The sequence below is a fragment of the Hemitrygon akajei genome, chromosome 2 (genome assembly GCF_048418815.1).
Source record: "Hemitrygon akajei chromosome 2, sHemAka1.3, whole genome shotgun sequence".
Lineage (NCBI taxonomy): Eukaryota > Metazoa > Chordata > Chondrichthyes > Myliobatiformes > Dasyatidae > Hemitrygon > Hemitrygon akajei.
In genome coordinates, this window is record NC_133125.1 from 33,437,321 (window position 1) to 33,509,409 (window position 72,089).

The 72,089-nt window shown below is 39.2% G+C and overlaps 1 protein-coding gene across 1 annotated transcript; it reads right to left on the bottom strand.

The window, feature by feature from the left end:
• Positions 1-11,327: 11,327 nt before the first annotated feature.
• On the bottom strand, positions 11,328-52,263 carry LOC140740583 (uncharacterized). Its single transcript, XM_073069873.1, has 16 exons — positions 52,205-52,263; positions 48,460-48,530; positions 47,207-47,290; positions 44,428-44,625; positions 42,689-42,799; positions 36,527-36,648; positions 36,139-36,231; positions 35,760-35,882; positions 33,295-33,375; positions 32,416-32,476; positions 31,077-31,276; positions 29,487-29,600; positions 26,926-27,201; positions 22,032-22,198; positions 15,985-16,121; positions 11,328-11,477 (listed from the first exon to the last, which is right to left on the bottom strand). Coding segments are annotated over exons 1-16 (1,863 nt in total). The 5' UTR covers positions 52,207-52,263; the 3' UTR covers positions 11,328-11,454.
• Between the last annotated feature and the right edge of the window lie 19,826 nt (positions 52,264-72,089).

Consider the following 72,089-nt stretch of genomic DNA (forward strand, 5'->3'; position numbering starts at 1 on the left):
ATCTTGGGATTACAGTCACAAGGAAGTTTAAAGATCTTTCTCGTGAAAATTTTGCCAATCTTTTATATACTACAAAACAGAGTCTGTTACAATGGTCACCTCTATCTATGTCTATCTATGTCTTTGGTAGGTCGTATTAATGTTGTTAAAATGTATGTTCTCCCTAAATTTTTATATTTATTTCAATCAATCCCAATTTTTATTCCTAAATCTTTTTTTGATTCCTTAGACTCTATTATTTTGTCATATCTGTGGAAGAATAAGCGTTCTAGAATTAATAAAGTTTATCTCCAAAAATCTAAAAAAGAGGGTGGCATGGCTTTACCTAACTTTTGTTTATATTGTTGGGCAGCCAATATACGTTGTGCTACCTTTTAGTCTTTTTTCCATGGCCAACCCGAGTGCCCTAATTGGGTGGCAATGGAGTTGAGTTCCACTAAAGATTTATCTATTTCTGCACTTCTTGGCTCTGTACTCCCTAGTAGTTTGTCCAGATTAATTGTTAATCCTCTTGTTAGACACGCTTTGCGTATATGGACTCAGTTTAGGAAATTTTATGGTTTCTATGGTTTTTCCTTTTCTAGCCCTATCTTACATAATCACCTTTTTTTTACCTACTATGTATGATTCAACATTCCATGATTGGTATAGGAAGGGCATTAGACATTTTGAAGATCTTTTTATTGATAATCGCTTCGCATCTTTTCAACAGCTCTCTGCTAAGTTCAATCTGCCTAATGCTCATTTTTTTAGATATCTCCAAATTAGACACTTTATTAATCCTTTAATTCCTAACTTCCCTGAAATGCCTGAGAAAAATGTTATGGATTTATTTCTTTCTATTAATCCACTGGGTAAAGGTTTATTATCATTTATTCATGATAAATTAGCATTCTTACGGCGTGCCCCTGCGGATAAAATTAGAATGGCTTGGGAGCATGATTTAAATATCTCCTTATCTGATGAGACTTGGGACTCGATTCTCAAATCGGTTAATTCAACCTCTCTTTGTGCTCGCCATTGCCTTTTACAGTTTAAGATTGTTCATAGAGCCCATATGTCTAAATCTAAACTATCTCGATTTTACCTTAATATTAGTCCTCTTTGTGATAAATGCAAAAGGGACGAGGCCTCTCTTATTCATATGTACTGGTTCTGTCCTAGCTTGGAGAAATTTTGGAAAGATGTCTTCATAACTTTATCTTATATTCTGAATCACCACCTAGAACCTAACCCTTTAATTGCTCTGTTTGGTTTTTTGGGTGAGACAGATTTATGTTTGAGTTCGACTAAGTGTCGAATATTATCTTTTGCTTCTCTCCTGGCTAGACGTTTAATCCTCCTTAGATGGAGAGATGTTGCCCCGCCCACACATGCTCAATGGCTTAACGATATTATGGCCTGCTTAGACCTTGAAAAAATTCATTATTCAGTTCTTAATTCGGATATAAAGTTCCATAAGGTCTGGGGACCTTTTATTGAGTACTTTCATAACCTTCCTCTTAACTAAGGTTTTTTTTTCAGTCCCTTGCTTTCAGCTCCTTTTTTTTGGTAGTAGGCATTAATATCTTCTGTTGCTAAGTGTATTTACAGTTTTGGGGGTTTGATTGTCCTGATTTATATTCTCTATACTGTGTTGTGGTTGGTCTGGAGTTTTTTTTGTTGCGGGGCTTGGGGAGGATACTAATTTTACATGTCTTCAATTTGGGTGCTTTCTCAATTATCTTTCTTTGTATCATATTATTATTGTATGTTTATTTTTGCACTGTATTAATGTTCTTCATTTTGATTTGGGTTTTTTTTTTCTATCTGTAGCGATGTAGAAAATGCATAAAAAAACTAATTAAAAAAATAAATTCTCCAGCCCTGCAAACATCCTTGTTAATATTTCATCAAGTATAGAGTCACAGAGTTATACAACACCACAGCACTGGGCCCTCATAATTTTGTATACCTCTATCAAATTGCCCCTCATTCTCCTGTGCTTTCGGAAATAAAGTTCCAACTTTTTCAACCTTTCTGAATCACGCATGTCCTCAAGTCCTTGTAAGTTTTCTCTGCACTCTTTCAATCTTATTAATATCTTTCCTGTAGCAAGGTGATCAGAACACAATACTCCAAATTAGGGCTCAGCAATGTCTTATATAACTTCAAAATAATGTCACAATTCCTGTAGTAAATACATTAATTTATGAAGGCTAATATACCAAAGCTTTTCTTATGACCCTATCTAACCGTGACACAATTTTCAAGGAGTTAATGAATCTGTATTCCCAGATCCATTTTTGCTACCGTGCTCCTCAGTGCCCTGCTGCTGTCCATGTAAGATCTACCATGGTTTGTCCTCCCAAATTATAACATTTGTTTACATGAAATTTCATCTGCCACTTTTCAGCCCATTTTTTCCAGCTGGCCCAGATCCTGTTGCAAGCTTTGATAGTGCTTTTCGGTGTCCACTACACCCCAATATTGGTGTCATCCACAAATTTGCTGATCCGGTTTATTACATTATCATTCAGATCGTTGATATAGATGACAAACAACAGTGGACTCAGCACTGATCCCTGTGGCACACTACTAGTCACATGCCTCCATCTACTATCACTGTCTGTCTTCTCCCACAAAGTTGATGTCTAATCCAATTTATTAGCTCATCCTGAATGCCAAGTGACTGAACATTCTTGACCAACCTCCCGTGTGGGTCCTTGACAAAGGCATTTCTAAAGTCCAGGTATGCAACATCCACTGCCTTGATTTCATCAACTTTCTTGGTAACTTCCATGAAAAACTCTATAAGATTGGTCAGACTCAACCTCCCATGCACAAAGCCACGTTGACTATCCCTAATCAGTCCCTGTCTATCCAAATGCTTACACATTCTGTCCCTTAGAATATCTTCCAGTAACTTACTCACTACTGACCTGTGTTGGGTTGTCATTGAATGTGGCCGAAGGCTGCAAGCAACAGTGTTTTGTTGCTCTTTCCTCCAGTTCATGTCCCAGGTAATTCCTTCTGTTCTTTCCAGTTAAGACTGGTGCAGACCACTCTAACCAGGTTAGTTGAACACTGGGCTCAGAAGAAGATCCCAGGCTGTTCCATCTACAAGCCTGCCATTTTATGTAATAAACAGCTTCTTGTTTGAGAATGGTCTCAGGTTTAGCAGATTATCCGTAGAAACTCCTTGTTTCCATATTCAATCGTTCTGATTATGTTATCCCAGAGCAAGAAACAATCACCAAACAGTTCACAAAATGCTGGCTACAAGAACAAAATGGCAGTCTCTATTCCTGTGACTACTTTGCAGGAACATAGACTTTTGCTTTGTCAATTTCCACCACTGTTGCTTCATTCCTGGTTATCATTTGTAGAGTTTGGTTCCTTCTGGCCAACAATGTAGTTCCCCTTAACCTCACCAGTTTTATATTCTATGCTGTAGTTTGTAAAGAGAAATACCTCGTGTGTCATTTATCCACTTGATTTGCCTGGCCAACCATTTTCCTTAATCTCTAAGATACTCTTTATCGACGCCAAAAACCTGTAGTATTTCCCTTTGTCGGGGTTTACAATAAAAATGTTTAACTGGACTTGTTAAAATGTGAATTTGAACGTTCAACCATAATCTCAACAATTCGGCTTTAGAAATACTTTTTCAGGAGATTATCTGTTGTTTCTTAAAGTATGAAAGCATCCAATGTTGTGGCTTTGGACTTCTGAGGAATTTATTAGAAAACATCGTTTAGCAATGCAAGTCTAATGCACTGTAACCACATTTGAAGATTATAAGCATTCTGTCCTACAACCATTGACTGAAATCAATTAAGAAGTTAGCATTTGATTACAAACTCCAGATTAAATAAGGCTCCAAATTATATCAAGCAGTTTGTGATGTTTGCTTCAGTGTTATCAATGGGTCTTACTTGGATCACAGCTCAATCTGCACAACATTCACCTGAGGATTCCCCCTGGTATTTGTCCCTAAAATTTCCCTTTTCCCTCACATTGAATAATTGAGACCCAGACCTGCTGCTTCTTTTGTGCCCTCTACAGTGATAAAGACCACAAAGCAAATGCCATTTCTAATATAAGGCCCATATTGTAGAAGCAGGATGCCTTATTTGTCAGTTTAAGTTCTCTTTATGCCAACATTTTTTCATGCCTAAGAGATATCCTTTAATTTCCAAACAAACTTCTCACTGGAAATCACTTCCCTTGGTATTTAATTAGGAAATTAATCATCCCAATCAAAACTTCTTAACACCATCTCCTGATTAAAAAAAAAGACTTCCTGCCATCTATAAGGCACAGGAAGTTAGTTTGATAGAGCAAGAGCAGACTTCTTGGGATCTTGGGCAAAAGGTGGAAGAGGTTTTGTGGCTTTGTGAGGTCACAAGCAATACTGTTTCATTCCATACTCTGGACCTTTCCTTTAGAATTCCCAATCCACCAGCGGTCCTCTTTTTGGCCTTGTAACATGTCTACAACTATTCCTCACTCACTTCTAAGCAACAGTGAATGCCTCTTATTTTTCCATTCTAACATTTCCCATTCTGAATTTGCATCAGTCTGTTCACTAATAACAAATCCTGATTGTGAATTCTAAATTGATGCTGTTGAAGGTTGCTTGGCCCATCTTGTCAAGAACCACAAGTAAGATGGTTAGGCAAGACTTTTGTTTTAACCTGCACTTACCTCACCATCCTTTTTAACAATGTTGAGTCCATCCTTTCTTCTTTGGTCTAGTCCCTTCCCACTTGGCTCCCTAACACCTCTGAAGCCTTTTACCACTTCAGTTTCCAATATTCCTTCCCAAGTGTCCATCAGGATCTCAGCTTGAAACATCAACTGTTAATTCCCCTCCATAGATGCTGTCTGATGTTTTAGGTTTCTCCAGCATTTTGAGAATAAAGCCAGTTTCATTGTTCTTATATATTGCCCATTATAGAACTGACGGGCACAATAATCTCCTTCTGTAACACAAAAAAATCTGCAGATGCCGGAAATCCAGAGCAACACACACAAAACTCGAGAGGAACACAGCAGGTCAGGTGCATCAATGGAGAAGAGTAAACAGTCAACATTCGGATGGCCCAGTTAGCAGCAGAAACAGGCCACAGTGATGAGGTTTCTTGCAGGGTTAGTGACACTTGTATTAAAGTACAGAAGGGACAAGCGAGGTGGCCAATATAGGGGCGGTCATTGTTGGGGGTAGACCAGCGATGAGAGTAGGAGTGTCAGGCTTTGGCTCAAAGGAGGCTTTGGCTTGAAAGAAGCATTGGTGCTGGGTGAGTTTCTGTTAAGGTTTCCTTTTTTTCTCTCACTGCACCTAGTGTAGTGAATGGCCGTTGTGTGTTCAGGAAGACCCAGAGTCTCGCAAAGAACTACATCTGCATGAAGTGCATCCAGATGCAGCTCCTTGGAGACTGTGTTAGGGATATGGAGCAGTAGCTGGGTGACCTTCAGCTTGCAAGGAAGAGTGAGGAGATCATCAATCAGAGTTACAGGGAAGTAAACATCCCTAAATTGCAGGAGGTGAGTATCTGAGTGAAAGTCAGGAAAAATGGGAATGTGAATAGGCAGTTAGCGCAGAGTACCCCTTGGCCATTCCTCTCAATAATAAGTTTACCATTTTGGATGGGGAATGCCACGGAAACTGGGTTACTGGCGCAGAACATAGGTCCATGGTGCAGAAGGGAAAGAGGGAGAAGAAGGAAATGGTAGTGATAGGGGACTCAATAGTCAGGGAAACAGGGAGGAGATTTTGTGGACATGAATGGGACACGCGAATGGTTTGTTGCCTCCCTGGTGCTAGGGTCAGGGATGTCTTTGATCATGTCCACAGCATTTTGGAGGGAGAGGGAGAGCAGCCAGATGTCTTGGTACATATTGTTACCAAGGGCATACGAAGAAAAAAACAAAGAGATCCTGAAAAGAAAATTTAGAGAGCTAGGTAGAAAGCTGAGAAGCAGGACCTCCAGAGTAGTGATTTCTGGATTGTTGCCTGTAATTGGTGCCAGTGAGGGTAGAAATAGGATTATTTGGCAGGTAAATGCATGGCTGAGAAGCTGGTGCAGAGGGCAGGACTTCAGGTTCTTGGATGATTGGGATCTCTTCTGGGGGAGGTATGACCTGTACAAAAGTGATGGGTTGCACCTGAACCTGAGAGGTTCCAATATTCTCGTGGGCAAGTTTGTTAGGGCTGTTGGGGATGGTTTAAACTAATTTGGCAGGGGTGGGAAAAGGAGTGAAAGAACTCAGGAGAGGACAGATGGTAAAAAAGCAAAGATAGCATGCAGTCAGACTGTCAGGAAGGGCTGGCAGATGATAGGACAAAATTGCTGTCAGTAGGGTGAGTTATGGAGTATTAGGGATGCAGTGTCAAAAAGTGTAGCAAATACGGTACTCTAAGTGTTATATTGCAGTGCACGGAGTATAAGAAATAAGGTGGATGATCTTGTTGCTCTATTACAAATTGTCAGGTATGATGATGTGGCCCTCACTGAATCGTGACTGAAGGATGGTTGTAGTTGGGAGCTGAATGTCCAAGATTACACATTATATCAGAGGGATAGGAAGGTAGACAGAGGGGATGTCATGCCCGTTTGTAAAGAATGGCATCAAATCAGGAAAAAGATGTGACACAGGATCGGAAGATGTTGAATCCTTGTGGGTTGAGTTAAGAAACTGCAAGTATAAAAAGACCCTGATGGCAGTTACATACAGGCCTCCCAACAGTAGCTGGGATGTGGGCCACCGATTACAATGGGAAATAGAAAAGGTGTGTGAAAAGGTTAATGTTATGATAGTCATGGGAGATTTTAACATGTAGGTAGACTAGGAAAATCAGGTTGGTACTGGATCTCGAGAGAGGGAATTTGTTGAATACCTATGAAATGGCTTTTTAGAGCAGTTTGTTGTTAAGCATTCTATGGGATCAGCTGGATTGAGTGTTATATAATGAACCGGAGGTGATTAGGGAGCTTGACAAAGGAACCATTAGGAGCCAGTCATCACCATTTGATTGAGTTCAACTTGAAATTTGATAGGGAGGAAGTAAAGTCTGATATAGCAGTACTTCAGTGGAGTAAAGGAAATTATAATGGCATGAGAGAGAAGTTGGCCAGAGTTAATTGGAAAGAAATGCTGGCAGGGATGACAGCAGAGCAGCAATGGTGTGAGTTTCTGGGAAAAATGAGGAAGGTGCAGGATAGATGTGTTCCAAAAAAAAAAGAAATACTCAAATGGCAAAATAGTACAAATGTGGTTGACAAGGTAAGTCAAAGCTAATGTAAAAGAGAGGGCATACAACAAAGCAAAAATTAGAAGGAAGACAGAAGATTGGGAAGCTTTTAAAAACCTGCAGAGAGCAACTATAAGAATTATTAGAAGAGAAAAAATGATATGTGAAAGCAAGCTAGCAAACAGTATCAAAGTGAATAGTAAAAGCTTTTTCAAGTATGTAAAAAATAAAAGAGAGACGAGAGAGGATGTAGGACCAGAGAAATAATAATGGGGATCAAGGAGATGACAAATGAACTAAAGGAGCATTTTGCATTAGTCTTCACTGTGGAAAACACCAGCAGTGTGCCAGATTTTGATGGGTATGAGGGAAGAGAAGTGAATGCAGTTACTATTACAAGGGAGAAGGAGCTCAAAAAGTTGAAAAACCTAAGGGTACATAAGTCACCCAGACCAGAGGAACTACACCCTAGGGTTCTGAAAGAAGTAACAGTAGAAATTGTGGCAGCATTAGCAATGATCTTTGAAAAATAATTGGACTCTAGAATGGTGCCAGAGGACTGGAAAATTGCAAATATCACTCCACTCTTTAAGAAAGGAGGAAGGAAGCAGAAAGTAAATTATAGACCAGTTAGCCTGAGCTCAGTGCTTAGGAAGATGTTACAGACAATTATTAAGTGTGAGGTTACGGAGTACTTGGTGACACAGGGCAAGATAGGACAAAGTCATCATGGTTTCCTTCAGGGAAAATCTTGCCTGATGAACCTACTAGAATTCTTTGAGGAGATAACAAGTAGGATATATAAAGGGTGTTGTGTTTTTGGACTTTCAGAAAGCCCTTGACAAGGTGCCACACATGAGGCTGCTTACCAAGTTAAGAGCCATGGTATCACAGGAAAGTTACTGGAATGGTTAGAGCAATGGCTGATTGGTAGGAGACAGTGAGTGGGACTAAAAGGGTCCTTTTCTGTTTGGCTACCGGTGACTAGTGGTGTTCTGTAGGGAGGGTTTGGTGTTGGGACCACTTCTTTTTATGCTGTATATCAATGACTTAGATGATAGACTAGATGGCTTTGTTACCAAGTTTGTAGATGATACAAAGATTGGTGGAGAAGCAGGTAGTATTGAGGAAACAGGTAGGCTACCGAAGGACTTATATTAGGATAATGGGCAAAGAAGTGGCAAATGAAATATAATGTTGGAAAATGCATCTCCGTGCCCTTTGGTTGGAGAAATAAATGTACAGACTATTTTTTAAATGAGGAGAATATGTTATGGAGAGGTTATGGGGAGAAGACTGGAGAGTGGGGAAAAAAAAAGATGAGCCATCTTTGAATGGTGAAGCAGATTCAATAGGCTAAATGACCTAATTCTACTCCTATGTCATGGTCTATGGTTTTGGGCTGAGACCCTTTTTAGGACTTCTGTTCTGTGATTCTTTGCACTCTGTGGCACTGGATATTGTTGCCTATTTACCTGCCATAATAACATGCCAGTGTAAAATAAATATATTTTTCACCTGACCAAAATTTATGTTGTCATCATTGGCATGTTTATGCATCATTTCCTTCTGTTCCAGTTTAAGTCACAGTTCTGCCTCACATGGTCTCTTACAACCTTCCAGAAAATGAAAAATTCTTTCCATTATCATGATGAGATTTTATGATTGCCAGTTAATTAGTACAATTAATACAGCTGAACAACTTCGACTGAGCAAAATCAAAAATACTGGACTTAAGTTTTCAATATTAGCTGGGTGCAGAAAGCATCGTTTTTTATTGAATGAGATGGTATGAAAATGCTTTGGCTTTGTACTGACAGCTTGCTTAAAAGTTCAACGTAATAGCGATCTTAGGTAAAAAACAAAAGAGAAGCAGCTGAATGCTTTATTTTACATTAAATTCAGGTTCATACATATCACTCCAAAGATCTTATGTTTCATTTTCAGAATTTTCAATCTGTTATCTCCAGAAGCTATATAAAACAATGTTTGCATTAAATTAGGAAGAATGAATGCACATTTAAAAAAAAACATGAACAGAAATTAGGCAATTTCCTCTGGTCTTCTGACCTTATATTGATAAATAGTGAATGAGAGTTCTATGTACAATGAAGTTGTGGACTAAAGTAGATAATTTACAGATAATGTTATTCTGCTCTTATCAATAATATTAAAGGTAGCTATTTACAACAGGTGTGCTAATGAGAATGAGATTCACTAATGTAATGTCTCTTGTCAGTTCTTTTTTTTGTAATTTATTTTTTATTGAAGTTCATCATCAAACAAACATTTCCATAAGATGTATTTCAGACACTGCACATATATATCATATATTCGTATTTGTCACGAATCTCCACATAATATTTATCTGAGGTATACACTTACAGAAAAGAGAGGAAAGAAAGAACAAGCAAAAGGAGAAAACTATGTACAAGTAGGGAGTGATCTTTTATTTTTACAATATATTCACTGATTTGTGAGAATAAAGTCAGGCCTATGAGGTGATATGTAGTTAAACCATTTTTCCCAGTATGAATCAAATTGTTCCAACTTATGATTAACAGATGCTGTTATCTTCTCCATTTTGTAAATGTCCATTGTAATTTCCATCCATGCATTTAAAGTTGGGCTCTCCTGTAATACCCATTTCCTGGTAAGAGTCTTTTTACCAACGACCAGCAGTATCTTCATTAAATATTTATCTTTTTTCAATCATTCTTAAGGTATATACCCAAAATATAGGGTCTTATTTTCCAAGGGTATTTCGCATTTAAAAATGTCTTGTAGGGCATTGTGTATCACACTCCAATAGTCTTTGATAAACGGGGCAATCCCAGAAAATATGATAATGGTTTGTATTTTGATTTCCACAATTTCTCCAGCAAACAGGGAGGTTACTATCATAATGGGATTTTGGAGAGGGTGTAATAAAATATCTTATCAAGTTTTTCCATCCAAACTCCCTTCATTTCTGTGAACTGGTACACTTCCATTGATACCTCCATATTATTGTCCATTATTCCTCAGATATAATTATCCCTCCTTCCTTCTCCTATTTTCTTTGAATGTATAAAATCGAATGTGTTTTAAGATTTAACAAACCCTTATACACGCTTGAAATAATCTACCATTATCTGAATTATATACTTTTCTAAATAGTTCTATCAAACACGTACTTGCCTTGGTTACATTTTTAACCCTCCCATGAACATACTGTCGCATATTCAAATACCGATATAAGTCTTGTTTTTCTAATAGGTGTTTCTCTTTAAGTATTTCAAAACTGAACAGTGTTCCCTCTTTCATTATATTGTAAATAACTGTTATTCCTTTAGCTGTCCAGTACTTAAATCTAGCATCCAGCTTATTCGGCGTAAAATCCGAGTCATATTCACACCATTTAAGAATCGCAGTATCTCCCTCTAGTTTATATTCTTTTATGATACTTTCCATATTTTAAGAGTCCATTTCACTCATGGGTTATCAATAGTATTTATGTAACTTTGTATGTTGTTATCAGCCAAAATTGCCTGTATGGGGATGGAAAGTATCCTCTCCTCAATGTTTGTCTCTGGTTAGTTCTATCAACTCCATTGTTTCAATCTATATTTCTCAGGAATGAAAAACAATATAACATTACCATGCTATTCTTGATGGTAAACATTAACTTCAAAGTTTAACATTAAAAATATTATTATCAAAGTTCCTATGTGTCACCAAATGTGACCATGATTCATTTTCTTGCAGGCATTCACAGTAGAACAAAAATATACAATGGAATCCATGTAAAATGACAAACTGTGCAAATACAAAAGGAAACAAGTAATAACAGTAATAAAAAAAATTAATTAATTAATTAATTAATACTGAGAACATGAATTATAGAGTCCTTGAAAGAGAGTCTATAGGTTGTGTTCAGTGGTCTTTGTGTGGTGAGTGAAGATGTCCATGCTGGTTCAGGAAGCTGATGGTTGAAGGGTAATGACTGTTTCTGAACCTGGTGGTGAGGCTAAGGCTTCTCTACCTCCTTCCTGATAGTAGCAGTGAGAAGAGAGCATGGCCTGGATGGTGGAGGTCCTTGATGTTGGATGCGACTTTCTTGTGGCAAAGCTCTTTATAGATGTACTCAAATGTGTGGAAGACTTTTCTTGTGATGGACTGGGCTGTATCCATTACTTTTTGTAGCCTTTTCCATTGCTGGGCACTAATGCAACCAGTCAGGATACTCTCCATTGTGCACCTACAGAATGTAAAACATAGAACATTACAGCACGGGGACAGCACCTACAGTCCATAATATTGTGTTGAACCAAATAAATTAGTAATCAAATGGCCATCTAATCTAAACCCCTCTGCCTGCAAAATGTCCATATCCTTTCATTTTTCTCACATTCATGTGCCTATCTAAGCATCTTAAAAGTCTCGATTAATGTATCTGCCTCTGCCTCCACCCAAGGGAATGTATTCCAGGCACTCATCACTCTCTGTGTAAAAACACTTGGTCCTCATACCTCCTTAGAAATTACTCCCTCCCACTTTAAATGCATAGCCTCTTGTTTTGGACATTTTTATCCTGGGAAAATCATACTGTCTGTTTACTTCATCTATGCCTCTCATAATCTCATAAACCTCTATCAGATCTCTTCTCAGTCTCCTTTGCTCCACAGAAAACAACCCAAGTTTGTCCAACCTCTCATTATAGCACATTTCCTCTAATCTAGGTAGCATCCTGGTAAACCTCTTCTGCACCTTCTCCAGAGCCTTGGCATCCTTCCTGTAATAGGGTGACCAGAACTGTATGCAATGCTCTATGTGTGACCTAACTAGAGTTTTTATAAAGCTGCAACTTAACTTCCTGACTTTTGAACTCACTGCCTCAACTAATAAAGGCAAACATGCCATATACCTTCTTAACCACCCTATCAAACTGTGTGATCATTTTAAGACAACTATGATCTTGGTCCCCAAGATCCCTCTGCTCCTCAATAGGATCTTGCCCTTAACAGTGTTCTGTCTCTTTACGTTTGACCTACCAAAGTGTAACACCTCACATTTAGCTAGGAATAACTTTGGCCATTTCTCTGTCCTTATCTGCAACTGATCTATTTCCTGCTGTGTTCTTTGCCAGTCTTCTACATTATCTACAGCACCATGAATCTTCACATCATCTGCAAACATACTAGCATACTCATCTACATGTCCAGATCATTTAAATACATCATAAACAGCAGAGGTCCAGTAGAGATCCCTGTGGAAACACCACTATTCACAGACCTCCAGCTAGAATAAGTCCATTCAAACACTACCTTCTGTCTTCTATAGGAAAGCCAGTTCCGAATCTAAATGGCCGATTCACGATTCATCCCATGTAGCTTATCTTCTGGATGAGCCTCCCATGACTTACTAAGTTTTATGTCGACAACATCCATAACTCTACTTTCATCAGTCACCTTCGTCACTTTGTCAAAAAGCTTAGTCAAGTTAGTAAGAGATGTCTTAATGTACACAAAGCCATTCTGGCTCTTCCTAATTAGGCCATGGTTTTCCAAATGCTCATAAGTCCTGAGGGTGGCGGGGTTAAGATACGGCCTTACCAAAAGAGGCTCAAAGCACACCTTCCCACCTCTAGCCTGCTTGTCACCCTTGGACATAGTGTAGCACCTGCTTAGCATTTCCACTCCCCCCCTATCAGGGTCATGTGAAGCCATGGAGCAGGTGGTAGATGGTTGTATGATATATCACAAATCCTGGTTATGCAACCAGGAAGACAATCTCTAAGGAGTATTGATAATGGCTGTGGAAAACTGTCTTGTAAAGACACCACCCGGAAGGAAGCAATGGCAAACCACTTCTGCAGAAAAATTTGCCAAGAACAACCATGATTGCCCATGTCATATGATAACAGCATATAACAAATGAACATAAAACTTATTCCTCTCTATTTTTTATAAAACACCACAATCCTGGGTAACTGAGCACCTACTCCTTTCCCTCTCCCAACCAAGTCTCTGTAATGCCACAACATCATAGTTTCATAATCTGATCCATACTCTAAGTTTATCATCTTTACCCATTATACTCTTAGTATGAATATACACACTTAATCTATCCACACCATTGTATCTATAACTTTGCTCTTGCCTGTATTTACTGGATCCGACATCTACCTTCCTCTCCATACCTCCACATTCTGACCTGTTGCTATGGTTTCCATTCCTCTGCAAAATTAATTTAAACCCTCCCGAGTAGCACCGGCAAACCTCTCGGCCAGGGTATTGGTTTCCCTTCAGTTTAGGAGCAACCTGTCCCTCTTGTACAGGTCACCTGTGCCCTAGAATTTGTTCCAATGATTCAAGAACCTGAAACGCTGCCACCTGCAGCAGTTCCTCAGCTACTCACTCATCTGTACTATCATGCCATTCCTGCCCTGACTAACCTGTGGCACCGAGGTAATCCAGAGATGACTACCTTGGAGGTCCTGCTCTTCAGCCTCTATCCTAGATCCCACTACTCTCTGTATAAGACCTCTTTCCCCTTTCTACCTATGTACAGCTGCTCACCCTCTCTCTTGAGAATCCTCTGCAGTGCCCTGAGACATCCTGGATCCTAGCACCTGGGAGGCAACACACCACCTTTGCTTCTCTGTTGTGGCCACAGAATCTCTCGTCTATCCCCTTAACTGTCATTATTGCTCTGAGTAACTTTACCTTTCCTTGTCGAGGCTCAGAGCTGACCACAGTGCCACTGGCCTGGCTGCTGCCACTGTGCCCTGATAGTCATCCCTCCCAGCAGTATCCAAAGGGATATACTTGTTGCTGAGGGGAATGGTGACGGGTAAATTCTGCACTGACTGCTTACTTCCATTACTTCTCCTGCTTGTCACTCATCTACTGTTTGAGGCCTACACTCTGGGAGTAACCACTCCAGTCAAAGTTTCATCCATGAGATTTTCAGCTTGCCAGGTAATCCAGAGTACATCCAGCTCCAGCTCCAGTTCCTTGTCAGTCAGCAGCTGAAGATGGGTGCACTTCCTACAGATGCAGTCTTTAGGGAGACTGTCAGGTACCCTGAAATCCAACATCTCACAGAAGGAGCCTCCAGGGCCTCAACCATCCTGCCTATGCTGAATTAAGGACTAACAACTTACAGCCAAAAAAATCTTACCTGTTTTTTACTGTGCCTTCTCTCTGAAATCTTTGAGTACCACCCTCACCTAGATCACTTACTCAGCCTCTTCCTGCCAACCTCATTATACATTTGGCTCCAACTTCTCAAGCCCATATTGCACAATAAAAAAAAATGATAACAATGACTCAGTACACTTAGCCTCCGCCTGTTATCACCAAAGCTTGGCCATACTAACAGTGGCCCACTCCCACAAAGGTCACTCTGCTTAAACTTTGCTTCTTTTTCTTAGCTCAAATACAACTCACTCAAAAATGGCTTCCACCCTGTAATGTTGTTGCTCTCTCACTTCCTACTTCAAAGAATGATTCATTCCCGATGAGACTTGCTGTTTCCAAATCACCCCCACCCTGCAACACTGTCATTCTCTCATTTGCTACTTCAAAGAAGTTTGTCAAAGTTTTAGACGACATACATGCTAGATCTGTGCAAACTTCTAAGAAAGAGGCCAAGCTTTTTTGAAATGGTGGTTATATTACCCAAAATTTAAAGTTACTGACTGTTTCTATATCTGTTCCCCTAATGAGCACTGATTCATGGACACCCAATTTCTTCCTCCTGTAGTAAACAAATCAAGTCCTTGGTTTTGCTGATATTGAGTGATAGGTTGTCGTTGTGACATCACTCAGCCAGATTTTCAGTCTCCCTCCTATATGTTGATTCATCACCACCTTTGACTCGGCCAACAACAGTGGTGTCACCAGCAAATTTTAGTATGGGATTGGAGCTGTACTTAGCCTTACAGTCATAAGTGTAAAGATGATCTAGAGATTTCAATACTCACCACATCGGTAAAGAACAGCAATAACAAAGAATCAGTGGGTTAGAAATTGGAATTATTCTAAGCAACAGATATACAGTGTTTTCTTCAAAACAACCATAAATACTGTACACAGTTTTGGCTATTGAGAGTCAAAGGAGAGAATGAAGTTCTCCCAATGCTAAACCAGACATAGATGTACCTCACTAACAGTATCATGCCAGATAATCCAACTGATTACACAGAGCCCCTTGGGAATAATAGTGAATAGTTAGATATGAATAATATCAAAATCAGATCTGGGAATTGACTCCTTACCCTATGATGTTAGTCAGAAAGAGGAAGTTCACCAAAAGAAGGTATATTCTTTGGGAATTCCACAGATGATAATCTAATGGAAGGAAGAAATCTATTGCTGCAGATGTACTAGTTGTGTATGTATAGGTAGAAACAGGAACAAAATAAACCTTCATCATTAGGAAAAGATCAGAAATACAGCACACAAGCTGTTGTTAGCTAATTTAATGGTTTCATGAGTGAACTATTTAAGTCAAAAACACTGTCATTATTGATGAAGAGTTGGGCCCTGTGATACAGGAGAACAAATGAATCTTCCTAGAAAGTTAAGGTAAGAAGATATTCCCCATTTTTATCTGTGTTATGATATTAGAAGAATAGTGGACCAGAGAAAATGTCGAAGAAATGATAAATGACATAAGAAATTCACGATTGACCATTTAAAATTAAAGCTGAGTGAGGGAAGCTATTAAGGAAATTTATTAGTAGAAGTTTTGAGTCTCACCTGTCACAATAGAGTACAGTTGTTCATTAATACATCCAGACCTAATGCTACCTAGTGCCCCCACTGCCATCTCTGCCTCCCAGAGTTCAGCTTGTACATCTTCCAGATTTCTGTAAGGATCCTTTGGAAACCGAACCCTGAAAAAATAGGTCTAAATGTATTCTAAATGAAAAACAAACACACAGAATAATTCGATAAAACATTGGGCAATTGTGTTCTAGGAAGAAAAAGAAATTGGACAAACCCCCAATGATGCTACTCGTCTAGTATTTTGTATCGACTGTAACTTTTGCAGTCTTTGAAGAAAATCTCTATGTCCCTGATTCCTAAGCACTTACTTTCCTCATAGTCTATTCAATGACAATAATGCACAGGATGGACTAAAATCTGAAGTTTCTATCTCGCACTCTAAACTGTAACTGTAACCATCTAGGTATTTGCTCCTTTAACACAATCATCATGGTTGACGTGGTTGTCATGGCCTGACACACCATTGGTGGAAGACAGCTTTAAATCTGAACATGTGACTGTTGCAGGGTGGCAACTCCTTCACCCAGTGCTGCTTTCTGTATTCCTCACTGTACCAGACTTTTTTTCCATGGCCTGATACTAATGAGAGAGTGAGAGACATGTCAGTCCATAAGATTACAGATAGTCAAATGTGCTTCATGGATGACCAATTTTATTCTGAGTCTATTCCACTTGTGTTGCTGCAAAACTAGAGGGTGTTTGCCACATGAAGAGGGGATTTTGTTTCCATGAGGACAATGCAGTTGTCAATTTTACCACCGTTACCCTATAGAGATGCATCTGCCACAGTATTATTTTAAGCATTGAAATTTCACTGCTGGGTCCGGAATGTAAGAGGAACGCATGCTACAGCATTCACAGTGGAGCTACATGCTACAGTGGAGATTGATTTTTCAGTGTAACTTTTAATCAGATTGTCTCAAGAAATAGATTTTCAGATTCAAAATCATCAATTTGGATCTAATTGGAGATTTAAGCCCTTCCGATTCAGACAAAGTGGGTAAGTAAAATAAAATCCAGGAATGGCTTATCTTAACAGCAAGACCTCATTGCTATGCTTTTTAAAAACTTATTATCAAAGTAGGAACTGTTTAGCAGAAATGGCAGAGAGTTTGTACATAGCGCTTGGAGGCAATGGCTGGGGATTTTTGGGGACCTCAGGTCACGATGAAGAGACTGGTTCAACAATAGTCTTTGTAAAATATTAACAATCAAGGATAAGGATTGGAGATGGTTTGGTGACCAGGGCTTGAGAGTCTCTTGGCTTTCCTGAGGGGTATGTGGAGACAAGGTGAGTCATACTCCTTCTGCTCCATAAGAAGGCCAAGTGCTGAGAGAGCCACTTATCTTGTGCACGTGAAATCTTCTGCTTCCCTTCTACACTGGCAATTTCATGTCACAACAGTATCCCATAGATTGGATCTTTAGAAACTCTGGGAGGAGGATTTAAATATGTTAATGAGCAGTAATGAGTTTCCTAAGCCATAGATTCAGGCACCTTTATATCCATTATTGTTTTAATTAAACCCAAAAATATAATGTTAGAGATTAATTAGAAAGATATAATGGGATGAAAATGAGGTATACCAAATTTTAAAAAAGTGACTTGTAAAAAAGGTACGTGAGAATGAGGCACGGACAAGCGACAGAAATGCAGCAAACTATAGAAACTACCTAAAGATGAGAAGGTGGAATTAGTAGTTAGTATCTGTATCCAATTTACTGGAAATCCTCAGGGTGAAACCCCTGGAAGAAGGTGATATCGATTAAAAATTTATTGAAGCTACGGCTATAACAAGCATCAGCTATAGCGAGATATCAGCAGAGAGTACTGTCCGAGATTTCTACCAGGAATTAGTTCTGTTAAATCATACCAAGGGATCTGGTGAGTTAAAACACTTTTACTGTCCCGAGTGTATAATTTGTGTGTGAAATATGTTCAGTAGTACTGTAACTGAGAGATGTTTGGAAATAACAATGTGATATTGAATTATTTTGAATTAGAAAATAGAATGCATATAATAACTCATGGACTGCAATCCTGTCATATACAGGTCAGGTTTTCTTTTGTATAAGTTTTGTGAATCACTTTCCATGGGTGAGCCACCATTTCATCCAATGAACCAACAAACAAGATGGCGAGACACCTAAGGTAAAGAACCAGCGCGGGAACTAAATGTTTAATGATGTAGAGGATTTAATACGGTTGGATGTATAAGTTTAATTTTCATTCGAAGGATCTGAATTTGATCTTCTGGAAGAACTGATTATTTTTGCAAAGATAAGTGACTGAATGAGATATACTTTGTTTAGAAGTTATGGTGTTGGAGAATTTGTCATGAGAAGAGTTTGTGTGTGTATATGTGTATATATATATATATATAGATGTTGAATTTGAATTTCTAGACATGCTGACCTAAACAGAAACTGAAGTTAACCATAATGATTAAGAATAGGAATTTCAATGATCTTCCTAGCTAACTAGAGATAAATTAAAAAGGAAAGGTTAGTCTGTTAACCTTTAAATAGGGAATACACCAGATCTAATTAGTTGGAGAAATTGGAGTAATAATGGTTATTCTAATGAAACTCATTGATCCTAACTAAAAAGAAACTAGGTTTTCTTTGATATCTAGAATTTGGAACCTAAAACAGAATGTTGGAATTTTGATTTGTTCTTACTTATGTAAATATTTTGTATATATTGCTATTTTTTTAATAAATAAAACTTTCTTCCAGGAGTGTGTGCTTTCTATTCACTGTCTCCTTTCGCTACTTGTTACAAAAAACTTGGTGAGACAGCCAGGAGGCAGTTTACTAGATAAATGTTAAAACACTGATACAAAGCACTAGAAGAATCTTACTGTTCAGTTAAAACCTACAGTGAAAGAAAATGGAAGTCATAGAGGAAAAATCATGTTGGCACTGACTGTACAGCGAGGTGGAGTTGCCAAAACTGAAGTTAACAATCATTTTTTAAAGTAGTTTTATAGGGGATGTTGGGACTGCTCCCCGATCTTAGAGCTGCAGCTGAAACAGGAAAACCAAAACCCGCCGTTGTTTACTGAGCTACCGGCTTCCCCCGCTATCCGAAGGTCGAGCGTTCCTATGAAACCATTTGTAAGCCGAAATGCTGTAAAGCGAAGAAGCAATTACCATCAATTTATATGGGAAAAATCTTTGAGCGTTCCCAGACCCAAGAAATAACCGACTAAATCATACCAAATAACACATAAAACCTAAAATAACACAAACATATAGTAAAAGCAGGAATGATATGATAAATATAAAGAAGAATAAAGTAGAAGTATTGTATGTATTAAGTGTAGTTTCACTTATCAAAATCAGGAAGACAGCGAACTGGAATCGATTTGGAGAAAAAAAATCAGCACATACACGCATACGCACACAACTGCCCGCACAAGGCTTCACGGTCGTGGTAGTCTTTCTCGGGGTAAATACATGTATAAAATGGGCAACTTTTTTTCACAAAAGCGAAAATCCTCTTTGGTTAGGGAAATCAGGTACTAATGTAGGTCTTTTGTAACAGCGAGCTGTCGTAAAGCGAACGTTTGAAAAACGGAGGCCACCTGTATTGCCATTTCCATGCACTGAGGAAGATAAGCATGCTTCCAGAACTGCACACATGAAACAGCAATTAGAAACAGCCAAAGAGTCACAGACCGCAGATACCTGTAAATATGATGTAGCACAGCTAACTTCAGTTACTTCTCAACTAACTAAGCAAAATGCTGAACTTCAAAGTCAAGGTCAAGAGAAGACAGCTTAAAAAGAGATGGAGTGAGTGGGAGTCACGTTATGGTACACCCGAGCCTCATTTAAACTAGAAGCGGCTCCTGTTGCAGAACAAACGGGGGCTGATGTTCCCGAAAGCTCCAGGATTTTTCTCGGTGAAACAAAGTCCCGAAAATAGACTGTTCACCGGCCTAAGGGATTAGTCAGCACAACGTGCACTGCACAAATAAACCTTGCCAGTAGAAAATGCAATTGTTTATTAGATATAGGATCACAGGTCACTACCATCTCTAAACCTGATCACAACTTGTCAGACCTATCAGTTTATTCTCACACCAACTTGTTGGAAGTTGAGGTTGCAAATGGACAAGCTGTCCCATACCTGGGATATGTAGAAGTCAATGTTACATTCCCAAAGGACTTTATAGGAGTGGATGTAGAAGTGCCCATCCTAGCATTGATTGTTCTGGATGTTGATGCACCATCAATAACTCACGCTGAGACGTAGGAAGCGAGATATCGGCTTTTATTGACTGGAAGAATAAACAACACTACATCCTGGGGAATGAGGAAGAGCATCAGCCCACAGTCGCCTTTATACAGGGGTCTGTGGGAGGAGCCACAGGAGCAGTCCAGACAGGTATATCTAGTTCACCACAGATGTCTCTTTATGTTTACAGCCTGTGGTTTTAGTTGGTATGAATACCCTTGATGAGCTGTATCAAGACTTCCCCAAACTGCAAAGTAGCCAGAAATTCTCTTCTACATGCAAGTCCTGGAAGTTTTACAAATGCGACAAAGACAGACTACAGAGGGAAATGCTGGGCAGCAGATGAGAGTACACAGCAAACACCCTAGAAAAATTCCAGCCGGCAGTCTCTAGTCTTGTGTGGATCAGTCACAGTCAGAACGCCACATCCTGACAAATGGGCTAAAATGGAGCATCTATTTTCTTCTCCCTTATCTGGAGGACTTTTAGTAAAGACTTGCCCAGTTACTTCGGAAAATAAGCCACATTGTCACTTATCTGTGGTGATCTCCAGTATAACAGCACATGATGTCACAATTCCTCTCAAGCGAGTTAAAGCTGAACTAAATTCAGTACAAACTATACTTCCAACAGAGCACCAGTTAAAACTTCTAATGAGTCAGAATTCACTCAAGCATCAAGCCGAGAGTTTAACTATGATGATTCTCCTATCCCCACTGAGTTGAAGGCAAGACTTAACCAGAAACTACAAAGCATTCCGAATGTGTTCTCCCGTCATCAGTTAGATTTTGGATGTATCGAGAAAGTGAAACATTGAATCAACCTTATTGATGCAACACCGTTCAAACACTGACCTCGACCTTTACACCAGGAAGCTAGAAACCCTGGCTGGACTGTTAAACACGGGAGTGATCAGAGAGCCTGAATCTCCTTTTTCTTCTCCAATTGTTGTGGTGAGAAAAAAGAATGGGGATGTCCATTTGTGTATGGATTATCGGAAGTTAGATCAACAGACAATTAAAGATGCCTATGCACTCCTGGAGCCTGAAGACACTTTCATGGATTTACCAGTTCCAAATACTTTTCAGGCTTGCCCTAAAATCTGGATAGTACCAGATAGAAGTTGAATAAGCCAACCTGCTTAAAACTGCTTAGTGTGTACTCTTGGATTCTATGGATGCCACAGGTGCATTACAAATGCACCAATCACATTGGTGGAGAAGCATGGCTGATAGGAACCTGAGGGAAGTCTCAATAAAAGGAAGTATAACATTAATCATAGGTGTCTAATGTAACCACAGATGCCTAAAAATTTATCAACTGTCTCTATAATTCCATACTTCAATGGGATGAATTTTGAAGGCTGAGTACAATGGACTAAAATTTCTATATAATATATTTAATGTTATATGTAATCTGGAAAGAAATTTCAGGGGTAAGTAGTTTATAATAATCTTTCCTGAAACAAAATAATATGGATGAAACTACAAAAAAAGGTGCTTAAACCACTTTTCAAGTTATGGAAAAATAATTAGCATTTCAGGTCAATGACCTTTTATTACAACTGGGAAAATCTATCCTCTATTAATTGATTTGCTTCACTATGTTTGGTTCATTCTGTCACTATATTATAGAGCCAGCAGAGGTCGCATTATCACTACATCATTTCAAGTATTTGACTTCTACAGCCTGATGAACATGAAGAAAATTGACAGTGTTCATGGGGAATATGTTAGATAGAATGAAGGAACCATCTATTTATTCTGTGTACCTGTTAAAATCTGTAGGATTTCCCCCCATGACTTGTTTGGAGTCAATCACGTTTTGTTGTAGTCTTTTCAAAGTTTCCTTGGCTGTTATTACCTTCCCATTATTCTCATTTAAGAGGCAGTCAATAAATTGCCGTGCTTCAGGAACTTCACTATAAACAGAATGAAACTGGCAGGGTATAGAAAGTAACCACAGGTTATATAAAGAATGCAATGTTGGATATAAAAAAATAATAAAATCAACATTTGTTTTAGTAATAAATGCATGATGCAGATGTCATTTCTGTATTTCGTTATTCCAAAACCTTCAATGGGCAAACTGGATTTTGACTAAGCTACCTATCCCAAATTCAGTTAAACATAATACTTTCTGCAATGTTTTAGTATTTTTCTCAAAGATAAATCAGCTCATTGGAACTGGTCTCAATTTTGACTGCTAATAAGAGAAGCATTAAGCATATTCAAACATGTAAATTAGGAGCAGCAGGATACTCGACCTGCTATTCCTGTTCTGCTATTGAAAGACCATGGCTGATCTGATGTAACCTCAGCTCTCTCTATATTCCCACCTAGCTATAATTTTTCACACCCAGGCAAGGCTGATAAGGGGCAAATAAAATATAAGAGGTCCAGATACCATGTCTGGGAAGACATCTCACATGGGAAGTGGTAATTCCGAACCAAACATGAATCACTAAAGGATGGTCAGCAGCTGTGGCAGAGGATGAATGATATCATCTCCTGCAAAGTGAACCAACAAAGCTTGGTTCTCAGATGAGGTCAATGCCTTTAATGTTTGCTTTGATCGTCAAGCCATTTGCAAGTTTCCACAGTTCTGGTGACCTGCTGAGTTCAGTCTCCGAGGCTGACGCGAGAACATCCTTCAGGAGGTTGAACCCATGGAAAGTATCCAGCACAGATGGGTACCGGGTCCAGTATTGTTCTGTGGCGATCAACTGGCTGGAGTGTTCACCAATATCTTTAACATCTCACTTCAGCAATCTGACGTACACACCTGTTTCAAGCAGGCTTCAATTATACCAGTGCTTAAGAAGAATGGTGCCTCAGTGACTATGGTCCAGAAGCACTTACATCTAATGTGGCAATTTGCTTTGAGAGGCTGGTGATGAAACTTGTCAACTGGTGTCTGAGAATCCATTCCAACTTGCCTACTGTCACAATGGGTCAACAGCAAATGCCATTCTCATTGGTTCTTCACTCAACCCTGGAATATTTGGACAGTGGAGATGCACACATCAGGATGCTGTTCTTTGACTGCAGCTTGGCATCAATACTGTCATCCCCTAGGAACTAATCAATAAGCTTCAAGACCTTGGCATCAATGCCTCCTTGTACAATTAGATTCTGGATTTCCTCACTTGAAGACCCCAGTCAGTTTGGACTGGCAACAACATCTCCTCCATGAACTCCATCAGCACAGGTGCACTGCAAGGCTTTGTGCTTAACTCCCCTGCTCTACTCACTTTATACTTAAGACTGTGAGGTTAAGCACAGCTCCAATGCCATAGTTAAGTTTGCTGACGACACTGCTGTCATTGTCCCGAATCAAAGGTGCTGAAGAATAAGCATAAAGGACGGAGACTAAAAATCTGGCAGTGGTGCAACAACAACAACCTCTCAGCTCAATGTCATCAAGTCCCAGTCTGTCATGGGTAAAGCCCTTTATGCCACTGAGCACAACTACAAGGAGCACTGTCGCAGTAAATCAGTATCCATCATCAGAGAACACACCACCATCCCGGCTATACTCTCTTCCCGCTGCTGCCGTCAGGAAGAAGGTATAGGAGCCTCAGGACTCACCATCATGTTCAGGAACAGTTATTACCCCTCAAACAGCAGATGGGGTAACTTCACTCATCTTCACCTGCCCCATCAGTGAACTGTTCCCACAACCTATGAACTCTCTTTCAAGGACTTTTCATCGCATGTTCTTGGTATTTATTAATTATTACTTCTCCTTTTATTTGTACTGTGTGTTGTCTTTTGCACATTGGTTGTTTGTCCATCCTATTGGGTGTGGTCTTTGTTTCTACGTGTTTCTTGTATTTATTGTGAATGCTTGATAATAAATTTATTTTGAACTTTGACCAACACCTCTACCAACTAACCCACTTCTCCACATCCCAAACTATCACAATTTTATCATTTCCTGTCAGTCATCTTATGTAGAGACACTTCTGTGTCTAGCATCACTTTATGGATATATGATCAATCTATGAATATAAGTTATCTTATGTGTTTATATTTATTGTGTTTTTCACCTTATGTTTTTTTTTTGTGCTGCATCATATCCAGAGTAACAATTATTTTGTTCTCCTTTACACTTGCATACAGGAAATGACATTAAACAATCTGGAATCTGTTGTTGCATTTATTATTTCCATGTATGCTGTTAACTCTGCAAATGTCATGAAGATGAGGAATTGTATTGTACACTGGTGAATATAACATTAAACCAATCTAACCCGTTCTTGCAATTGTGCTTTGCCTCTCATATTGCCTTCTTTTTCCCAAAACTAGCGGGACCGTCCTGAATCTTTAAAGGGGCTGTGTCAGCCATCCATATTCTGGAGAGTTGCAGTGTCTAATCCCTGGAAGCTGGCACGGTTGGGTGTGTGTCAGAACACACTGAACCCATGAACACTACCTCACTACTTTTATTATTTCCTTTCTTTTGCACTACTTATTTGATTAATATCTATACTCTTACTGTAGTTCATAGTTTTCTTTTTTCTCTCTATTACCATAGCTTGCATTGTACTGCTGCCACAAAGTTCACAATGTTCACAACTTATGCCAATGATATTAAACCTGATTCTGCTTCTGAGAATCTAGGGTCTGTACCAACACTTACAGAACAGGAATTTTATGATGATGTATAATGATAAGGCAGATATCACTGCTTTCACCAGGTGAGATTCTGAAGCCAGGTTTTAATCCACTAAAGGCAGAGGTGCCAGAGTGAGTTAAGATGCTTGTTAGGTTTGTTGCTGTTGAAACCAATTTGAGCAGACATTTATCACTGCTGATTTCATCCTTCCCTCATCACTTTGTCCCGAATTGCATCTAAAGTCTTGAGATTCATTTATCATGATATGGGATTCCACAAAAAAGGAGAGGACATTGACAAAGAGAAGAATTGTAGCTACTGAATTTTTATTCTGTGCTGCATACATGGGAAAATCTGAACTTACTTGCAGTTGTCTGACATATCATACAATAGAGTTCATGTAAGACTCTATGAAAGGGTGATTTCCTGTTGTAAATTATGACCTACCACAGAACTCCCAGCAGGCATTGCACTGATAGCTGACAAGGACTTCGTAGTGTCAAGGTTTGATTTTGAATAGAGGACAAATATGATGTCAATAATCTGTGAAAATACATTAAATGGGTAACTGTTTTGACCCTCCTTCCATGGCCGTCTATCCTCTCCTATCAGATTCCCCCTTCTCCAACCCTTTACCCCTTTCACCAGTCGACTTCTCAGCTCTTTACTTCACTCCTCCCCCCTCCCGGTTTCACCTGTCACCTACTACCTTGTATTTCTTCCTTTCATCCCCCACAGCTTCTAATTCAGACTTCCATTCTCTTTTTTCCAGTCCTGATGAAGGGTGTTGGCCAAAAAAGTTGACTCTTTACTCTCTCCCACAGATGCTGCCTGGCCTGCTGTTTCTTCAGCATTTTCTGTGTATTGCTTTGATTTCCGGTATCTGCAGATTTTCTCTTGACTGCTCTGATGCTTCCCAGTTCCTGCAAATTAATTTTCATATGGGATATTCAGCATCGACAGGGCAGGGACCACAGGTGTTGAGGCCATGATCCTAAAAGCACAGCTTCGGTGGACAAGACATGTCATATGCATGAAGGATTCCTGAATCTCCAAGCAGCTACAACACGGCGAGCTTTTGTTGGGCAAGAGGAAAGGAGGAATTGACCCCTCATAAGAGGTTCAAAGACTGCATGAAAACTAACATTGCACAAGCTGGGCTTGGACCAAATTGGCTGGAACACAGAGTGCACAAGACAGGAGTGGCTGACAAGCCTTGGTTAGAACCACTCCCAAAACCCTGGAGGAGCTACGCTGATCAGTACTAATCACTGCCCGACAAAGAAGAAAAGCAATAGCAGCGGCTCCACTTCCGGTTCCAGCACAGTTTTCATGATCTTATTGTGGACATATTTATTGCTCACATCTTGGACTCAGCAACCACCTACGCACATACAACAGAAATGCACAAATCTGTCATTGTCAGATATGACAGACAACCAATCAGTCAGAAAGGCATCTGGATACTTTCAAACAGAAGGATTTACTGCCATTGATTTTACCCAACTAATTTAGCAACATCTTTTAGCAAAGGAAATCTTATTTCAGTAGTCAGCTTGCCCTATATCCACCGAGGCTGAATTTCAAATGTTTGCTCAGTTCAGGGGAATTAAGAATCAGCAAAAAAATATCATATTGCAAGCCTACATCCTGTGAACAAATGAAAAGCACAACCACAGACACAACTATGGAAACAAGATTGCAAGTGTGATCACTTTATTGTTGTACAGCTTGCCCATCACCACCTGATTTGGAACTTGATTGCCCATTCTTCAAACAAGGACAACTTCAAAACACAATTTTTTTTTTTAGCATTCTGCAAAAAAACCTTAGACATTAAAATATTTGCTCATTAATTCCACTAAATAGCTATTGTCTACAATTGAGTTCAACTTCCTGATTCAAAAATTAGTATGGAAATTAACAAATATCTGTCGGACTAAAACTAGTTTTAAGAATTGCTAAAAAAACTGAATTTGCGATGTATTATATTCACCTCCATAAGATTAATAAAGCAAAATGCAATAGTTTTAAAAAATTCTCACCTTTTCTAAAATTTTCTTCAATAGAAATATGTTTGATGGGTCACTGTGGACAAGCTGGTTTTTAGTCCATGTTGTAAAATGATTATCTGGCTGACCTTCATCTTGAAGAAGCTCAGCAATTTCTTCTTCCTTTTTACTTAGAGTCTGCTTCAGCTTCTCCAGAATCATTTGAGCTTCTGCAATTTTAGTCTGATCAGTACCTGATGAGTTATCCTCTCTCTTGCTCGAACTAGGGAGTATCATGCAAGCCTTTTCCTGAAAATATTCCTTAGAAGCCTGTAACACATTATCACATAAACGGTCATCATTTCTATAGCAATAAGATAACAATAAGAATGCACTAAGTGCTCGTAAATGGAATGTACTAAACTAATTCCAATTAAGGGGTGGAATTATTGATGGGAAAGATGATAAGGGGAGGTATTGTAAGTTAATGCCCTAACGAATGTGTGGTAAATGTCAATATTGTCACTGAGTATTCACATCATAGCACACATACATTAGCTGCTGTCAGCTCTAAAGCCCTATGCAAGAGTTTGCCATTGATTCTCAGGGAAAGTTGCTTCTAGTCATTAACAGATTCACTGTTATGTAATGAAACATGTATACCTTATTCCAATTATTGGTTCACATTTATCTTTAAAGGGTTTGAATCATAGAGGTTTGCAGATCGAATGCATGGAATCAGGCTGATTATATTACATTACTTTTTCTAAAGCATGTTAGTTTGATACAGAGCAAATGCTTCTACTGGCGGCCCTGAAACTGGCCTTGACATGGGACTGTCTTCTGGAAGAGAGGATCGAGTCCCAAGTGTAAAATATACGTTCTATGGTGCGGGGCTCCCTCAAGCATTTGTTCTAAATAAAGAATGTTTATTCAGAGCACTGCTTGGGCATTTCAGCTTCAAACTGAGAAAATCCCACAACTCTAGTTGGTGCTTTCCCAAACATATTCATAGGAAATATCTGGTTGATGCCAATAGAGCAGCGAGCTGGTTTTTACATTAACGACCCAAATTTCAGGCAGTCGTGACTTAATGAAAAAAAAACTATGCAGGCATTAAGAATCATTTATTGACCTTAGTGGTTTTAATTGATTTTTCTATGTCTGCCGTTTCCACTGAGGCACTAACTTGTTTATTTCGGATGAGCCATTGGAGCAAATGTTTCTTCCTAATTCTGTCCAGAATTGAATGAGATTATAATGGAAGATATCAGAAACCCCGGGTTATTTTGCTACAATTGCTTGATCCAGTTACTCAAATTATCTTCCCCACAGCTCAGCCAACAGCAGTTCCCCAGTAGAGATACAAGATTATTCAATGGAGTTGCAGACCTAAAGCTGGGAAGTGGGATTAATTTGAAATAATTTAGCCTAATTGGATACATCAGGCTGTATTAGACCATAGGAACAGAATTAGGCCATTCAGCCCATCATGTCTGCTACATAGCTGATTTATTATCCCTCTCAACTCCATTCTCCTGCCTTCTCCCTGTAACCTTTGACACTCTGACTAATCAAGAACCTATCAACCTCTGCTTTAAATATTCCCAAATGTCTCCATAGCTATCTGTAATAATGAATTCCACTGATTCGCCACCCTCTGGCAAATGAAATTCCTCCTCATCTCTGTTCTAAAAGGACATCCTTCTATTTTGAGGCTGCACCCTCTGGTACTAAACTCTCCCACTAAAGGAAACATGAGATTCCCCACTCATACTTCTGAATTCCAATGAGTACAAGCCCAAAGCCATCAAACGCTCCTCATAGGTTAATCCTTTAATTCCTGGGATCATTCTTGTGAAAGTTCTCTGTCTCCAATGACTTCACATCCTTTCATAGACAGGTGCTCAAAACTGCTCATGATACACCAAGTGTGGTCTGACCAACACCTTTTAAAATCCTATTCACAATGGTCATTTCCATCCTGTGAAATTCTATCACTCTATAATTGATGGGATCAATGGGATCTGCATTCTGAAAAGGGAGCATAGGGAAAGTGACCAAGATAGGGGATTATTAGCACACTGGAAATCCTGAGTAATACACACAAAATGCTTAAAGAACTCAGACCAGGCAGCCTCTTAGGGAAAGGAATCAGTTGATGTTTCGGGCCAAGATCATTCATTAGGACTAAGCTTCAAAGAGGACTAGCCACAATTTTATTGACTGGCAGAACAAGTGCCAAATGTATTGGTAAATATATTTTATCTCCATATTCAGAAAGTCTTGTGACTAAATATCCCCTAGACAGTGTTGGACCTCTCCATAACTTTTAATCTGTAGGTCATAAAGGAAGATAACATTCACTGATGAGACATGAAGTATGCACGAGAGCTCAACTTTCATTTATTCATTTATTTTTTACAGAAAAAAATTACTTATCTTTGCAAAATTTAACAATGGTCTCAAATGTACAGGGTAGAAATCAATATTAGTGTTTAAATTGTCAAAGATTTATTATCAGTTATATTTTATTCCTACACAGTTTCAGGTCAATGCAAAGTAACGGTTAGTCCAGCACTGGCTCCCTATCTCATTCTGCATTACTACCCTACCTCTGCTGCACTGGAGTGCACTTCCTTCTCTTGTGTTTCTTCTGGTAGTCCTATGACAGTAGCCCATTTTTCATTTCCAGTGTGTTCTGTTTCTCCCAGTGTATTTACACAATTCTACAGAGGAAAGCAAGTTTAGACGTCGTGGAAGAATAGAGTGTAAAGTTGTTCTTGAATTTGATAGTGAGATTCTCTCATCAGATTATCATTTATTTGCAATTGAACTCATTACCAGAAAAAATCTATTTGATTTTAACAGTTCTCCATTGGGTTTGTTGAAGCAAGACAAACTTGATAACATTAATCAATGAGACATAAAGCATGCAAGTGAGTTTAAATTTTATTTCTTTATTGAGATTCTGTGTACAATAGGTCCTTCTGGCCCTTCAAGCTGCACTGCCCAGTAACCCCCAACTTAACCCCAGCCTAATCATGGGACAATTTTCAAAGATGAATTAACCTACTAATCAGTACATCTTTGGACTGTGGGTGGAAACCCAAGCAACCACAGGGAGAACATACAGACATCTTACAGATAGCAGCAGGTTCAACAGCATGCAGGAAAAGGGAGTAGCATCTTGTTTAAAATTTCTGTATCCATTCAGCTTTACCTTTTCATCAGGCATGTAAAGCCTGTAAGCTGAATAGAAGCCAACCAGTGTGCTGGCTTGGATTGCTGTTTAGACTTGCAATTGTTAATCAGCAAACGTTAATGAATTCCAATTACTAACCAGTTCCCCTGCCCTGGCAGGAAGCAGAATCGTAAAGAAATTTTTTTCTGCTCCGTTTAAAAAGCAAATCAAATTACTGCTTCCCTCTGTGCAATGAGTCTTAAAGGACATTTGTACAAATGCTATGCCATAGTTATTCCTTTGTCATCCACACAACCAATTTGTAGTGAAAATTAGATAAACTGGTCTGCAGATCCTGCCTGGTTGGCCTTTGTGTCTGGTATGCTGTTTAATATTGAAGTCGTAAAGCATATTATCATGCAAAAACTTATCAGTACCAGGGATATTCCTCAGGGTAAAAAAGTAAAAGAGTTAAATGGAGGGATGTGCTAGATAGGTACTGCATATTTGCATGAAATAAAGTGGACTTGTTGGAGATAAGAAATTAAACAAAAAAGCTGAAATACATGGCAAACAATGAAGCACTCATGAGAATGAAATAGTCAATAGTTCAGATCCATATTTCTCTTTTGCTAAGATATCAGATCAATCACCTTCTGATGAAAGTTTATCATCTTTAAACATTGACTCTTTTTTCTCTTTACAGATGCTGATTGACCTGTTGAACATTTCCAAGACAGTATGATTTTATTGTGCATCTATAGTTTCCATTGTAGTTTTCACGTTGTGATGATGACCTGTTTCTTAATTAGAGCTTATTATTAATGTATCATATTTTAAACAAGCTAAAATTACCTCTGATAAGGTCTTAGACTCTAAAATTTCATGTGTATTGCAGTTTTATGAATACAAAAGCACTGAAATTCCACTCAAAAACCCATAAAATTTCAGGGTTCAGATAAATAACTGAAGTGAAAGGGATGATGTGTGTAGTAAGGAAGAAAATATCAGTCACATTTACCTTTAGGTTTTGCCTCTGTTCATGAACCTCCTGGGAACAGTTCTCCTGTACCTCAAAATCTGGATCATCAGATATTTTGATTTCTGAGGTTGCTTGCAGACAATTTTTTTCTTGTTTCTCAGTGACAATTTCTTCTTGTAGTTTTAGCATTTCTTGTACTCTTTCCAACTCTAATCTAGTTATATGAAGTTCTTTCAGAGCTAGAATACAATTTTGTAAATGAAAGCCAGGTATCATTTATTCAAAAGGAAGAGTAACATAACTACTCATGAATCCATATTCTAAGTCCCTGAGGATATAGTGTGTATTTCCATGAAGAGCACCAGATTGCTGTCAGCTCATTTCAAAACATATGTAGAACACAGTACAAAGTAAGGCAAGAGAGTTTGCATGCTGAATATTTTAAAATGTTCACTCCAGACCTAGCCATTTTAAGAGAGTATCGGAAATGCAGGGGAATAGTAATATAATTACTGTAATGAAATATAGAAGAAAGCAAATCCTGCCACAAATTTCTTATTGGTCTGTTAATATCCTCAACCTGATGAAATTCAGAGTATTAAACCTATGACTTCCAACATTTCCCATTTATTTATTGTCAGTATTCCTGTGACATTTGTCATATTCGATTTTGAGCTAATGAGTACACTTATTTGAAAAGGTTATTTGAGGTTATTTAGGGTAGTTGTAGTGACAGTTTTGCATAATACTTTCTGAGGTCTTTGTGGCAAGAGAGGTAGTTGTATGGAGAGGTAGTCAAAGGCGTGGGTAACACAGGCTACCAAGTACAGAACTGAAGATAGAAGATGAAAATCTCAATTTAGATTCTGAGATCACTGCTGTCCTCAAAACCATTACGTTTAGTGATGGATTAAGCAACAATTAAAAAGGAATTGTTTGCCAATTTTCAATCTTAACTAGATGTAGACTAAAAAAGAATAAAGGACACTGATAGCCAGATAGCCATGGCCATTCATGCATTTCAACTAACATAATTAAGGACTGAATAATGCAACTAGTTTGCCAAACAAAAATTACATTTGTTAATTATTATAAACCAGGAGTGAGTGCATGCTGGATATGATTAATCACAAAGAATTTTTGTAAAGATTTTTCTTCCTGTCAAAATATAATAACAACAGTAATTAAGTCTATATATAATCATAATTTTTCATTTTAAATATTTAAATCTATTTTGAAAATACACATACATATCTTTGGAATATGTTGTGGGATTTATCCTTTTGACACAGATGTATATCATCCATTTGAGAATGGGGTTGTTCATTATATTAAAAAAATCATTTTGCTTTGTTTTCTAATGCTAATTGATACTTACTTGAAATCTGATGAGTGTATAACAGATCAATCTTCTGGGAAAATCCTTCTATAATTTTAGTCTGTAGAAGCAAAAAGTTTTTCCTAATACTTCAATTTAAGATGGAATTGAAATAATTATTTTGCTTATGAGTACCGGTACTTCATTATGCAATTTGAATCATACACAATTAAAGTATAAAACAGGTAATAATTTTAATTCATTGTTATGATTGTGATACCGTATGCAAAAAGTTCCAAAACTATCTGATTGTTTCTTAAAGTGATTTCAATAATAAGCAGAAGAGTATTTCACATCAAGAAAGATTAACAATGCATATATACAGTAATGTAAAACAGAATTTAAGAGATGTGATTTTTTTTCTTGCTCCACAAAAATATTCTAGCATGTTCTCTAGCCTTTTGAATGTAATAGAGATAACATCTTCCACAAATTTCCCAACTTTCAGGCTCAGTAATTTCTTCATTAAATCTAAGCCAGGTTAACCTGGTGCATGCAGAGAACTCGCTTGAGATTAATGGGACAAGTCAGGTGTTGGAATATAAGTAAGTAGAGCTTTCTATTTAATTCAGTCAATATATTTCTTTCAGATTTTATTCAGCCATCCTTATTCATTCATCTATCCATCAAGAATGGTAGATTTAACATGTTTTATTATCCCTGATGTCAACAATATCATTGAATTCCCCAGTTCCTTTGTCCCTCAATTGGTCAACAAGTCATATAAGTAAGAACAGGAATGAGAAAATTGGAAAATGATTTTTATTGGATTTTGATTTTGTGGTTAAGTTCTGTGTGTGGTCAGGAGCTTGATAAAAGGTAAATAGTAAACTGTAATTCTCTGCTGACATTTTGCAATAGCTTTCAAGCACATTTTACCTTTTGATATTCCCATTTTTCAAGTTCTTGCTTAGCTTGGATCTGTTCTTGGATGAGTTGATTATTTTCATTCTTTAAATGCTAGAATTATTCAATAAAACAACAGATTAATAAATATATTTTAGTATAATGATCAAAGTCAGCTTTGCAGCAGAAAAACTTCAAAGCTGTGTCCTGACTAAATGTGCCCTGAATGTACAGCTGGAATAAACAGGGTGACTGGGAAGTCATCAGTTTGCTTATTACCAGGATAAGTGTTATCATACAATTGGCGAAACACCGAAGGATCCTACTTTTCCAGAACCTGATGAATGCAGTGCCAGTAGAAATACCAGAAAGGTGTCAACCATTCCCATCTTTTGTAAGGACCATTGATCGGTTTGCTGCAAGAAGTTCAAAGTAACTTTCATTTTAAAAGATGTATAGCAATTTGTGCAAAATATTACTACTAAACTGGTGAATCTGTGGGATTTGTTGCCACAGGTGACTGGGGAAGCCGAGCCATTCAGTATATTTAAGACAGAAGTTGATACAGTAGATTCTTGATTAGGTCAGGGCAAGAAGGGATATAGGGAGAAGGCAGAAGATTAGAGCTGAGGGGGAAAATGGATCAGCCATAATAAAATGGCAGAGCAGATGCAATAGGCCCAATGGCCTAATTCTGCTCCTATATCTTATGGTCTTATGATCTAAACTTTCTACCCCTTGACTCATAAAAGATTTATTGTTAGGTGATGGCAAAAATGCTATTAAAAGAGGGAAAATTTGTAAAAAGACTATCAATTTGTAGTTAACTGTTTTGCATAGCTATACATTTTCAAAATGATTTCGGCAGAGATTTAAACCAATGATATCATGTGAAACATTTTATTGAAAATTGAAGATTATGAAGTGATAGATTTTGTAAAGCATACTTCCCTTAAAGTTATAACAAAGAACCACAATTCTATATATGCTAAGTGATCTAGTGCTGGAAATAGTAAGATGCACACAAAAACATTTGAATGCAGTCCAGGACAAGTGCCATGACAGAGGCAGTAATGGGGTTGGTCAAGGCAGAACAGTGGCAGTGAAAGTGAGGCCAGGTCTGGGATAAAACATCAGGACCAGAATAGTTAGGAAAGTGGATTGGGTCAAGAATGGCAGCAATAAATACCGTGCCAAAGTCATGGGATTAACTTGACAGGGATCATGGTTTAGATCTGGAGTTTACTTAAAACGTAGTGCAGCACAGTGTGGACAATTCACCAGATAAATTGCACCAACTTATATAAACATACTCAATGATCACTTTAACACTTTTCTCCTAAACTAGAATCTAACCCTAACCCTCCATTTTTCTTACATCTACAGTATATCCCTATCTCTTAAAGGTCCCTAGTACCTCTACCAGCACTTCTGACAGTGTGTTCCAAGCACATATCAATCTCTGTGTAAAAAAGAAAACTACTTTTAATGTTTCCCCTAAACCTTTTTCCTCACACTTTAAGCAGGTGTCCTCTGGTATTGACCACTGTCACCCTGGGAAAAAGTTATTGGTTGTCCACTTCATCTATGCTTGTCATAATTTTATACATCTCAGTGAAGTTGACTCTCATCCTAAGAAAATGAATGTATGACAAAAGCAGGAAATTGCAGCTGAAATTACACTTTCACGAACAAGAACCAGAGACTGTTCTTTCCACACATTAACTTCACAGCCAACATCACCCACCCAAGAAGCAACAGAAATAATCTTATACATCTCAGAAAGTCGACTCTCACCCTCCTTCACTCCAAAGAGAAAAGCCCTTGCTCGTTCAACTTTTCCTCATAAATCAGGTTAAGTTAATGAGATGAGGTGGACGAGTGCATGTAGGTCAGAAGGACAGATACAGAATGTAGGCAAATAGGTAACACAAAGTACACTGCAGATGCTGTGGTCAAATCAACATGTACAAACAAGCTGCCTGACCTGCCAATTTCATCCAGCTTGTTTGTACGTGTAGGCAGATAGGTGATTGTTAGGACAGTAGGTGTGAGGCTTGGGGACATAAGCAACAAAGTCATGATGAGATCAAATGCTTCGAAAACCAGTTAAGAAGGACTTCCTTGGTCCTTGGTATTCTAACAGCAGACAAAGATCAGACCACCTACACCTAGCACTGAATTGTAGGCCTCAATGCTGCATTAATGTGCAAGATATATGCTAGAGTTTTATCTGGGCATAATTTTGAGCCTGACTTCAAACTATCCATTACATGCTAAATGTTATCACCTGACATTGCTAGAGGTCTCTTCCATCCATATGAAAGACCTGCACCAAATTCCCTTAAATGCATTTTCTGTGTGCAGAATACTCAGTTGCATTTTACAAGAGATTTTTAAATTAAAAATTTGCTTGCACTATGAATAAATCATTGGGCAAGATCGTTGTTTTTTTGGGACCTTACTTTACAGATCCATATATTTTTCTAATACTTTACCTGTACCAGATCTTCCCAATATTTGTTATTCTTTTTTATGTGCTCTTGATATGCTTTCAGAACTTCTTTAAAAATGGTCATCTTATCTCCGTGTTGCTTTTGAAGTTTCAGGATGCTCTGTTCCTGCGAGTCAGGTAAAACAAATTATTCAATGAGCCCAAAATTAAATTCTAAACTCTAAACTCTCAGCAATTTGTAAAAAAAACAGAATACTAAATATTTCTTTGCAGCAATGCAGAATGGCCACTACCAATACATGGGAGGCATCAGGAATGGTAATTTCTATAACAATTCTTAGAAGTTGCATGCATCACAGTGAATATATATTAGTTAGGAAACACTTCAGTTCTAAGAGCATTATCAGCTTTGCATCTTGTACCTTCTTTTCCTTTTCTGGAGTGTGTAAACTTTCCTCCATTTCACAGATGTGCTTTATATACGTGTTTCTCAATTGATGCATATCCTCTACTACCTGGAGATAGGAAAAAAATGAAGGGGCTTTCACTGTTACTTCATATATAGAACACAGCTTATTAAGTTGCAGTTTCTGATGGATGGGTTGATGTAAAACAGGGGTCTTGAGACAATGACAGATTATTTAATGAATCAATTTAACAAAAATACTTTCTTATTAACCACTGTCAATCATTGTTCTTTGGATGATTTCAGTTTTTAAATCAGCGTCAATCGGAAATGGTACCAATACTTTGTTATGTTATTGAATCCCAGGTAAAATGGAACAAAGTTGAGTAATGTGTTTCTTTTACCTTGGCAATGTGAAACCTGGCACATTCATATGGAACGTAAGCCTTTGCCTCCGGCATGTGGTCTTCAGAAGTTCCTCCAATCCTTTCTCTTTTCTTCCGTTGTGAAAAGGAAGTGAGGATGACTTTGGTTGAAGTACACAAAATGAATATAAGTCAGCACAACCTGAACGCAGTGTTCACTCCTGCATCTACTCTCTTATTCAGAACATTGGCAGAATGGCAAATGTTATGAATACTACAACATTCAACAGCCATATAATTGGAAAAAAGCTTTATCCATTGTGATTATTTTAATAATTACTCCGAGCCCAGCTTCACTGATTTGATGCAGCTCCTATCGACCCAGTTAGGTTAATGTTACGTGCATTGTTCACGTGTGATCATTTCAAAGTTTTTTTGACACCATTTCTAATCCTGCTGGTTGGATAAGCCACAGATAAAGTAACCTTTAATCTCTTTAGCAATAGTCAGTAAGAAGTAAGAGAGCAAAGAGGAGGAGATGATAAAACTGCTGACCCAGTAGCTTCTAAGGGAAGTAATAAATAAAGAATGAGAATGTGTGGTTGATAAAAAGGAGTGAGAGAAATAACAATATCATGGTCAATACGGGATGCAAGGGTAGAAAATAAATTAATGTGTGATAAGGGCAGGAAATTGCAATTGAAGGTTACATTTTCAGTAAAAAGAACCAGAGACAACTGACGATTGCTGTTCTTTCCACACATTGCCTTCACAGCAAACATCACCCACCCAAGAAGCAACAGAAAAATATAATGAAGATGAAAATGAAAACAGAAAGAAAAGAGGAGGTCAGGGACTGACATGTTGGAACGGGAATGGGTATAGGAATTAAAATGGTTGGCCATCAGCAAGTTCCGCTTTTCGTGGATGGGGTGGAGGTGCTTGACAACGTGGTGCTCCAGTTTACTTCTAGTTTTTCCACTGTAATGGAGACCATACCAGAAGCAGCGGATACAATAGGCAGCCCCAACAGATTCACAGCTGAAGTGTTGCCTCACCTGAAAGGACAGTTTGGAGCCCTGAATGGAAGTGTGGGAGGAGCTGAATGGGCAGGTGTAGAATATCTTTCACTTGCAGGGGTATGAGCCGGAAGGGAGAGAGATCAGTGGGGAGGGATGAATCGACGAGAGAATCATGGTGGAGTGATCCCTATGGGAAGTGGAGAGTGGAGGGGAGCGGGGAGTAAAGATGTGTTTGGTGGTGGGATCCCATTGAAGATGGTTGAAGTTGTGGAGAATTATGTGTTGGATGCAGAGGCTCCTGGGGTTATAGGTGAGGACAAGAAGAACTCTATCTCAGTTAAGGTGGCAGGAAGATGGGGTGAACGTGGATATCTGGGAAATGGAGGAGATGAGGGTGAAGGCAGCATCAGTGGTGGAAGAAGGGAAACCCTGTTCTTTGGAAGAAAGAGGAAATCTCTGATGTCCTGGAAAGGAATGTCACGTCTGGGGGCAGATACAGTGGAGACGAAGGAACTGAGAAAAGGGAATAGCATATTTACAGGAGACATGGTGGAAAGAGATATAGTCAAGATAACCATGGGAATCATTAGGTTTATAAAAAAATATCAGTAGATGGATTGTTTCCAGAGATGGAGACAGAGAGATCAGGAAAGGGGAGAGAGAGGGATCAGAAATGGACCAAATGAATTTAAGGGCAGGCTGAGAGTTGGAGGCAAAGTTGATAAACTCAGCATAGATGCCCGAAGTAGCACCAATACTCTCATCAATATAGTGCTTTGAATTTTTTCAATGATTTTAAGTTCCCTGGCCCCCACCGCCTTATTTTCACCATGGACATCCAATCCCTATATACCTCTAACCCCCACCAGGAAAGTCTCAAAGCTCTCCGCTTCTTTTTGGATTCCAGACCTAACCAGTTCCCCTCTACCACCACTCTGCTCCATCTAGCGGAATTAGTTCTTACTCTCAATAATTTCTCCTTTGGCTCCTCCCACTTCCTCCAAACCAAAGGTGAAGCCATGGGCACCCGCTTGGGTCCCAGTTATGCCTGCCTTTTTGTTGGCTTTGTGGAACAGTCCATGTTCCAAGCCTATACGGGTATCTGTCCCCCTCTTTTCCTTCGCTACATTGATGACTGCATTGGCACCACCTCCTGCATGCATGCTGAGCTCGTTAACTTGATTAACTTTGCCTCCAACTTTCACCCTGCCCTCAAATTTACCTGGTCCATTTCCGACACCTCCCTCCCCTTTCTCGATCTTTCTGTCTCCATCTTTGGAGACAGCCTATCTACTGATATCTACTATAAGCCTACAGACTCTCACAGCTACCTGGACTATTCCTCTTCCCACCCTGTCTCTTGCAAAAATGCTATCCCCTTCTCACAATTCCTCCGTCTCTGCCGCATCTGCTCTCAGGATGAGGTTTTTCATTCCAGGACAAAGGAGCTGTCTTCCTTTTTTAAACAAAGGGGCTTCCCTTCCTCCACCATCAACTCTGCTCTCAAACACCTTTCTCCCATTTCCCGCACATCTGCCCTCACCCCCATCTGCCTGCCACCCCACTTGGGATAGAGTTCCCCTTGTCCTCACCTACCACCCCACCAGCCTCTGGGTCCAACGTATAATTCTCTGTAACTTCCGTCACTTCCAATGGGATCCCACTACCAAGCACATCTTTCCCTCCCCCCCCCCTTCTACTTTCCACAGGGATCGCTCCCTACGTGACTCCCTTGTCCATTCATTCCCCCCATCCCTTCCCACCGATCTCCCACCTGGCACTTATCCTTGTAAGCGGAACAAGTGCTACACCTGCCCTTACACTTTCTCCCTCACCACCATTCAGGGCCCCAGACAGTCCTTCCAGGTGAGGCGACACTTCACCTGTGATTCGGCTGGTGTGGTATACTGCATCTGGTGCTCCCGGTGTGGCCTTTTATATATTGGTGAGACCCGACGTAGACTGCGAGACCGTTTCGCTGAACACCTACGCTCTGTCCGCCAGAGAAAGCAGGATCTCCCAGTGGCCACACATTTTAATTCCACGTCCCATTCCCATTCTGATATGTCTATCCACGGCCTCCTCTACTGTCAAGATGAAGCCACACTCAGGTTGGAGGAACAACACCTTATATACCGGCTGGGTAGCCTCCAACCTGACGGCATGAACATTGACTTCTCTAACTTCTGTTAATGCCCCTCCTCCCCTTCTCACCCCATCCCTGATTTATTTATTTTTTCCCTCCCCCCTTTTTTTCCCCCTCTCTCTCTGCCCATCACTCTGCCTGCTCTCCCTCTGGTGCTCCCCTCCCTCTTTCTTTCTCCCTAGGTAGGCTTCCCGTCCCATGATCCTTTCCCTTCTCCAGCTCTGTATCCCTTTTGCCAATCACCTTTCCAGCTCTTAGCTTCACCCCACCCCCTCCAGTCTTCTCCTATCATTTCACATTTCCCCCTCCCCCTCCTACTTTCAAATCTCTTACTATCTTTTCTTTCAGTTAGTCCTGATCTTGGCCCGAAATGTCGATGGTGCTTCTCCCTATAGATGCTGCCTGGCCTGCTATGTTCCATCATCATTTTGTGTGTGTTGCTTGAATTTCCAGCATCTGCAGATTTCCTCGTGTAGCGCAGAAAGGTTTGGGGAGCATACCAGGAAAGGCTTGAAACGTGGACTGTTCCACATAACTAATAAAAAGGCAGGTAAAGGTAGGACCCATGACTACCCCTTGAGTTTGGAGGAAGTGTGAAGTGCTGAAGGAGAAATTGTTGAGGGTGAGGACTAGTTCTGTGAGATGGAGGAGAGTAATGACGGAGTGGAACAGGTTGTGTCTTTTGTTGAGAAAGAAGCAGAAAGCTTTAAGGCCTCTTGGAGGGGAAGAGAAGTGTATAGGGACTGGACATCCATGGTGAAAACAGACAGGGCCAGGGAATAGAAAGCTGTCGGGGCATTACCAGTTTGCCATATGCAACATCACAGAAGATGAACCAGTTAGTTGAAAGAGGGGAAAACGCATACTGAGCTCCACCAAACATTCGGATTATTTAATCCAGGACAATATTATTTGAGGAATAACTAACCACTATTGTGATTTCTTAAGACATTAATTAGAGACTGAGAGGAAGAAGAATCACAGGAAAGTTTAAATGTACATCCCTACAGCAAATAAATAATTTAGACTGAATCATTTAGAAGTAAAGTGCTCTCATCAATATTCCTAATGTTTACTGAAAAAGTATCAGGACTGTGGAGAGCTGTCAGAACAAATAAGAGTAACTACTTTTTCACAGTGGTTTCAAGACAGTACTTTATTTCTAAGGATAATGTAGAGGGTGTTTTATTCTTGAGGATAAAATACAAATGAGGAACTCAAGATATACAAAGAAAGAGTGGGAAGCCTGCATTTCAAAAGGCAGTGACACAGGTAGTGGATATAGTCCAGTCCAAAGCAGGTAAAGTCCTCCCCACAACTGAGCCCATCTACAAGGAGCGCATTTACAGGAAAGCAGCATCCATCATCAAGGACCCCCACCATCCCGGCCACACTCTCTTCTCACTGCTGCCATCAGGAAGAAGATACAGGAGCCTCAGCACTCACACCACCTGGTTCAGGAGCAGTTATTACCCCTCAACTATCAGGCTCTTGAACCAGAGTGGGTAACTTCACTCAACCCAACACAGTCCCAAAACATATGGACTCACTTTCAGGGATTCTTCAGCTCATCTCCTCAATATTTATTGCTTATTTTTATTTACTAATATTATCATTATTACTTCTTAAAGGCTTTTTCAATGAGATTTTAATATCTGATAGTCAGAGCTACTAAAATATATTTAAATAGTTTTAAAAATTAATTCTTATGTTCAGAAAATGTCAGTTCATTAGGAGTACAAATGTCTGACAGGATCATTCTGCAGAAGGGCAATAAAATTTTTAAATCATCTAAAAATATGAAGCAGATGAAGGAATCTTTACAAAATAAATGCAACTTCCAAATAAGACCATAAGACATAGGAGCAGAATTAAACCATTTGGCACATTGAGTCTGCTCCACCATTCAATCGCAGCTGATCCTTTTTTCCCCTTCTCAGCCTCACTCCCCAGCCTCCCCCCCACCACCCGTAACCTTTGATGCCATGGCCAAACAAAAACCTATCAATCTCCACCTTAAATACAGCTACGACCTGGCCTCTGCATCAGCCTGTGGTAACAAATTCCACAAATTCACTACCCTTTGGCTAAAGAAATCTCTCTACATCTCTGTTCTAAATGGATGCCTCTCTATCCTTAGGCTGTGCCCGCTTGTCATTGTCTCCTCCACCACGGGAAACATCTTTTCCACATCTACTCTGTCCAAGCCTTTCAACATTTGAAAGGCTTCAATGAGATCCCCCCTCATCCTTCAAAATTCCAGCGAGTACAGGACCAGAGCCATCAAACGTTCCTCATATGATAAACCTTTCATTCCTGGAATCATCCTTGCGAACCTCCTCTGGACTCTCTCCAATGCCAGCACATCTTTTCTTAGATGACGAGCCCAGAACTGTTCACAATACTCACGGTGAGGCCTCACCAGTGAAGATACCAAAATAAAGATACCAAGAACTTCTGTTTTCATAGTTGGAAATGTCACTTTAATGAATCCTATGTGGATGACATATGCCATAATGTCCATTCAATCAAAGCACACTTAGACAGAATTTTATGTCAAAATATCGGTGTGCAATGTCACTCTATTGATGTTTTAAAAACAATCAAATTCCTCTCTTGTTATATTTTATTCATCTTTCTCTTTTACTCCAATGTTCTGTTTTGTTACATTTTACTCAACTCGAACTAATGTTGAATTCATTTCTTTAAGCTACTTTTCTACTAAGCTCATTAATTGATTTTCCAGTGTTTTAATTACATAGTTACTGTTGTTTGATCTGTTCACTTGGATCCCAGCTCTCCCATTCCTCTCCATGTGCCATCATCAACTATTAGCAACTTGGTCAAAGATACCCTGATTTGGAGATTGTGCTGGGAAGGCTAAATAAAGGTAGTGTATATTCCTTCATGAGCTCTGCTCCAGAAATTCTGTCTGTATCATTTAAGGTTCTTCTTCATTCATTGTCTGAATGACAAATTAAGCACACCGATGGTTAAAATGATATATGACTATCATGTACTGTATATTAGTACCTTCATTCAAGGTTGGATCATTTCTGTTCTGCATAGTTAGTTGTCTGAAGGGTAACAATTGCTTTATTCTGATACTCAGTCTCTTCATGAAGGATTCTTTGGCTGGTGTGACTGAAATTAAAAACTGTCTTGATATAAAATATAAAAATTATAATTTATCTTAAAAAATAAAGTTTATCAATGAAATATCAACTTTTGGATTATATGCTTCACATTTGAGACAAGTTCCAGAAAGTTGGAGTTTCATTCCTGTGTTAGGAACATTCTCCGTTCTTAACCAGCTCCTTGGATTGGTAATAAATATGAAGATAGGAGACTCGGACAGGATCGTTAAGCACCACCTGATGAATCGGTGTTACCCCTGGGAGTGGTTATTTTGCTTCTATTACTTAGTCATTCTCTTTAGCATCTTCTACCATGTTCTAATATCCTGCAGTTTTCCACCATTTCACTCCAGAATGTTTGTCTGAACACAAAGTCATATTTGGGTATCAAAGGAGGCCAAAGGTTCACATTCAATATAACATATTAGTGGTTAGTGTTTTACCTTTCTTTGCATTAATATGCATCTTAAGGTGCTATTTGAGTACTTGCATGGTGAACACCATCAAAATCCATAAATAGAACAAAAACAGACCAATGATCTTTTGGCGCCAGGTTTACTCTAATATTGGCGAAATTTCAGTATGAAAACAATTTGTAGTGCTTGTTAGATTGGATATTATTTGACTTGTCTGTTCATTCATTCAGTGATACAGCCTGGAATAAACCCTTCCTGACTTCAAGCCAGCAACACCCGACAAGCCCAATTTAACCCTAACCCAATCACGGTACAATTTACGATGATCGATTAACCTACCTGGTACGTCTTTGGACTGTGGGAGGAAATCAAAGCACATAGCACCCAGGAAAAACCTACACATTACAGAGGGCATCAGGACTCCGATGCACCAAGTTGTAATAGTGTCGCACCACCATGGCACCCATTTGTCCACTTTTATTGCCTTGACTGCATTTAAGATTTGTGGCGCCCATTAGATGCTAAGCCTTGTTGCTATTGTGGTCTGATGAAGAGAAGTACTTCACAGTTGGTACTAGGCCTCAGATTCAGGCTCCTGATTCCTGGTCCCTGGACTATTTTGATATTAATTTAAATAATGGAAAATATAAACCAACAAATTTGGTTTTCCATCTAGCTTAGTGAGTACATTCAACTGAATGGGTATAGATCTTCTGAGAACTGAGATACAAGGTACATCTGTCCTTCCAAAGGATAATCAGAAGTCTGTGCTGGACTCCGAACTAAGTGGAGCAAAAAGTGGATGTGTAAACATCTGACCTCTAGCACACACGGTGCATCAATATGCAGGTACGGGAAGTTAAGTACAGGCTGACCCACAAGCAACACCCTGCTGGCAGTTCTCTTCCAAAAAGTCTGCAAAAGCTGAGTATGCATCAGGTAAATGTTAAAGTATTGAGTTAAAATCTTGAACTCTTCACCATTGTAAGCCGGTGAAGAACATCAAGCCTTTATAGATCCTCCACATTATTTAAGATCACAAGGCACAAATTAATTAAAGATTTATGTAACAGACACAGACTTCCAGATTGATAACTGGGTGGTGAACTTGAAAATTGACCTTATTTTAAGCAATGTCTTTCAGTTTAATCATAGCTAGGTTTTTATTACTCTCAAAATCTTCATTAATATCTTTACAATCATAATAAGATGTACTTACTTTGATCAAATTGTTCATCAATACTTGTGTTTTTAACGACACATGTGGAGTAATTATTAAATTCATCCTTCATTTCTGATACACTTCCAGGCAGATCAATACTTTCAGATCCATTGTCTTCCAAGACAGGAATACTAGATTGGGAAATTTTCCTGCTTATTGAATAACCCAATCCTAGAGCACTTCTTTCCCAAAGATCTGCAAGTAAAAACATTTCAGTCAGTAAATAGCACATCTCATTATTAAGCTATTGACTTTGCTATCTTTGCTGCTATATGTAATAATGTTATGGTAAAGCAATTCTTATAAGTGCTGCTCATCTTTCCTAAGTGTGTTTAATTAAAAACTTCGAAGGGCAGAAATTTGGGAGAGCCCAATTTTGCCTGAATTCAAATCCACAGGGCCTTTCTCTGTCATATTTGCAAGTGAAGTTACAGGGAAGTTGTCAAATAATTAATGGAATACATGGAGAATTAGTGCCATGTTCAAAGATGTGTGACAGGATTGAAGGAGCAGCTGGTGAAATCAATGCATGGTGTGAGGGAGAAGCGGGAAGAGCAGTTTTATTGTGGAATAGGTGCTTTCATAGATGTTTTGACAAACTTCCCTATTTGGAGTTCTCGAGACTTTCTTGGACTAATTTCAATCTTGGGAGAATTTTAATCTCACACTTAGGGCTAACTCTTGCTGAAATTGGTGGTCACAAAGGCTGTAGTTTGTTCTGATGATAAGAATATTCATCAAAATGCAGTCTTTTCCACTGTGTAGTCTAAGCATTTGCAAAATTGCAACATAACTTCCCAACTTTTATTTTCCATACCCTGCCTTATGAAGGGAAGCATGCAGATTGCCTTCTTCACCACCTTATCTTCTTACCTTGCCATTTTCAGGATAGTATAGACTTAAACCCTAACAGACAAAAATCAAGTTAAGTAGCTCATCTATTACTTTCTTCTTTAGTTTGGTTGGAATGACCATTCTGTGGGCCCACTTGAAGCAAACTTCATTCAAGGAAGCTGGTGACTATGGTTGAAGTATGACAATGAGTTATGCACTGTACATTCAGCACCCTTTCTCTTCTCTTTGGCTGTAACATTGTCTGCTACAATAACAAGGAAATCACCACCACTAAGTTGCTGGTTGAAAATTATTGCTCATGGGTGCCTTTATTTTAAGAAATAATCAGACAGAAATGAATTTCATTATTGCATGTGTAAAACTGACACAATACACCTTGTTGATTTTGGTGCCAATATGTCAGAAAGTGGCTTGTGTTCTGTAGCCACCATAAAAGACATAGCCAACAAAAACTATTGGAACTTATTTGCTTCAAGTAATATTATCAAAACCTCTTAAATAATCTGAGCAAAACTTTGTTGACTTTTGTTTAGAGTTATGCAATAGCTGCATGGAGACATTGTCCATGACTTCTGACTGCTCCAATTCTGTAACAATACATTATTTTAAAGCCAACCTTAATGTTCCATGAGCATCATAATGAACACATAAATATCATGATTGAGTTCATTTTGCTGAATTTGAACACACTTATTCATGTACACTTTTTTCAGCAAATATAACAGCCATTGCACAGCATTATTTTCTAAAGTGAATATGACTTCTAAAATAAATGTGAGTTAACACATTTATGGGTGTCCACTATCTGGAGTTTTATCATTTGCAAGCCTTATATATCAACCTCAAGGCCTGAATAGGCAATTGCCTTTGGTTAATCTGCATGCATGATGCACTTCAGATGTACATTATATTGATGTACCCTGTACAGACATCATTCAAGTTAGTCAGGAGATCCAATTCTGTGGTCATTGGGCTAAGCTAGCTACTCTGTACAATAATTTTTGAGCTTTGGGAGAATTTGATTCGCAGTGACTCAAAATATTTTCAGACCCTGTAGAGTATATTTGATTAGTTTGTGTGTATAACCACGAGGAAATGCCATTACATGTGAAAGGTTCACCAATTAAGTTGCTGGAAGTGTGGGCCATTTACTTTAACAGATTGATAAAGCTACCGTTATAGTCATCCCACAATCTTACCTTTGCCTTTGGACAAGTACTATGAAGGTTCCCCAAATACTGTAAGCTATAAACAAAAACCTATTTCAAGCTTATTCAATGCTTCTTCAGCTTTCCCTTATGACCTTAAAGCTGTGCTCTTTAGTATTTGACATTTCCACCCTGATAAACAGACTCTGACTATCTATTCTATCTGTCTCTGATGATTTTGTATTCTTCTATCAAGTTGCCACTCAGCCTCTGTCACTCCAGAAAAACCAATCCACTTTGTCCAACCTTTCCTAATACCTAATGTGCTGTATTCCAAGAAACATCCTGATAAACCTCTTTTACACCCTCTTCAAAACCTCCACATCATTCCTGTAAAACATCAACCATAACTGCTGCAAATGTGATCTAACCAACGTTTCATGCAGCTATAACATGACTTTCTGATGTTTCCACTCAACACTTCAAACAATGAAAACAAGTATACCAGTTATTACTTCTCTGGCGGTGGATTACTTAGTGTATCAGTGTATCTGTGTTCTACTGCATTCAGGAAAGAGATTCCAGGGGTATGTGCTTTTTGTAATAGAGTTTGTGAGCTATTTCAACTTGGAATGCTCTTCAGCCGCTTAAGCAAATTTTCATCTTGAATGCCAGAGTATCAGTCACCTGTACAAGACCTTTATTTTCACTAGTTCCGTTCAGATAACCATGGCGTAACTGCCCTTATCTCCAAACATGCCTACTACACTTACCCGATTGTGGGGGCTTGTCCCATACATTGCCTCCTCCTGCTGACTTTCTCACCTGGCAACCAACAATCCCGTCCAATTGGCTGTCTGTCACATAGAAAGTATATCAGAAAATGATAAATAGGTAGCCACAAATATGAAAATTTCTGCAGATGCAAAGCAACACACACAAAATGCTAGAGGAACTTAGCAAGCCAGGCAGCATCTGTGGAAAAGAGTATAGTCAATGTTTCAGACCAAGACCCTTCATCATGATAAATAGGTTCTGTCATTAATTCTGGAAAACTTTTCCATCCTTTTTTCAGATTAATATTTGGGCCTCAGAATACCGATATCTGCCATGTGCAAGTTCAATCGGTGTACAGCAACAGTTAATAGAGTCCAATGAATGCAAACTGCACAGGCAAACAGCAGAACAAAATAAAACAAGTCACTATCAGAATATTTCAACGAGCATCAGAAAAAGTTATATCAAAATTCATGAGCAAGAATTTTAATCAGATTATATTTAGGGTATGCTTGCTGAGAAGTACCAGAAAAAATTATTGTGAAAAGCTGGAAGGTTAGGAAACAATATGAGGAGATGCTAGATATACTTCAGTGTTTTGGCTAAAAATTAGAATATTAAGAACTTACTTTATCTCCAGCCAAAGAAAGCAAATGGTATAGAAGACCTTAATGTTTTCAAGCAGACTGTGTGAGTTGGACAAGGTAACTTATTGAATGAAGTTGAATAGTAGGGTCAGGATATTTCTTTTATTGCAGAAAATGGCAAACATGTTGAATTAGTTTCCAAGACAAGTGGTAGAAGCAAGAACTATGAAAACATTTAAACCATTAGATACAACTATAGTCTGAGTGTAGAAGTGATCCAAATGAATGTGTTCAGATAGGTTGAATGAAACCTATGATAGGTTAAGGATATTTTTGATAAATTAAGCTTGCATGTACGCAGTTGCTTTTAACTTGGAAAATTTAATACAATGTTGTGGATGGAATAATTAAAGTGCATTCTGATTTAATTTGCTCTTCAACAATATCACAGATGCTTCAAAGAGAAAAGCAATAAACACTGACTAACACAAGTTATACTTCTACATTAAAATATGCAATATCTTGAACAATTGAAGTAAAGAAAAATCCAGATGAAATACTGAGAAAGATTTGCACATCATTTATCCATATTTTATACTTATGAAATACTTTGCCAGTGTCTAAATATACTTTCTGTGCAATGAGTTTAATATTAATCTTACTGCCACTGGCACCCATTTTAGAAATGTTCTTCATTTTTTCCTCCTCTCTGACATAGCTTTTCTCACAGCTCCTGTGGAAAAGAGAAAATACATCAGCAGTTTTGCAGGTCTTTAACAATCAGGCTAATTGGTACAGTATATCATAATATCGCTTGTATATTATTTTTAGGCCCACTTTTGAGCATGCTATCTTGCTTTATAAGCATTCTTCACTTACTTAGATAGATAGATAGATAGATAGATACTTTATTCATCCCCATGGGGAAATTCAACTTTTTTCCAATGTCCCATACACTTGTTGTAGCAAAACTAATTACATACAATACTTAACTCAGTAAAAAGATATGATATGCATCTAAATCACTATCTCAAAAAGCATTAATAATAGCTTTTAAAAAGTTCTTAAGTCCTGGCGGTTGAATTGTAAAGCCTAATGGCATTGGGGAGTATTGACCTCTTCATCCTGTCTGAGGAGCATTGCATCGACAGTAACCTGTCGCTGAAACTGCTTCTCTGTCTCTGGATGGTGCTATGTAGAGGATGTGCTGTGCTAAATTAAAAGAAACTATTGTTTAAAGTTCAAAGTAAATTTTATTATGAAAGTACATATATGTCACCATACAACCCTGAGATTCATTTTCTTGTGGGCATACTCAAGAAATTTATTGAATAGTAACTATATCAGGGTCAATGAAACACCACCCGACTAGGATGTTCAACCAGAGTGCAGAAGACAAAAATCTGTGCAAATGCAAAGATAAATAAATAGCAATAAATAACGAGAACATAAGATGAAGAGTCCTTGAAAGTGAGTCCATTTGTGTGGAAACATTTTAATGATGGGACAAGTGAATTTGAGTGAAGTTATGTTCAAGCTCTCAATGGTTGAGGGTTAGTAATCTGCTTAAGAATTCATCAGGAATCCAGTTTGCGAAATATTTCATAATGTTGTATCAGCATGGCGCAAGACATCTCAAAATCCATTTGAAAAGCAACATGTTCCAAAAATGCACTTCATTGATGCAGACATGATTTTTTTTTGCCAATTCATAGATATATTTTAATGTACTTTTTGTTGTCCTTGCACCTTAAAAATCACTTTCTTTGAGTCCACTGCAATTAGAAGAATGTCTCACAGGTTGCATAAAAATCCTGTCTGCATGGCCAATTTTGTGAATAGTATCTGCATCTGATAAACAATGCAAAAGACTGCAGAAATTCATTTTCTTCCAAAGATTATTTGTATTTAAAACTCATAATTAAAATTCTGTCCTATTGTATACAAATGAAACTAAACTTAGTTACGTTAAGCTGAAAAAATATTGAACTGAACAAACTTCCAAGCTGTCTATCTAACCTTAAAACTTAAAATGTTATAATTAATAAAATATGTTTAAGCCTTTTAAATATGTCTTTAAAACATTTAATGTGTACTTTAAATAAACTTCCATAGTGTTGTAAAACACTTAGACAATTAACAAATGTATTAATGAAGGCTCAACATCATACTCCCCTCATTCTCATATTAGTTGTGAGGGGAATTATGTTTATATCTCGCTAGAATAACGCAACATCCATTGAAACCTGAGGAAGTTAGTATGTTGGTCCTTATTTCAAGGTAATTGAAATATAAAAGTAGGAAAGTAATACTATAACAGTGCATGACACATATGACATTATATCTAATAGTACTGCCACCAAATTTGGTCTCTTCCTTTAATTCAAGTTCAAGTTTAATTGTCTTCAACCATATATGAATACCTATGAATACAGCCAAATGAAATAGCATTCCTCCAGGGCCAAGATGCAAACCACGGTACCAACAGTCATAGACAGCACAAGACACGCATAGCACATATAAGATAGCAGTAAACGTACAGTCACACAATAAATAATTTAATTATAAAAGTCCGTTTACTGGAGATGGTTCACTATGATGAATGAGAGGCAATCTCAGTGAAACATAGAAGGTCCTTAGGGAGCTAGATAGGACAAATTTATCTATGGCATTCTTTCATGTGAGACCAGCACCAGAGGGCATGGTCTCAGAATCAAGGGAAATTATTTAAGAATGAAATGAAAAATTTCTTCTCTCAGGCAATTTAAGGAAAGGGCTAAATAGGATTCCTCCTTGGTATATGCTAAAATAAAATGGAAATCTGTAAAACAAAATGATGTTAGCTTGGAGTAGGACAAGAGAACCATTCCATAGCATTGTTTTGAGGAAGTACAAGTCTGCAGCCAGTGGAGATTGGTGAAAATCATGTTTGTCTGGGCTGAAGGTAGGAAGAGATAATGGGGTGCAGCTGATACCACCAAGGGATGGAAAAGTACTAGTGGATGGGGCTTTGAAGGGTATAAAACAGGGCATTTTCTTAGTGCACGGGAGTTTTGTCTTAGGCTAGGTCACAGGTGGTGCTAGTAGTAAGATAGGGAATAGTACATGAAGTCGGAGAGAGTTAGAGGGAAAATGTGACAGATAGTTGGGTCTGTAGCTCCACTCCAACATTGCAGAGATCAGTGTGTTTAGATTGGCAGACAGAGGAAGAAATGGGCAGGCAACATTGCAGAGTGGACCTGATAGAGCTTTGCTGCAACCCAGGCGCTCACCCACTACTGTGAGAGATGGAGACAACTGGTGCAGCGCTCATATGTATAGCAGCACCCCTACGACCCAGACGGGTTGCGGGATCCATAACGTAGTATTTTGATTTCTGAATTGCTGCTACTATAGATATCTAGTTTTCTTTCTGCATTGCATTCGTGCTAGTTCTAGTGAAGTATTTTGTTGTGGTTTAATATACAGTATGTGAAGTGTTTCTTTTGTATGCAGATGCAGATGCCAATACCCTGAGCTGAATAACGAATTTCAAAATAATTTTATTGTTACAGGTGATTATGAGATTGCCACAGAGAACTGTGGCAGGAGAATCATTTCCTTACTGTTTAGCAATCTGTATTTAAGGCTGAGATAAATTACTGTTTAGTAAGGAAATCAAGGGATCAAGGGTAATGGTGAAAGGGTAGCAAAAAAGACTTAAGGAATATCAGATCAGTCACAATCCTACTGAACAGTGAACCAAGTTCAAGGGGAGAAATAGCCGACACCTTTTATCCACTTTCTATGTAAAGTCAACACATTGTAAACTGGATAAGTACTGGTGGACTCACTTGATAGCAAAATAGCTGGCAGCTGAAAATTATTCAACTAAAAATCTAACGGATCGATGCTGTTGCTGTGTCTATCTTGTTCCATCATATTGTGCTTTTACCATTTCACATTCATGGAGCTTGAATTTTATTTGTTTCTTTTTGAATCTTCTAATTCTTGTCAGTTTTCTATCAAGACATCTGCGTTACTCACAATTCATAGTGAAATCCCTTGGAACTGCTTTTGAATCTCATGCATTATTTGTCTAGAAATGTAGCAATAGTCTTTACTCATAGTAATGAATGCTGCAGATTAATATTGTTCCTTTCAGCCCTGTGCCCAAATAATTTGTGAATAGAAACAGCACCAAAGCAGAATGTGTAAAGTGTACACTGTTTATATTTGATAAAAATTTTAATTGAAATATTTAATTAAAGCTAATCAGCTCTTCATTTTGGACTTTGTTCCCCCTTAGTTTTTCTAGTTTCGTTTTACCATATCTTCTATGTTGTTACACAATTAACCCCTTTCTTTACTTGTTAAATGACTTCAAATACGTTAAGAGTATTTCCAGTTAAACTTCCTTCTACTTACATTTTTCACCTTTCTATGCTGCTGCAGACTCAATGAACATCAAATGAGGATCCTTGCTGTTCTGAGCCTATTGCGAGCAATTATGCAGTATAAGCGTGGTGGACTAAGCTCCTATCTTTGCTTTTGTTGTTGTCTTTCATTATTAATTTACCTGGAAATAAGATAGCAGCAGCTAATGGAGCTTCAATTACTCTTTATGAACTGACAAGTGACCTTTTGAGGTTCAAAAGGTCTCAGTCAACATAATAGCTTACCAATGTAGTATTTTGTGTATATTAATATATGCCATTGGTATTTCTTGTCATTGTTACACATTGTGGAATAAGTAAGTGTCATCTCATGGAATCTTTTGGGGGACTTTGCCACAAATAATTCACTTTTATGGGATTCTGAAAGAGTTGGCATAGCAAATTGGATTTTCTTTGGTGGGCAATACAATACTTCATTTCCTATATAGAACTTCTCTTTTCTTTTTTTTTCAACAGCTTTTGGGCCAGTTACTGATTAAAAAGGTATTTTACAGTTGGGGCTCCATTATTGCTCCAAAGTTTCCATATACCTTTTAGCCTAGGAAAATTTCCTAAATATAACATATTTTTGGACTTTGATTGCACATTACCCTCAAAATTCTTCTACATAGAAAAAGCACACATCAAAAAAGCAGTACTGCATGAGAACACATACCAGTTTTGTGAAAATGTTAATTAATATTCATACACACACAACCTGCATGCATAATGCTAATTAATAATGCAAACCTTGGGCCTTCTACATGCATTTATGTACAGTGGTGCAGTGGTCCATTGGTTTGATCCTGACCTTGGATGAGGACTGTGTGCAGCTTACACATTCTGCTGGGTCTGCCATGCGTGTTTTCCTGGTGGTTCAGAGCACTCCCAATAATGTTCCCACTAATGTTCCCTTTAAGGTGTATGCTTGTGTGCATACACACATCTTTTGCTACTAACGCACAAAAGAATTTAAACTGCACACAAAAGGTTGTCACCCTCTACCACATTGGCATGGTAGGTATATTTCACGATCGTACACAATCACATTTCCTTTTCCGGTTTCTGATGCAAACAGTGTGGACAATGTGGAGCTTGTGACGATTTGTCTGCAGATTTTAGAACTGGCTTATTTATACTGTTTTTAATGAAGACATTATTGATTCATTATATCGAATTCCAAACAAGTAAACGGTGTCAAGCGCAAAATAACTGCTAGTTCATTTAAGGTAGAATGGCTTAATAAAACAGCAGAAACTGCTACACCAAAAGCTCATGAGGTCCAGAACGTGCAGCTACAAGCAATATTTATGTACAGTACAGAAACTGGCATTACCTGTGTGTATTGTTGTGATGTAAAAGTTGCCAGAAAATTTGCAAGTGGGAAGAAGTGGAGTAACATTTGGATACTTGAATTTTTAAAGTGTCATTTAGCAAGCAAATCACATATGGACAGTATGCAAGAGTTCAAGCAAGAAAATCCTCATTACCCGTTACAGGCCTGATATCTATGTTTTGTGAGAGTGCAGATGAACGAGAACAAAAATGATTAAACCCAGAGGAGATCAAGGTTCTTAACAACAAATTTTTGGAGCTGTTAATGTCAATACCTTTATATATAAAATTTAGTGTACACATGTTGCACAAAAGAATTGTACAGCCACAAGATTTTTGAGCACTAAATTAAAGGGAACACAAATTAAAGGGAACAATGACTCCCATATCCCAAAAATCAATCTGGTGGGCTAACTGGCAAATGTAAGTTGCCCCTAGTGGCAGGAGAATTGGGAGGAAATTGACGGACATGTGAAAAGGAATAGTTTACAAGGAGCAAAAACAAACTGCTGCAGGAACTCAATGTGTGAAAGGAAATGGACAGTCGACATTTTGGATTGAGACTCTTCATTCACTCCGGATAAAGAGTTTTGAAACAAAACACCAACTGCCCACTTCCCACCACAGATCCACTGATCCGCTGGGTTGCTCCAGATTCCAGCATCTGCAGTCTCTATTGTCTCAAAGTTGAAAGGAAAATGGGATTGATGGTGCTCAGAGATCTGGCATAGATTTAGTTGGCCAAATAGTCTTCTTCTATGTCATAAGGAATTATGAAATATGAAAACTCTGTTTATCCGAATATCCCTTTAGAACCTACTACTTCAACTAGTGAAATCCATTTACCTCCATGATCTTGCCTGACCTATTGACTTCCCTCAGCACCCTTTGTTTTGCTCCAGATTTCAAGTGGGGGGTGCTTTTGGGCAGATTTATTTTGGTTGAATGCTAATTAACAATGACAGCTGATTATCTAATGATCACTGAAAGTAGAAGTGTATCACACAATCAGATGATTACCCTGCAAATATTCTAACAATCCTTCCAAAACTCACAAGACACAAATGGAATGTCTGATTATATCAGTTTAATTGCAACATAAAATGTTGCTCTACCTGATATAAATTCCTGTTCAATTATATTTTTTTAACTAATATTGTTGTTATATATTGTTATATGAATGATTTGAAAGTATGCCATGGCTTTCACAACTTCAGCAAATTCCAAAATCTTTTATAGTTAAATTCAAATAATTATGAAGTATGCACTGCAATAAATACAGGAACCAGCTTGTGCAAGGGAAGCTCCTACAAATAACAGCGCTATAATGACTAAATACTTTATATTATCATTACTGCTCTAGCAGCAAATATTGGACAACACATTCATAGTAACACTTCAACAAACCTTATTGATTGATGTGTTTCCATCTTTAGTCCCTTTCTTGCCTTCTTCAAAATGGAAACAAATATCATTTGAGTTTTACTGTCAACAATACAAGGAAGATCACATAGTTAGCTTCACACAATGAGAATTCATTCCATCCCATATTCATTTTGTTTGATTAATATTCAATTTCTCATTCTCACTATATCCTTAGTTCTTTGGTATCTATTGCTAGATTTGAGTATCCTTGTCTGTGGAGATAGATGAATAGAAGATAAAGTAATTTTTTAATCCCTCTCCTATTTCCTTGTTCCTCACTACAAATTTTCCTCCTGTTGTCTGTAAGGGGCTTTTTTCCTTTTTGCATACCTAAAGAAAATCTTACAGTCCTTTTCTTGCCAATGTACTCAAATAATCTTGTCATTTTTTAATCAATATTTTTTGTCCTTCTTTCCTGAGTTCTGCCACGCTCCTATTCCCCAGGTTAATTGCATTTTGACAACTTGGTAAATATCTTCTCTGGATTTAATGCTACTCTGCCTATAGCAGACTGTGACAAGATTCCAGAGTATTTCAACAATCAGATTTGCTTTCTTTCCTAGTCAAATTATGAATCTTTGAAGTCTCCTAGTATATAGGTAGGAAAAGGGAGGAAATCCTGAACACAGCCTTCAGAGAGTTAGGAAAGAAGCTGAGAAGCAGGACCTCAAAGGCAGTAATCTCGGGATTATTGCCTGTGCCACGCGACAGTGAGTATAGGAATAGAGTGAGACGGAGGATAAATATGTGCCTGAGGGATTGGAGCAGGGGGTAGGGATTCAGATTTCTGGATCATTGGGACCTCTTTTGGGGCAGGCGTGACCTGTACAAAAAAGGCAGGTTACACTTGAATCCTAGGGGGACCAATATCCTGGCAGGGAGGTTTGCCAAGGCTATTGGGGAGAGTTTAAACTAGAATTGCTGGGGGGTGGGAACCAAACTGAAGAAACGGAGGAAGGGGTGGTTGGCTCACAAATAGAGAAAGTTTGTAGGCAGTGTGAGAGGGAGAATAGGCAGGTGATAGAGAAGGGATGCGCTCAGACCGATGGTTTGAGATGTATCTATTTTAATGCAAGAAGCATCATGAACAAAGCAGATGAGCTTAAAGCATTGATCAGTACTTGGAGCTACAATGTTGTGGCGATTACAGAGACTTGTATGGCTCAGGGGCAAGATTAGTTACTTCGAGTGCCAGGATTTAGATGTTTCAGAAAGGACAGGTAGGGAGGCAGAAGAGGTGGGAGCATGGCAACGTTGATCAGAGATAGTGTCACGGCTGCAGAAAAGGAGGAAGACATGGAGGGATTGTCTACGAAGTCTCTGTGGGTTGAAGTTAGGAACAGGAAAGGGTCAATAACTCCGGTGTTTTTTATAGACCACCTGATAGTAACAGGGACATTGAGGAGCAGATAAGGAGACAGATTCTGGAAAGGTGTAATAATAGCAGGGTCGTTGTGGTGGGAGATTTTAATTTCCCAAATATTGACTGACATCTTCCTAAAGCAAGGAGTTTAGATGGGGTGGAGTTTGTTAGGTGTGTTCAGGAAGGTTTCCTGACACAAGATGTAGATAAGCCTACAAGAGGAGAAGCTGTACTTGATCTGGTATTGGAAAATGAACCTGGTCTGGTGTCAGGTCTCTCAGTGGGGGAGCATTTTGGAGATTGTGATCCCAATTCTATCTCATTTACCATAGTATTGGAGAGAAATAGGAACAGACAAGTTAGGAAAGCGTTTAATTGGAGTAAGGGGAAATATGAAGCTATCAGACAGGAACTTGGAAGCATAAATTGGGAACAGATGATCGCAGGGAAATGTACAACAGAAATGTGGCAAACACTGAGGGGATATTTGCGTGGTGTTCTGCATAGCTACGTTCCAATGAGACAGGGAAAAGATGGTAAGGGACAGGAATCGTGGTGTACAAAGGCTGTAATAAATCTAGTCAAGAAGAAAAGAAAAGCTTACAAAAGGTTCAGAGAGCTAGGTAATGTTAGAGATCTAGAAGATTATAAGGCTAATAGGAAGGAGTTTAAGAAGGAAATTAGGAAAGCCAGAAGGGGCCATGAGAAGGCCTTGGTGGGCAGGATTAAGGAAAACCCCAAGGCATTCTACAAGAATGTGAAGAGCAAGAGGATAAGATGTGAAAGAATAGGACCTATCAAGTATGACAGTGGGAAAGTGTGTATGGAACCGGAGGAAATAGCAGAGGTACTTAATGAATACTTTACCTCAGTATTCACTATGGAAAAGGATCTTGGTGATAGTAGTGATGACTTGCAGCAGATTGAAAAGCTTGAGCATATAGACATTAAGAAAGAGGATGTACTGGAGCTTTTGGAAAGCATCAAGTTGGATAAGTTGCCAGGACTGGACAAGATATACCGTAGACTACTGTGGGAGGTGAGGGAGGAGATTGCTGAGCCTTTGGCAATGATCTTTGCATCATCAATGGGGACAGGAGAGGTACCGGAGGATTGGAGCATTGCAGATGTTGTTCCCTTATTCAAGAAAGGGAGTAGAGATAACGCAGGAAATTGTAGACCAGTGAGTCTTACTTCAGTGGTTGGTAAGTTGATGGAAAAGAACCTGAGAGGCAGGATGTATAAACATTTGGAGAAGCATAATCTGATCAGGAATAGTCAGCATGGCTTTATCAAAGACAGAACGTGCCTTACAAGCCTGATTGAAATTTTTGAGGACGTGACTAAACACATTGATGAAGGTAGAGCAGTAGATGTGGTGTATATGGATTTCAGCAAGGCATTTGATAAGGTACACCATGAAGGGCTTATTGAGAAAGTAAGGAGGTATGGGATCCAAGGGGACCTTGCTTTGTGGATCCAGAAGTGGCTTGTCCACAGAAGCCAAAGAGTGGTTGTAGATGGATCACTTTCTGTATGGAGGTTGGTGACAAGTGTTGTGCCTCAGGGATCTGTTCTGGGACCCTTATTCTTTGTGATTTTTATAAATGACCTGGATGAAGAAGTGGAGGGATGGGTTAGTAAATTTGCTGATGACTCAAAGGTTAGGGGTGTTGTGGATCGTGTGGAGGGAGGTCTGTCAGAGGTTACAGCAGGGTATCGATAGGATGCAAAACTGGGCTGAGAAGTGGCAGCTGGAGTTCAACCCAGCTAAGTGTGAGGTGGTTCATTTTGGTAGGTAAATATGATGGCAGAATATAGTATTAATGGTAAGACTCTTGATAATGTGGAGGATCAGAGGGATCTTGGGGTCCAAGTCCATAGGACACTCAAAGCAGCCCCACAGGTTGACTGGTGGTTAAAAAGACATACAGTGCATTGAACTTCATCGACTGTGGGATTGAGTTTAAGAGCTGAGAGGTAATGTTACATCTTTATTGGACCCTGGTCAGACCCCACTTGGAGTACTGTGCTCAGTTCTGGTCACCTCACCACAGGAAAGATGTGGAAACTATTGAAATGGTTCAGAGGAGATTTACAAGGATGTTGCCTGGATTGGGGAGCATGCCTTATGCGAACAGGTTGAATGAACTTGGCCTTTTCTCCTTGGAGCGACAGAAGATGAGAGGTGACCTGATAGCGGTGTATAAAATGATGAGAGGCATCGATCATGTGGATAGTCAGAGGCTTTTTCCAAGGGCTGAAATGGCTAACACAAGAGGGCACAGTTTTAAGGTGCTTGGAAGTAGGTACAGAGGAGATGTCAGGGACAAGTTATCTTACACAGAGGGTGATGGGTGTGTGGAATGGGCTGCTGGCGACAGTGGTGGAGGCGGGTATGATAGGGTCTTTTAAGAGACTCCTGGATAGATAAGTGGAGCTTAGAAAAATAGAGGGCTATGGTTAACCTCATAATTTCTAAAATAAGTACATGTTCGGCACAGCATTGTGGGCCGAAGGGCCTGTATTGTGCTGTAGGTTTTCTAGGCTTCTATATCCTCCATTTCTCAGGTGACAGTGATGAGTTTGTGGATTCACGCCAGAAATTTTTCACTGTAACTATGGGCAGTGGCAATACCATTTGCTCTTAAGAATATGGCCTCTTTAACCCAAGAACACGATCTTATCAAGAATAGACAGGCCATTAAAAAAGTGAATCCAATCAAAATGAATCCATAATTTAAGAGGGATACAGTATCAGAGAGTGCACCACTGAGTGCACGTCATGCAAATGAAGATGCAGGAAATGTGGACTATTAGTTGAGGGCTGGAATAGGTAATGTTGGCTGTCACTATGAGTTATAGAAATAGTGAAAATGTTTTGGGCCTGGAAAACAAACCTTAAGTTCGCAATAGGGAAATCATTGTGCCTTATGCATTTTTGCATGGGTGGGGGGTGAAAACATATATACAATGTATATATGCACGTACACTTTCTGTTTTTGAGGAAGGAATCTGATCTCCCATTGATAACATGAGATAAGGAGATAAGGAAGTGCTATATTATCTCCATCATTGACAACAGTCATTGTACAGAGTGAAAAAAATTAAAAAGAAAATATAAGTATTTACCTCATAATTAGAATATTTACTTAATGCAATTTAAATAATGCATTAATAATTAACATTGTAAATTAGAATACTGCTACCTACAGAACTGGATGATTCAAAGTATTTCACTGATAATTATAGGCACATGTGCTTGCTGCTAAAAGTGTATCATGTATTTCCACAGATTACTTACACACTATGTTTAATTTAGATACCTGATTAAGTTCTTTCAAAATGGTTTGGTGTATTACCTGTAGAGACTTGCCTTAGGCATTCATTGCTAAGGACAACAATGTAATCTCATTGATCAGACAATGGCTTGGTGGGTAATATACCAAGTTAATGGTAATTATAATGCTGACAATGAAATTGCTGGCTTGGCCAAAAGACCTAACCACCTTATTCCTGTCAAACACTGAATTCCTTAGATTATTCTTCTTAGAACTTGTTAAAGTTTTACCTGTTTGTGCTGTGACTAAAGGGAAGTCCTTTTCATGATGTACCTTCATTCTGTCTCAAACATTTACTTCTTTCCCTAGGGAAAGGATCTCTTCCAATTCACTTACAGTTGTTGATTCCATTGCCTAGAACATTTGCACATCAACCAATCTACTCATATACATCTTTATTTTCTCCTTTAATACCGAGCATCCATTAAAGTTGCCACCCTCTCATGAGGAAGGTCTTCCATCTCCATTTTGATCATGCATGGGAGATTTAACTTGGACATATGACCGGTTGATCATCATTCAGTACAAGCTCCATCACAAGAGATATAATCGAGTCCTGCTCTCTCAGTTCAATGTTTTGGGATCATCCTTGCCTCTATCACCCCCAGCCCTTCTCTGAGCTCAGCTCACCTTCAGCTCACTCAGATCTATTTACAATTAAACTGCTGATCACCCAACATCCTTTTTTCTGTCCTCTATATTCGCTGAGATTAGTAACAGTTCCATGCCCTCTTTTTGATTTTCTATAATCAAGTATACATTCTGAAAGGATGACAATCATTGTGTGCAGTCACTTTTTTGGCTGAGGCAGCGTAAGGTTTAAGAAGAGCTTGGGGGCTTTTGGGACCTTTTGCTGCTCTGCAATCATCACTAGCAGTTGTTTCTTTGACTGGGGAGGCATGAGGTTTAAAAGAAGCTTGGGGCCTATCAGACCCTTTCAGCAGGCTGCAGTCATCACGACAGTCACTTACTTGGCAGAGGTGGTGTGAGTTTAAAAGAAGCTTGGGGCCTTTCGGAACTTTTCAGTGGACTGCAATCATAACAATTTATTAGTCGCTCAGCAAAAGATTAAACAAAGAAGTGAAATGTAAGCAAAGCAGCCACTGCGTGAGTGGGCCAAGTGTTAGAGTGCTCAGGCTTTAGCTCAACATGCTCGAGTGAGAACAGGTGGAGGCTCTAAGTAAGTTTCTAGTAAGCTTTTTTTCTCTTTCTTTATCTGTTAGTACAAATTTTGTATGTAGTTAGAGTGGTGAGAATGCGTCCAGAGTTCGTGGTATGTTCTTTGTGTAAGAAATGTGAAAATTCTGGAAGACTTCCAGTTTTCATGGTAACTACATCTGCACAATGTGCATTGGGCTGCAGCCCGTCAGAGGCTGTCAAGGAACTGCAACTGCACTTTGATGACCTTCGGATCATATGGGAGAATGAAGAGGTGATAGATAGGATCTCCAGGGAGGTATTCACGCCTAAATTGCAGGAGGCAGGACTGGGTGACTGACACTGAGTCAGTATGACTCAGAAGGGAGTCTGAGTCAGGAGATTGCTGAGCCTCTGGTGATGATCTTTGCATCATCAATGGGGATGGGAGAGGTTCCGGAGGATTGGAGGGTTGCGGATGTTGTTCCTTTATTCAAGAAAGGGAGTAGAGATAGCCCAGGAAATTATAGACCAGTGAGTCTTACCTCAGTGGTTGGTAAGTTGATGGAGAAGATCCTGAGAGGCAGGATTTATAAACATTTGGAGAGGTGTAATATGATTAGGAATAGTCAGCATGGCTTTGTCAAAGGCAGGTCGTGCCTTACGAGCCTGATTGAATTTTTTGAGGATGTGACTAAACATTGATGAAGGAAGAGCAGTAGATGTAGTGTATATGGATTTCAGCAAGGCATTTGATAAGGTACCCCATGCAAGGCTTATTGAGAAAGTAAGGAGGCATGGGATCCAAGGGGACATTGTTTTGTGGATCCAGGACTCGCTTGCCCACAGAAGGCAAAGAGTGTTTGTAGACGGGTCATATTCTGCATGGAGGTCGGTCACCAGTGGAGTGTCTCAGGGATCTGTTCTAGGACCTTTACTTTTTGTGATTTTTATAAATGACCTGGATGAGGAAGTGGAGGGATGGGTTAGTAAATTTGGTGATGACACAAAGGTTGGAGGTGTTGTGGATAGTGTAGAGGGCTGTCAGAGTTTACAGCGGGACATTGATAGGATACAAAACTGGGCTGAGAAATGGCAGATGGAATTCAACCCTGAAGTGTGAAGTGGTTCATTTTGGTAGGTCAAATATGATGGCAGAATCTAGTATTAATGGTAAGACTCTTGGCAGAGTGGAGGATCAGTGGGATCTTGGGGTCCGAGGCCATAGGATACTCAAAGCAGCTGCACAGGTTGACTCTGTTGTTAAGAAGGCGTATGATGTATTGGCCTTCATCAATCGTGGGATTGAGTTTAAGAGCCGAGAGGTAATGTTGCAGCTATATGGGACCCTGGTCAGACCCCACTGGGAGTACTGTGCTCAGTTCTGGTCACCTCACTACAGGAAGGATGTGGAAGCCATAGAAAGGGTGCAGAGGAGATTTACAAGGATGTTGCCTGGATTGGGGAGCATGCCTTAAGAGAATAGGTTGAGTGAACTCAGCCTTTTCTCCTTGGAGCGAAGGAGGATGAGAAGTGACCTGATAGAGGTGTACAAGATGATGAGAGGCATTGATTGTGTGGATAGTCAGAGGCTTTTTCCCAGGGCTGAAATGGTTGCCACAAGAGGACACGGGTTAAGGTGCTGGGGAGCAGGTACAGAGGAGATGTCAGGGATAAGTTTTGTACTCAGAGAGTGGTGAGTGCATGGAATGGGCTGCCGGCAACAGTGGTGGAGGCTTTTAAGAGAGTCTTAAAATAGGGTCTAGATGATAGGGTCTTTTAAGAGGCTTTTAGATAGGTACATGGAGCTTAGTAAAACAAGAGGGCTATAGGTAAGCCTAGTAATTTCTAAGGTAGGGACATGTTCAGCACAACTTTGTGGGCCAAAGGGCCTGTATTGTGCTGTAGGTTTTCTATGTTTCTATGGAAGGGGGTGGAGGAGTGCAGAGGTATAGGGGCTTCCATTGTTAGAGGATGTGAAGGAACGCAGATAGTATCTTGCCTCCCAGGTGCCAGGGTCAGGGATGTTTCAGATCGGGTTCACAGCATGGGGGGTGGAAACCAGTGCACCAGTACAGATTGTGGAGTGGTTGTGGAGAAAGATGTTGTTAAGCCTATACACAAAGTCAGGAGTCAAAAGGTTGAGGATGGTGGGACTAATGTTCTGAGATGCGTATATTTCAATGCAAGGAGTATTGTAGGAAAGGTTTTGAGATCAGGGCATGGATTAGCATGTGGAATTATGAATCTGTAGCCCGTAGTGAAACCTGGTTGCAGGAGGGGCAGGACTGGCAGCTCAGTGTTATGGGGTTCTGTTGATTTAGACATGATAGAGTAGGAGGGATTAGAGGGGAAGGGATAGCATTGTAGTTGGGGACAATGCCACAGCAGTGCTTAATCAGGATAGACCGGAGAGCTTATCTAGTGGGTTATTATGGGTTGAACTGAGGAATAAGAAAAGTATGACTGCATTATTGAGATTATAATACACACCACCCAACGTATGTGAGATTTAGAAGAGCAAATTTGTAGAGCTCGCAGACTGTTGCAAAAAATATAAATTTGTTATAGTAGGTGATATTAACTTTCCGCATATTGACTGGGACTCCCATACTGTAAAAGGGTTACTTGGGATAGAGTCTGTCAAATGTGTTCAGGAAAGTTTCCTTAATCAGTATGTAGAAGTCCCAATGACAGAGTGTGTGATACCTCATCTGCTATTTGGGAGTAAAACAGGGCAGGTGACAGAAGTTTGCATAGGGGAACACGTGGCATCTAGTGACCATAACGCCATCAGTTTCAAAGTGAATATGTAAAAAGATAGGTCAGGTTCGCGGGTTGAGTTTCTGAAGTGGAGGAAGGCCAATTTTGATAGTATCAGAAAGGATCTGGCAAATGTGGACTGGGACAGGTTGTCTACTAGTAAAGGTATAATCAGTAAATGGGAAGCCTGCAAAAGTGAAATTTTGAGAGTATGGAGATTGTATGTTTCTGTCAGAATAAAAGACAAGGATAACAGGTTTAGGGTACCTTAGTTTTTGAGAGATATTGAGGCCCTGGTGAAAGAGTGCAAATCTATCATCAGCTCTTATGTGGTGTCAGTGTTTCCTTGTGTAACCCCTGGGTCGCCTCAGGGGTTCTGATCCAGCTCAAACTCATTCTAGTCTAGGGGGAGCAGCCTTCGGCCCCGCCAAACTGGGTAATCAGCTGGTGTGGATGCTGTGTGATGTCCCCGCCTCACCCAAAAACAGACAGTACACCATATGTGATTAAATGAGTACAATTTATAAAGATTACTATAACTAAGCGATTACTAACGATACAGTATATATGAATAAGAGAAAAAAAGAAAAGGCGCCAAACTTATCAAAGTCCAAACCACTTCGTGCACAACCGTTGGAGCTCAATTACTGAAGTCTTCTGGCCACCATTCGATCCCTTCCGACTTCCTCGACCCGCCTCCTGGGACCCCCACGGTGGTCGACCTGACGCTCCACACTCCTCTGTCTCCGTCTTCTCTCATCACCGAAAACCTTGGGCCGGGGACCGTCACCCAGCTTCCAGCATCCCGTCCTCTCTCTCTCACTCCATCGCGTCGACTCCTCAAAATCCCCGCCAACAATCAGTTTACAGTCCCAAACAAGTTTCCAGCACTTATCATAACAAAGACGCTAGCATTCCTACTATTAACACAGGCGCCAGCATTCCTACTTTTAACAAAACAAAGACGCCATTTTGATTACATACACAGTAACAAAAAAAAGAAACCCCCCGTTACACTTGCTACCACTCTGAGTTAATTGTTGTTTGTTATAAGACATAGCGAGAAGGTGCACAACAGTAACATCATTCCAAAAAGCAACCTGAGGGTTCATAAACAGGCTGATGACACAGAGCTCTAACTCATCTCCCACTCCCCCAACTGCTCCTTTGAATATTGCCAGATGAAGATGTAGTAGTAAAAGGGGCAGAAATTTTGTCCATCTAAATATTTGGAACACCATAGCGTTCATATGCGATTATTTGCTGCCAAAACTGTCCTCCTTTTCAACTGATTTTCATGGGAGCTTATTGAGTCGAATCAACCCAATCACAACTTTGACACTTTGTTAAAATCATTAAACCACTTCCACATTTGGTGTGTCATTTAGTACTGCACTTGCTTCAGCTTATCAAATACTAAAACTTTCAATTATGCTTTTGTCATCCCTGTACCTATGAATTCCAATGTATTCCTGGTTGCTTTCTATCATTATATCCTTCACATAATTACTCATCTAAAATGTTGCTGTCCTTCCCTGACTTGGACCAAGTCCTGTTCACCTATCACATTCAACCATCACTAACTCACACAAACTCAAAGTTAAGTGAAGACTCGATATTAAAATTGTTATTAATGCAGAAAATGCTGAAAATATTCAGCAGGTCAAACGGCATACAGACTTACTTTTCAGGTCAATAGTCTTTAATCAGAACCGGGAAAAATTAGAAATTAAACAAGTTTTATGTTTCAGAAAAATTGAGAAAGAGTGGAGGAAGTGAAATGGGAGATCTGTGACAGAAATATTGGTGATGGTGGTGACTAAAAGGAAGTTGTAACAGTCAGGGAATAAGGAAAAGATACAGATAAAGGAGGTGTAAATAGGAGGAGATGAATAAATCTTAAGTACTAGAAGAGAAGATCAAGAAAAAAGGCAGAATACCAGATTAATAGGCTATCTGAAATGATTGCAATCATTGTTGAATCAGTAAGGTTGTAAAGTCAGAAAAGGTATAGTTCATATTTTGAGCTTTGTTGCAACAGTTGGAGTTCATCAACAGAAGGGTCAGAGTGAGAATGGGATGATGAATTGAAGTGACAGAGTATAGGAAAACCTGAACTGCTTCCAATACATATTCCCCTTAAGGAGACTGATACAAAACACAATACTACAGATGTGATATCATGTTCCCAATATACAACTGAAACATTAGCTCTTCTACTTTAATTCTCCTAATGTTTTGCCAGCTTTCCTAACTTCTCTCTACATGATCTTTTTTTGAAATCATGTCGGAGTACACTCAGAATCTCTGCATCCTACAGCCCTGCAATCTCTCACCAGTTAGATAATAGGATTATTTTTACTTTTCCCATTAATCTGAACAATTTTACATTTTCTCACTTTATTAACCATTTATCAGATCCTTCCCAACTCACTGAACTGAAAAAAATGTTGTTAATCTTTATATCATTCTCATAATATCCTCTCCTACCTATCTTTATCGCGAGCAAATTTTGCAACCATACCATTCATTATACGCTAACATGGAAAAAGTTGGAAGCTGAGCTTCATCCATTATAGTTTTAGTATTTTTCAAGCTTGTTGAGTTCACATGTCTACAAACACAACCCTTACAGAACTCAATCAATATCGTCCTTGTCAAAGAAAATGGTAGAGAAAAAGACCCCAGAAGCACTTTTGCCTCTTCCAGTTCTGAGGAGAAAAAATAGGTACATTCCCTCCCCCTTTTTCCCTCTGCCCCATCCATACATATCTAATTCAATATAATTAAAGAAAAACCTTCAAATATGTTGAAAATCACTTTCTTCTGGAAGAACACTTGACTAATGTGTGGAGCAGTACAGCACCAGTGGGTGACATGGTAGTATATCGCATTACAGTACCAGCCACCCAGGATTAATTCTAACCACTGTCACCCTGTGATTCTGTACAGGTTTGTAGGTTAATTGGTCACTTGGATACAATTGGGGAGAGTAGGCTTGTCGGGCAGAAAAGGGCCTGTTACCATGTGTATCTGGAAAAAATGAAACTTGCGCTGTGTAATGATCTGCACAGCACTTACAGGCAGAATGTCCAGATGACTCATCATCAGCCCTTGGCTCTGTATTCCTTTCTGAGCCATCAGATCTGGCACCAGAAAACAACGGAGAGTGTCTGTGTTTCCATGGTATTTCCCTGCTTCTTTGTAATTTTCCTTCCACCGCCAGTACAATTGTATTGACTGCTATTTCTGTGCTATTGCTTGTATCCTCGATAGTGAAAACAGATACAAAATATGTTTAATTCATTTGCCATCTTCATATTTTCCTTTACTAATTTGCCAGACTCACTTTATTGCACAAGTGCTCATTTTGTTCACTGATTCCTGTTTTAAATATCTTTCGTAACTGTCAGTATCTAGGGCTACTCCACTATTGTCCCAGCCCCGCTGTACCCTTATACATTTTGTAGCTGCATTACTAGGTACAGTAACTACTTTGTAGTAAAGTGGTCACTGAGTGTATGTTCATGGTCTTCTGCTGCTGTAGCCCATCCACTTCAAGGTTTGACGTGTTGTGCATTCAGAGATGCTCTTCTCCACACCACTGTTGTAATGCAAGGTTATTTAATGTAACTATGGCCTTTCTGTCAGCTTGAACCTGTCTGGCCATTCTCATTAATGAGGCATTTTCACCCACAGAACTGCCACTGTCTGGATGTTTTATGTTTCTTGCTCCATTCTCTGTAAACTCTAGAGACGATTGTGCAAGAAAACCCCAGGAGATTAGCAGTTTCTGAGATATTCAAACCAACCTGTATGGCACCAACAATCGTTCCACCAGCAGTCATTTAGATTACATTTCTTTCCCATTTTGATGTTTGATCTGAACAACAACTGAACCTCTTGGCCAAGTCTGCATGCTTTTATGCAATGAATTATTGCCACGTGGTTAGCTGTTTAGATTTTGCATTGACGAGCAGGTGTACGTGTGTACCTAATAAAGTGGCCACTTAGTGTATATCAGCTTTCTCAGGGTTTGGAAACGCCAGCTGGCTGTGAGTAAGATGAGCAGCAACATTGTCAGAGGCTTGGGTAAACTGTGAGTGTTGCCAGGAGACCGAAAACAGAAAGGATAGAGATGAATTAAATAGAAAATAAAAAAAATCGTGTGACTATAGAGTACAACAAAAGTCTCTGTGAAACACAAATAACTGCTGCCAGGATGACAATGAAGCAGATCTATAACATCACAACAAATTATTATCATTAATTTAATTTTTAAACCTGATATAAAAATGAAAGTAAAATCTGCTTTGCTAAAAAAATCCTGCATTCATTGATTTGATAATTTGATCATTGATAAGGTTTAAATATGTTTTTTCTATTCTTATCAAATACAACCCTACTTGTTCAATTTAGAACTTAAGTTCCAATTAATAAATAAGTATCTCTGTTCCCTGATGTTCTACTCTTAGAGCATTTGGCTACACTCCAGTCCTAACAAGAGCTTCAAAAGAATAAGCTGTTCTTTGTAGGAGTTCATCCATTAATAAATTACGATTACTCTGTAATGTGTATCAACTTGAACAAAGCTCAGTTACACTCAGTGGCAACTTTATTAGTTTCCTCCTGTACCTAATAAACTGGCTATTCAGTGAATGTTCATGGTATTCTGCTGCTGTAGCCCATCCTCTTCAAAGTCCACTGTATTGTGCATTCAGAGATGCTCTTCTGCACACCACTATTGCAACACATGGTTATTTACTTTACTGTCGCCTTCCTGTCAGGTTAAACCAGTTTGGCCAGTCTCCTCTGACCCCTCTCATTAACAAGGGATTGTCACTGACAGAACTGCCTCTCCTGGATGTTTTTTGTGTTTTTTTTTGCACCCTTCTCTGTAAACTTTTGAGACTGTACAAAGCAAAACCCAACATCATATGTGGCTGTGATGCTTCACTCCCAGACAAGCTCAACAACTGTCATGCTGGCCTTGAAAGAGAGAATACAGCTATGAAGGTACCTGCAGCACCCGGTGACCCCGTGATCTCTGTCCTGAAGACCAACGTCAGGCTGTCTTTCAAGACAGTGAACCCTTGCAAGAAAACAGGCCCCAATGGAGTACCTGATACGGTTCTGAAAACCTGTGCCAACCAAATGGCGGGGATGTTCAAAGATGTTTTCAATCTCTCATTGCTACAGACGGAAGTTCTCACCTGCTTCAAATTATACCAGTGCCCAAGAAGATCAGTATGGGCTGCCTTAATGATTATCGTCCAGTAGCACTCACATCTACAGTGATGAAGTTCTTTGAGAGGTTGGTTATGGCTAGAACCAATTCAGCAAGGATCTGGACCCACTGCAGTGTGCCTATCACCACAGTAGGTCTATGGCAGATGTGATCTTACTGGCTTTCCACATGGCCTTGTTCACTTGAATAATGGTTAACTATGTGAGGATGCTGTTTACTGACTATAGCTCAATAGTTAACACCATCATTCTTCCAATTCTGATTTAAAACCTTCAGAACCTGGGCCCCTTTATCTCTGCAACTGGATCCTCGACTTCTTAACTGGAGGACCACCATCTGTGCGGATTGGAAATAACATCTCCACCTCACTGATGATTAACACTAGCGCAGATCAGGGATGTGTGCTTAGCCCACTGCTCTACTCCCTCTATACCCTTCATTTGGTGGCTAGGCATAGTTCAGTACCACCTATACATTTTCTGATGATACAACCGTTGTTGGCAGAATCTCAGATGGTAATGAGAGGACGCACAGGAGCAAGATATACCAGCTAGTTGAGCACTGTCGTAGCAACAACTTTGGACCAAAGAACTGAGTGTGAACTTCAGAAAGGGTAAGTTGAGAGAGCACACACCAGTCCTCATAGAGGGATCAAAAGTGAAGAGAGTGAGCAATTTCAAGTTCCTGGGTGTCAATATCTCTGAGGACCTAACCTGGACCCAACATATCGAAGCAGCTATAAAGAAGGCAAGATAGTCCTTATGTTTCATTTGAGTTTGAGGAGAATTGGTTTGTCACCAATGACATTCGCAAATTTCTACAGATGTAGTGTGGAGAGCATTGTAACTGCTCATCGTCTAATATGGGTGGGGGAGGGGAGCTACTGCACGGGATCGAAGTAAGTTGCAGAAAACTTGTAAAATTAGTCAGCTCCATCATGGGTACTAGCCTTCATAATAGCCAAGACATCTTCAAGGAGCAGTGCCTCAGAAAAACAGCATCCATTATTAAGGATCCGCACCACCCAGGACATGTCCTCTTCTCATTGTTACTGTCAGGGAGGAGATGCAGAAGCCTGAAGGCACACACTCAGTGATTCAGGAACAGCTTCTTCCCCTCTGCCATACAATTCCTAAATGGACATTGAACCCATGAACACTACTTCACTATTTCTTATTTTTTGCATTATTTATTTAATTTAACCAAGTTAATTATATATATATAGGCTTCCGTTAGTCTCGATAGACCATGGATTTGCACCTTGTAAAGTTTCCAGAGCGCAAGCCTGGGCAAGGTTTTTTTTTTGTGGAAGGCCAGCAGTTGGCCAAACTGCAAGTCTCCCCTCTCCACACCACCAATGTACATACACATCATTACTTACTGTAATTCACAATTTTTTCCCTCTTTATTATGTATTGTATTGCACTGCTGCTGCAAAGTTAACAAATTTCATGACATTTGCTGGTGATATTAAACCTAACTGTGATTCTGATTGTATTGTGTATGGAAGTCCCAAGGGATCAGCAGTTTCTGAGATACTCAAGCCACCCCATCAAGCACCAACAATCACTGCATGTTCAAAGTCACTTAGATCGCATTTCTTCCCCATTCTGATGTTCGGTCTGAACTGTAACTGAACCTCTTGGCCATGTCTGCATGCTTGTACTGAATATATTGAGTTGCTGCCACATGATTAGCTGATTAGATATTTGCATTAACTAACATATGTACAGTTTTACCTAATAAGGTGGCCACTGAATGTATATCCTGGCATGATTTTTAAAAATTTTCAAATATGGATTATTTTCACCTTGGCCACGAACAACATGCCTTTAATTCCGACGTAGGGCATCAATATTCAGAAATGATGTCTGTTATAGAATTTTCATGCTGAGGAAGGAGATGTTGTTGCTCCTCCAGGTGATGTAAAATTTTAGTTTTGTGCAGTTTTTAATAAGTTTTCCAAACTGGAAGTTATCTTGCCTCTCTACCAGGCTGGGAATGCTGCACAAGAAAACACATGAATAGGTGGCCTCACATTGGTTGCTGTAGAAGTTGCAGGAATGAACTTCAAAATGTGGATGTAGGACTGTCCATAACCAGTAGACTGTCCTGGTCTTTCTCAGGAGGCTAAAGAAATTTAGCTTTTCACTGTCAACCCTTAGAAATTTTATTGGTGCACCATAGAAAGCGTATTATCTGGTGCAAAATCTGGTACTATCTGGTACATGGAGCTTAGAAAAATAGAGGGCTATGGGTAACCCTAGGTAATTTCTGAAATAAATACATGTTTGGCACAGCATTATGGGCCAAAGGGCCTGTATTGTGCTGTAGTTTTTCTATGTTTCTAAAACAGTTTGCTATGGCAATTGCCCATGGTCACAAGAAATTGCAGAAAATAGTGGACTCAGCCCTGCACATCACGGAAAACAGCCTTCACTTTATGGGCTCTTGTCTATACTTCTTGCTGCATCAGTAAAACAGCAGCAGAGTCAGAGGTCCCACCCAACTTGGCACATTCTCTCTTCTCCCCTCTTCCATTGGACAGAAGATACAAAAATTTGAAACTATATACTACCAAGCTCAAGCTTTTACTCTGCTGTTATGTCTAGTTATTAGACATATTGACCTCATAATCTACCTTGAAATGATCTTGCACCTTACTGTTTACCTGTACTGCACTGTTTTTTCTGTAGCTGTTACACTTGATTCTGCATTCTACCTCAATGCACTGTATAATGATCTGATCTGCACAAACAGTATGTTAGACAAGCTCAGTACATGTGACAATAATAAACCAATTCCAATTCCAGAAAGAAACTGGTTTAGGAAAGGGAAAGCAATTGAGATTGCAGATATCAGATCAAAGAGTGAGAAATGGCTTGGTGAGAGACTGGAGGGTGTCATGGAAATTGCAGGCAGCGCAAGAGGAATATAGGGAGGTAGATAGTAAGTAATATGAGTGAATGATCGCAAGGAAGTTGACAGTGATAGGGGAGATTTGGTGATTGTATAGTTAAGGGTGAGTTTGAGGTCTATGATTGCTTTGATAGATACTGTTCATGAGTGGGTGAAATAGGTGAGAGCGTGAAATAAGAGGGGCTGTTTCACAGGTAGTTTGATGGACCTGTTCCTCCTGGCCCACAACCTGGGTTGTAAAGAGCTGTTTCTTAACAGGTTTTCCTCAGGCTTTCCTAGGGGTTTGAAAATCCAACCAGATGTAGTTAAAGGAGGAACTTGTTGAATATGGACTGGGCATCCCTCT

Excerpts from the sequence above, each read along its gene's own strand:
- LOC140740583 (XM_073069873.1), bottom strand. Across the intron at positions 42,800-44,427 it reads TGATGAACAATTTGATCAAA|TCACACCAGCCAAAGAATCC; the intron begins GTAAGTACATCT and ends TTTTAATTTCAG. Across the intron at positions 32,477-33,294 it reads AAAAATGGGAATATCAAAAG|ACTAAAATTATAGAAGGATT; the intron begins GTAAAATGTGCT and ends TTGCTTCTACAG.